Here is a 72,089-nt window from a genome sequence, read left to right as displayed (position 1 = left end):
CTCTTTGAAAAAGGATTGGAGTATATTTGAATGCTGAATTAAAAAGGTAAAACATAGCCAATTCTTAACAGAAATAAAAGGATGAATGGATCGTAACTTAAGAGCACATCATCTCTTTCATTTGATTGTTCTCACCTGTGGAGAAGCTCCTACAATTCAAGTAATCTGTTAAAGTAGGCTTCATTAACACTTTTGGATTGATATTACAACAGATCCATGCCACAGAGCTAGAGTAACGAGCATATTTTTATATTTTTACAAAATATGTCAGGGATAGTTACGCTTCATTCAGTATCTCTCCATAATAATGAATTTATTAAGATGAACAGTCAATTTTGTTTGAAAGGATAAACGTGTTCGTAAACGCTAAATTCTATCATTTGCATGTTTGTAATGTTTATTTACATTTCAATGATTTTTCCATTTGTAAATAAAACCTCACTATTCGTAGCTCAATTTATTACCGAATAATTAATAATTTGTTGAGATAGAAGTATGGCTAACAGTATAAAGATATCTAATTCCTTATCACTGTTGGTTATTTTCAAATCTTAAAAAAATCCCTCTGATAAGTAAAAAACTTGAGAACTCAGTTCTGTCTGCTTTGAAACTTCTAACGTGGCCCACTATTATTCTTAGTACGACCTTTGGCATTGATAAGGCTGCTGAGGGAGTACATCTGAGAATTTAATCTAACCTGCCTTCATGATAACATACGATATTTGCTAGATCTCGATGGAATTTATATTCCCTTCAGTAAATTCCCACTGATTTATAAGCCTAGATTTATCTCATGTCCCTACTATATGGCACATTCCTCATCATTTAGAAGGTTAATATATTATCATATTTACTTCAAACTACAGTTTATAAAAATGCATAGCATTCTAGACAGAAAGGCATTGCCAGGGAATAAAAAGTTTTCAGCTTCTCCAACTTCAGGTACATTTGAAAATAGACTACAGAAACTGTATATGAAATGTAATTGCCTAAACATAATACAGTGATATATTTGGGGGGTTGGGGGGTGGGGGAATGGATTAAAAAATAAAACAAAAAACGAAAACAAAACTACAACACACTGTAGTCAGAGTATTGTGCAAAGTAATGACTTAGAGGAAAGCCTTCCACTGAAACATATAAATGATTAAAGATTTAGTGATTGGCTTTATGTTTGAAATAAACATGAAGCAGACAACTATTAGGTTCAGACACTTCATTTTAAAAAAACAACAAAAACAAAAAAAACCTTCTATGTATACCAAAACTAGAGTCAACAACAAGACTCAGAGATCCAAAAGAACGATGACTCAAAGGCACATATGCAAACATATTTCAAACACCACACTGATTTTTCATTGTTATAAAAGGTTTTCTGGTGCTAGGATGTTCGGAAAATTCTAGTCTCATAAATCTGACTTCAGCTATCCAAATACTTTAACACAAACATTCATGACTTGAAGGCTCTTGGCAGAATTCAAGGGTAGTGTTATACCAAACCAGCAGCAGTAGGCTAGCTTTATACCAACCAAAGCAGCAGAAATCTAATGAGGTATAACAGCAACAATTCAACAGTGAATCTGCACAGGCTGGTTACACCTGATACTTCCCAAGTTCTATCTCTGAAGTTCACCTGACAGCCATTTTAATTACTCAATATATTTAGTTTGTCATCAGATTAGCTATTTTCCATGAATATAATTTGCAGCTACTATTTAAATTGTAAATACTATACAGAAATGTTTGTCATCAGTATCGTTTTGTATAGTCTTGTTTTGCACAGAAATTTTAATAGATACAGTCTGAGCACGTTCCTCTTCTTAAATGTCTGTGGTGGCTAACCTATCAAATTCAAGATAACCTGTTAAACAGCCTTCTCACGTGTCCTCCTGATTAAATGGCATCCGATAACCTGGTGAGTAGCAGAAGATATGGTTTAACACACTTTGGCTCTGTTTATACTTAGGCACAGCTCCATAAATCATTGAAGAACCAAAAAAAAATACACATCAAATTGAATGAGAACTTCCTCTCTTTGGAAGAGCACAATCTAAACTTGTGATCCATGGCTCAGTTTTTTTCTGAGTCATATTTAATTAAAAGTTATCTGTTTAAAGCATTTATCTTCCTGCAGTGAATATACATTGGGACAGGCTAGGGGGGGCAGAGAGGGCTGTGTTGTATTTTCTGTCTGTTTGGCGTTTTATACTCAGTAATTGTGGTCATGCAGTCATGAAGATCAAGATCATCAAGGCATGTACAGATGCACTGATGTATGTTTGGAAAACAGAGTTTCTTAATTTGAGAAACATTTTTCATCATTAAAGAGGAGCATGGAAATCCCTTGGCTCCTCCGATCCAACTCTGCAAAGACATGAGCCCTCCTGTTCAGCTTTCCTCCGTGTGGCAATTCAATCTGCCTTTTAAAACTGAATTCCTCTTCAAAGTTACAAGGTCTTTCTAATTTTCATTTGTCTTTTAACTGGAAATGAGGTAGACCTGAAGGTTTTGTATGTTGAGTTATCCTAATAGTTATCAATAATGAAACCAAAATTTAGTCCTAACAATCAGCTGTGCTGCCTTGGCCAGAGACATTTAAATAATGGCAGCATGAACTGAGGGTGCTATCCAACAGTGTTTGTGTAAAACACTTTATAGGTGGCAAAGATGTTCAATAAAATAAAGACTTAAAACAGCAAAGAGGTAGAATTTGAAAGAATTGCATGCATGACTGACCAAATAATTCTTTAAACTTTCATCCTGCCTGAGTTTTACTAGCTCTTCTCTCTAAAGTGTCTTAAGATAAATCAGGTAGGCTTGCTATTTTCTGAATCAGAACACATCAGAGGAAGTCTCACAAATCTACTCTGTGCCAAGATTTCCTAGGGGGCTTTGTAACTACATATATCTTTCTCAAAAATAGATGATGAATCATATACTTGCCTAAACAGACTTTAACGACGGGTGCTATTTTGTCTATTCAAATCAAGCTGATATACGTATCATGCGATACGCATGTATCCTGTGCATTCCCTTATTCATTTGACTTGTTCCTGCATATTTCTGAATAAGTTGCTGAGGAGAGATAATTGCTTGCTTATAATTTTTCATTTAGTCATTCAAATTAAACTGGTCTTCACAAAAAAAAATCGTAACTTGAAAGGTGGCTAAAAAAGGAACACAAGTACCACTTTCTACCTCACATGTAAAAAAGACAAAAGAATATTTCCCAGAAAATAATAAAAAGAAGTCACTTCCGAAGCCAGGAAAATAGCCAGAAACATGATTGGAAACAGCAGGAAAGATTTCTTCTTCATGCTGCTTTTTCGTCTACCGTAACCTCTCGTTGTGAACCTGCACATCCCCACTGCATGGCAGTGGTGCTCCAGTTAGTACTGATGGATCACAGCTTCCAAAAACTTTGGAAATTTTCCCGAGGAAAGTTTGATAAGAAAATCAATTCATAACAAAGCTGCTTCAGAATATGTTAATGGAGAAGAAAATTCTTAAAATAGCATCAACCAAAGTTACTGCTATTGTGAACTCATGTAATTTCACTGGTTTTAGTAGTTCTGACAGCTTACATGGGTAGTGAAGTTGTCTGCAGTTTTTAAATACCATGTGGCTTGCCCTATAAAATATCAAAAGAATAATTTTACCAGTAGATGGACCCAGAACTCCAAAATACTTTTGTTCTGATCCTTTCTTCAGTATCACAAATTGTCTCCTTACAAGTTCTAGAGAAGTCTCATTTATGAGAGATGTTTTCTGCCTCACAAGCATTTAAATTGGGATATTAATGTAATGCCCTGACTGTGCTCATATTTGAGGTATCATTACATATTCCTCCTCTTTAGTCTTTATTCCACATAATAATGAATGAATTCTAAGCCTGTTTTCTGCAAAGGCTCAGAACATCCTTTTGTCTGATTTTAAGACACAGCTCACTCATTAACCCATAATTTTCAAGTTAATTATTTTTGTTGCTGTATTCTTCCTTTGATAAACCCTTCTGTACACTAACACTCTTACCCTTCAACATAGTAGCCTGGTCCAGAAAGAATAGCCAGAAGACCACTTGCTATTTCTTTCTTTTTTGAGGAGCTGAATGCCAGACTTGTTTCCTCCCTCTCTTTAAATTAAGAAATAATTCACTGATTTTAATTTCTAACATTCACCATTATGATCTACCTAACTACAGCCACTAATATGACCTCAAATTGTCTCTTTGCTCTGTCTTGTAAAGTCAAAGAAACTCCAGAGCTTCCATAACTAGCTATAGAAGGACTGCAGCAGGGGAGGAGTCTTCTGGCAACACCAAACTAGAACATCTGTTGTCCAATGTCAGCCCTCTTGCTCTCGGCCCAGCAAGTACCTTGGGAAAACAAAACACAGACAAGAGTCCCTGAGGACCAGCGTCCCCAGGCTGCTCCAGAAGCAAGCTAGTGCGTATGTGTAGTATTATTGGTAATGGGTATACATCACAGTATTGAAACAGCTGTAAACTGGGGGAAACAAACTAGTTCAAAGGAAAAACATTTTAGGAGAATGAAAAAACTATATTTAGATCCCTGTTCAAATAGCCCTACTTCAATGAGATGGTGAGTTTATCACCATCCTCTGTGGTTAGACATTTATCACATTGTAATAAATTTGTATAAGTTTATACTAAACTAACACGGAGATCGTGCATGGGTTGACGCAGTAATTCAAATATGTGTATTTAGACGGTAAGTCCAGTGGGGAGACATTACAAATGGGACAACAGAGTTATAGAATCATAGAACGGTTTGGGTTGGAAGGGGCCTTAAAGATCATCTAGTTCCAACCCCCCTGCCATGGGCAGGGACACCCTCCACTACACCAGGTTGCCCAAAGCCTCATCCAACCTGGCCTTGAACACTTCCAGGGATGGGGCAGTTAATGGAAGTCAAGCTGATTCCAACAAATCTGAGGTAGATCTGATAAACCTGGGAGCAACAAGTGGAGCCAAGCACAGGACAGACTACTCAGACAAGAATAATCAACCACAGGAATACACAAGTGGGGCAACAACAGATTATACGGTTACTGTTAATTTGAGATTTTGTGACTTACACAGAAAGACTCACCAGTTACAGTCATTGGCTGGAGAAGACTGAAGGGAGGTGACATAACAGTAAAAATATGGAAAGCTTCCTCAAGAGCAAAGGTAAGGCTGCTTTTCACAGGGACAGCAGATAGGACCAACGCAAAAAAACCCCATAGGTTGATATTAGAAAAAAATCTTTTGTTTAGAAAAGATAATGAGGCAATGGAGCAGACTGGGGAGTTGCCAGTGCTCAAGGTCTTTAAGGACAGGTTAGACAACCATGAGACAACAAAGTAGAGTTAACAGCTATGAAACCTGCAGGAAGATATATCGAATCATCTCTTCAGGTCTTCTCCAGACGTGTGAGTTGAATTTCAGTCACTGTCGTGGCTAATATTTTCATGTTCCTTTTTTTAATTATTTTTATTACTAAAACATTTGTTCAAAGGACAAATAAATAAGACATATATAGGCATAGTTCTGAAGTCTTTATAGTCAGTGCGAATTCCATTATTTTAAGCTAAATATAACTGTCATATGAAAAGTCTGGGATCAGAACCAAAAAAATACAGAACTGCATTCCTGGAACGGAGACAAAGGTATTTTTTCATCTTAAGTCACAAACAGAATAATATATTGCAGAAAAAACTTGTAGCAAACCCAGAAGGTAGCTCTGTCCTCCTCCTACATATTCTAAAATCCCAGTATTAGCCCAAATCACTAAGATTTCTTTTTCAGGAGAAAACTACTGGTTTCATGCTGCTTTTCCACCTTGCTACGAAGATCTGTATACACCTCGTCTACTGACAAACTGGGATGATGTCAGATACGATGCCTGTCTTGCAGTGGAAGACATGAACACATTCTTAGTTTTCAAATCTAGCTATAGTTTCCTACACAGCTGGATGGAGGTAGGAGTGGCACTTGTCTCTGCCTGTGTTGCTGACAGAGATCAGCGTGTTGCTGTGTGCTTCTGAAAAATATTTCTGCAGTCAGTATATCAGCAACAGAAACATACTTGGCTTGAAGGAGACTCTCTTCTCATTCCAAAGCCACGTCTGGCTGCTGGGCCAGCACACCGGCAGCCTCTGCCTTCCACACCAGGAGCTTTAGCCACAAAAAGGTTATCTAGAAATTTGCTCAGGATTCACTGGACACAGCTAGCTCATTTTCCAACCAGAGCTCTAACAGATTTCTTTTAGTCAACCCAGAAAATTTTATACTTCCTCCACCTCCACCATTTAATGAGAGACTGAAGAGTGGCGGCCTCATGCCAGGCTCCTGACTATTCTTACAGTGCAGTGGATTATACTGGAGAGCATCAGAATCTTGTTTCTGGAATCTTTTTTATTAACCTAGCTTATGGGAGCTGATTTATCCAGTCATTCATTCTGCATAGGCATTTGTGACTCTTTCTAAACCTCAATCACTTTCAAACCCACTGGCAGACTTCACAAATTTCATGGAAAAGTAAAAGATTCAAAAATAATTAAGTTGCTTCAACTTTAATAAAAACAGGTGTTTGAGAAGAACAGAGAGAGGACTTTGACTATTTGAAAGTTTAACCATAACTTTTTCTTTCGTTGGGCAATTTCTGCAATCATAGTAGCTTACTGTCAAATTCATCTGGAGTCAATAGTTCACAGCTCAAGGCCCAAGGTGCAGCCAGTTCTTAGTTTCCTTGAACTGATACAATCACTATTAATTTGTTTCATTTTCTTATTGAGTAAAACGAAGCTATCAGTTTTGATGCTGCTTTTTAAATTATTATTTAATATAAATATAGCTTTGAGGCTCAGCTGCACTTCTAAATGATGATGTAACCTCAAGGAAGGGACTAGGCTATCCCATAGAAGTCTGCTTAAAAGACATTTAACTGCATCTACTGTACTCCTATGCTATTTTACCTCCCAAAATACCATGTTTCCATTCTAAACATTTTCAGAGAAAAATAAAAGAAGTTATGAATAGGTCAGAACAGGAATTAAATGCAAAACTCCCAATTATTAGATGGGTTTGATTTGAAAGATGCTGTCTTGATTTATACCATAAAGAACCAAAGCCAAATGCATAACGATTTGTATTTATCAGCACATTCCATAAATCCTTCTAGGAAGTACATTTATTTAATTCAACAGTTTTCTAAGATTTGTTTTTGTTTTGTGGTGGTTTTTTTTTGTTCGTTTGTTTCTTTAATTGCTAAGAAATTTGGCAAAGGGAAAAAAAAGGGTCACTGGCATGTTCTGTCTGCTTTGCACAGCTCTGCCTGTGTGACTGTATCATTTTAACTCGAAGGGAGTCTCTCTGGAAAAGAATGATATGCAACTTCTGGAATAATGCTGTGTTGTCTCACTACAACACTGAAAAACGAGCAAGTAAGTAAAATCAAAACCAGAAAAAGCCAATGAAAGCAGGATCTTTCAGTGAAACTAGAGGTTAAATTGTATTAAGCTGCATATAAGGCATGTTTAAAAGTGGATATGGCACAAGTGCTCAATAAGCCACAGCTTCGTGCAAATTAACAAAATAAATAGTAGCATAAATGGTGATAACGTTATTTTCAGTACTCCTCTTTCTGCAGCTGTATGGAATACTCAGCCTATACTCAAATACTGAATAGATCAAAGCAAAGTGAATTTAATAGGTCTATTAAAAGTGTACTGCTAAAGCATCTTTATACAACTTAGAAAAGCAATACCACTTCTACAGAAATAAGGATAAATACAATCTGTCCTAACAAATAGCGATAACTGATTTTAACAGGTACTTAGAAAGAGAATATTTGTTTAGATCAATATCCAATTAAGAGTCTAGCTATTCAGAGTCTACTCTTTGGTTTTCCTTTAAATTACGAAAGCAAAAGCTATTAGTAAATCTTATTAGTTTCATGCTGGTCTCTTTGAGATTTTTTCCACCTGACTACTTTGTGTCCCTTAAAAGATAATTCTAAACACAGTGTGATATTGATTGTTTCAAGGCACTAATGTGAACTGATCAAACACAGTGAAAGAAAATTTTACTGTATACATAGTCAAACTGAGGACTAAGATCTGTCAACATCAGAGGTTAATAATTTCCACTTTACTAAAAAATTAACATCTAATCAGTAACTCAAGAAGAGAATGGAGCCCTACTTACATTCGTAATTGTACAGACTCTGGATGACGTTACAGTGAAAAAACTGCAGAAACGTCAGGAAGGTATGAACTTCAAAGACTGTGAAGTCTGCAGGTACATTATTTTGAAGGAAGGAGGAAAGAAAATAACTCGTTTTTCTGTCTTTTCCCATATTCTTTGTGCTCCTTCTGCCTAAATGACTAATAGTAATGCAAGACCATACATGCTGATTTCTTTTATGTACTGAATAATCGTACAAGATGCGAAGTGAGACCAGAAATAGGTTTCTTTACTGAAATAGCTGGCTATAAGCCTTCCTAAATACTGCACGTATTATTTAATGGAAAGGTACTGTAAGTTGCAACCTTGAATGAAAGCAATGAAATCCTTCCTCTCCACAGAAGGAGCTGAGATCCTGGAATGTGTCCCTGTCTTCCCCTTCACAAGATGAGTTTTTAAGGCATAACTTCTTTCTCTTCAGTCCTCCAACATCAATCTTGTTATGCAGGTAAAAAAATTTCCTCTTAGGCTTCAATATTATACCCATAGTTAGTTTGAACAGTTCAGTTAAGGTGTTCAAAACTAAGCACCACAACCAATTCCTCCTTTTCACTCAGTTTTTCCTATTGTGCCTTGGTAAGAGAAGGACCATGGCTGGCTGATTCCCCCAGAGGGGTGAAAGCCTTAGATGTCTCTCCTGCCTTCCCTCAGCTAATAAATGTCAATTGACATAAGTGGCCTAGTGCTGTCTGCTAATTAGACTATCATTTATACAGTTTAACTAGATCAGTGAGACGGCATGAGCACAGTTAGGAAAAGAATCTAGAATACTGTAAAAAAAAATCTGTTTTTCTTCATTAAATATATATATATTTACACAGTTATAACACAAAAGCATTTTTAGTTTAAAATGAAGGGACAGAATTATTTTCATTTCACAATCAAAATTCCAGGACATTTTCCTAGTAATAATTGTTTTGATGAATGAGATGAACGGCACATCATCTAGTTTCATAACTCCTCTAATTGTCAGCCCGTTGATACCACACAATGTTCAGTATGGTAACAATATTAGATAGTTATGCAATCTCTCTAGTAGTCAGAAAAAGAAGAAAAAAAGGATGTTAATAAAAAGAACTAGAAGTTAGAGAATTATTATGACAATACAGAATTAATAGTCTTGGTAGAACTACTGAGAAAAACTGCCCTCATTTCTTTACATACTCATTAGATTGTTTTTCTGCTATCAGCTCTGCTTTTGAGAAATTAGTATTTTATATTTTTTTAAGATAATTCAAAGATTTCTTTAGCTGGTTATAGTTCAAAGAGTGCCAAAGGAACAGGAGAGCCATCACTGACTCTTAGAGGTTTGGGATCAAATACTAATTTTATAGATAATAGGAGAAGAACAAAACTTATTTCACTATCAAATACAATCTTATTCTCACTTCAGTAATATACTAGTGTCAACTCAACTACATGGGCTCAATCAGAAAAAATAAATATATGTATTATCTTTGCAGAACCATTGTAAATTTTACTATGTTATACCACTCATCTTTGAAGTTTTCATTGCATGTGAAAGAAACATCTCCTGGTTACAGAATCTCCACGTTATGAGAAATGACATGTTTCATGTTATCCACTTGTTTATTTCATACACAATATTTTTTACACTATTTTTCCCAGGCAGTAGCACGGGATTGACAGCAGAAACCACCACTCTTAAGAGCTGCACCGTTCTCCTGCACTCAGCTATAATGAAATTAAAAGTGACTGTAGGGCCTGTGGTATCACTCAGAATACCCACAACCAGTGTGTCGCATGATTTTAAACAAGGAGATGGTCTTACATGTACGTCTGCAACTTCCACACTGACAAAATGGAAGAGAACTTCATCTGAGTGCAGAAGAGAATTCTTTCCAACAGTTGCTACTGTTCCCACTTGAAGGATGTTTATTGCAAGGAAACGTGAAGGGTAGTAGTGAAGGGAAACAGCTAATGTGACACAAAGCAAAAGCAGCATGTCGACCTACTTTTGTTGTTCTGTTCTGCTGAATAAAGTTATGTTTCCTCCTGCCTTGGGAGGCTGCAAATATCAGTACCTCAGTACCAAACATATCACGCACTTACCTCCAATGACGGATCAAAGCTTGGAGGTAATCCAGGGACCACGGTATTTAGCTGCAGTGACAGTCGTACACAACGGAGCCCTGTGAGGAGGTCACTGCCTATAAAAGAGATGAAAACAATATAAAATAGTGTTGTGGGTGCAGTGGAGGACACCGACATTATCCCAAGCGTTAAGCCTGAGGCAGGAAGACTCACTCCTGTAGGAGCTCCACCTGATTCCCTGGTGACTTCTAAGTCCCACTAACTCTCCTGACCTCTACCACTATGAGGAGACTAAGTGAAGAGGCTAAATTGCTCAGGTGATACAAGTGAACACGGTGACAGCTGTCAGATAATCCATTTTTTTTTAACTGGCTGTGTTCAGAGAAATTGATGAGAAAAATATTAAGCTTCTTTTTGAAAACAGATTCTTTTTATCACCCAGTTGGCCATGTACATGGAGCAGTAACACACAGCTATCTCAACTCCTCAACAGGTGTCTGTGTATCCTCCCAAGATTCTTACTTGGCAGATTTAGGTTAGATATAAGAAAGAAATTCTTTACATTGAGGGTGGTGAGGTACTGTAACGGGTTGCCCAGAGAAGTTGTGGATGCCCCATCCCTGGAAGTGTTCAAGGCCAGGTTGGATGAGGCTTTGAGCAACCTGGTGTAGTGAAGGGTGTCCCTGCCCATGGCAGGGGGGTTGGAACTGGATGATCTTTAAGGTCTCTTCCAACCCTAACCATTCTATGATTCTATGATTTTTAGGATTAGGAAATTCAGACAACCTTGTTTCTCCAGTTTAGGCTATCTTGAGCCATTCACAGCTATGAACTCAATCTTTGCTAGAGAAAATAAGTTTTTAAAATGAGGTGGGAACTGAATAAGATTATAAAAGAATTAAGTTTACACTATGATGAGTCCAGAGTTCCTGACACTACACTTTGTGGACATTGAGGTATTTGTTATTCAATAACCTTTAGTGTACTTTCTAGTGTAAAGGACAGAAAATACCAACCAATTCAACTTTTTTTTATCTCCTATGACTGCATCTGTCACAAAGGCTAACTTACTGATTAATGGACTCCAATGATATTCTGCGAAATTGTGTTCAACTTATTGACCATTTTCTGACATTTCCAACTGCAAATAATTTTTTTTCTGTTACATCTTCTATATGCTTGCTGCCTGTAGAACATGAGAATATATTTTCTACTATGTATAAATACAGATAGTTAAAAGTGGTATCTCCAGTTATTTCAGGAATTAAAACTGGTTTTAGCTAATGTTGCACCAGTTGATGCAGGGCTGGCTTCTGCACAATTCAGCACGCTTGTAGCAAAAGCAATCAGGGGCTACAGTTCTGGTAGAAATGAAAGTGACTCAGGATATTTAGTGTCTACCTTAAAATGAATCTACATGAAGAAAACTGATTAGTTTTTAATTATTTGCATGAATTTGGATTCAGTCCCTAAAATCACTGTATTACCTGTTCAAACATAAATAAGAGCATAATTGCAAAATCCTGATTTAAATCACAGTACTTTACCATTACAAAGCAAACATGAATACTTACTTCCATAAAACCCCTGCTCTATTAAATTAAATTAGAGGCTGGTTACATTTGAATACGCAGATCTTTGTGGAAACTTTTCTTATTTTAAGAAAAACAACTTTTTTGTGTCTGAAATTTTCTGAATTGTCTAGCAACTGTTCAGAGTTAGTTACAGAACTAATCAACAATATGAACTGTATTTAACTGTAGATAAGAAATAGCATCTGACATCTGAAAAGTAATCAAGGCTGTTCAGTATTTTCAGTTCTTCCAAGTCTGATTATTTACATTTAGAATTACACGTATAAAATACAAAGTCTGTAGCAAGTATACAGTATACATAAGTTCCCCCGTCCCCGAAAAGTCCTTTTATTTCTGCAGATGAAATTTTTACCTATATTTCTGGATGCTACAGGAAAAAAAATTACACTGGAAATTGTACAGACAGTCTTATTTTGCATTAAATAGCAAATCTTACATAAATAACAATAAAACTCAAATTGTTGTATGTCACCTTTAAAAAGAATAACATATATAAGTTTCTCGACAATGCATGCCCTTCTGTTCCGTTTTATTCCACACCAAACTTAAGAAAACTTATTCAGCTTTGCAGTGTAGCTAAGATGAAATTGTTGGCACTATCTGTCGTGGTTTGAAGATACACAAAGTTGTTAACGCAGCTCAGCTAAGGCTTCGTGACTTGTCATCAACTTCATTTTGAGAGTAACCTTAAAGAAATGGAGGTCAGCTAGTCTTTGTTCTACAGAGACGAGGTACAATTTACAGTTTTCAGATTTTGGAATCACTTCATTTAGCACTCCTCTGACAATTCTGAGGGAGAAAACTGAAAGTCAAGCAGGAAATGTCTGTTATACGTGTTCAAATAGCAAAAGACGCACTCAGATTTTTATTAACTGCAGGTGTAATTGTTACCTTGCTAAGACACAGCTCAACCTTCAAACAGTGGATTTACCCACATGCAGCACAGTTTCGATTGTAGTTAAACATATCAGGACTGTGGCTTTTGTTTGGACTCAGAATAATTTCCAAAGACGACTGGCAGCAGGCGGCTTTCACTTGCATATGCAATTTGTATAGTTATAAAATCAGTATTATTAGTTATATATAATTTTTACTCTTCTGCAGTAAAACAAGGACATTTCTGAAATACATTGGCCTCCAAGTCTTTCTTATCCAGTAACAGCCATTATTATAACTGATACAAAGTAATGTCTTATTAATCCAAAGATGCAAAACCTTGTCTGAAAACTCCTAAACCAAGGCTTTTTCCAAGGTATTGACAACATGCAATTTCTAAGGTGGAATGAGCTAAAGCAGAGAATACTAAAAGAATTTAAAGCAAAAGAAAAAAGCGATGTTAGAGTCCTGAAAATCTTTTTTTGAAAATAAATAAAATTATAGACATTCTAGACTCTCGATTTCTGAGGAGAAAACTTGACTTATTTCTATTACTTAAAAAGAAGATCTCACTAATAGACATGTTCTCATGATGAGAAGCATACATAACATTGAAAGTCCAGAGAAGAAAAAAACATGTATCCACATTAAAGTTGTATCTGTTTAATGCAAGGTACATTTATCCTTTTTTTTTAGTTTTTTGTTTGTTTGGTGGTTTTTTTTTTTTTCTCATTCACATAGTCCCCAGCTAGCAAAGTAATTAACTCTTTGAACACAGGCCTACATTCCAAGGCCCTCATTCAGGTAGGTAGGTATGTAAATATTCACACTGGACTAAGCAGAACATCTTGAGGGCTGAAAGTTAAACAGAACCATAACCAACTGATTATGCTTTACAAATACAAATGTTCATGAAACACACATTCAAACTCAAGCCATAACTAGGGCCTCAGCTTCTCTCTTTTTGATAGAACAGTGCTTTCCAAGCCCTATTGTGAGTCCAGTCTTTCAGTTTAAATTTCTGGAACACTCCAGAAAGTCCTTCCTACTCTTTTAAGCACTGAATTATGACAGTTGACCCACCAGAAGTGAACTCTGTCAGCTAATGATTGTCAAGTGGACAAGCGTGAACCAAGACTAATGATATTAGACAACAATTGCCAGATAAATACATGGTGAGCAAAGATAAACAACGTCAGCTCAAAATGGTGACACAAGGAAAGGCAAACAATAATCAACAATGTCAAACAGAGACTGCCAAAAAGATTAGGATGAGCAATGTTCCGTTGTTCAGACAACTGAAGTAAATGAAGATAAATGACACTAGGCACTGATTAGTGATCAAACAGACAAAACATGGCTAAGATGTTGACTAGGCAAGATGAATAAAAAGAGCATTTTAGTCTTTTTTATATGTAACATACAATATGGCATGACTACACAACGCAGTATAGCTTTTCTTCATATATTTGTTCTGTAATTCTGGGATTATACAACCTAACATGATATACATTCTTACATAAATATATGATTTTCAATTTCACCCAAACAGCCTCTGCTTTCAAGACACTGAATTCCCATTCTTTATCCCTGAAGATCTGTAATTCTGGTTCATAAACAAAAACTCCATGGTGCCCTCATGAATTCTGTGGGTTGAGTTTTTTTTTCCAAAAAATTACACCAGGGGAGTTAGTCAGTACTTTCAATTAACACTTATCAGGAACAATACCCGTAGCTATGCAAGTAATGGCTGTGGAACAGGAACAAACAACAGCAGATCTTCTCTAAGGCTTATGTAACTGATTCTCTGATAGTGATGGTCTCTGAAATGCTGTACAAGAAAAGCATGGCAAGTCAACCTTTTTATGATAGAAAGGGAATCCTGGTAAGGCTGGACTGTTTTGTGTATGACATAGATTACAAGCAAACAATTCACACAAGTGTCCCTGTCCATAGCAGGGAGGTTGGAACTAGGTGATCTTTAAGGTCCCTTCAAACCCAAACCATTCTATGATTCTATAAAATGCACACTAGCTTTGAGACATAATAATTTGTCCACCCTTGCACATCGTCTTTGAGAAAGGTTTTTTCATAGCTTTGTGAAGCATTATATATCAGTGTTAGGGAGTCTGAGATGGTCTTAAGGAAACTCACCAAATATCACAATCACAATCAGTAACTGGTGGCCAAATGGTAATCACAACTCAGAAGCAGCGAGCCTCGTGCTAGCTGGATGGATAGTTCCATTTCCCTGAATTCTGAGTAGAGCAATGGAGAAAGAGTACAAAGTCCTAGACACTCCTCATGTTTGGTCCCCCGAGGACAACAGGGACAGCAGTGTCAGTAATACAGAGAGGCTAGTTTCACTACATAGACAACAGGCTTACAATGGCACAACACAGAGCTTTGGCACCCTTGAAACAACAGTCACAACCAATTTTATTAAGAAAGCACTGAACTAAACATCCATTAAAAGGAGATAAAGCAAGAGAGCCAAGGGCCAACTCTTGGGCTGAGAAGGGATGGAAGTTAAGCTCTCTCCTAACAAAAAGATTCAAAGGTCTACATTTTGTGCTGCCATTTCTCAGAAGAGTGAAGGGAGGACCTTTGCTTTAGCTAAGATTTACTTGACGCATTATTACAAGCACTAATATTAACGTAAAGTATGAAAAAATTTTGCACCAGCCCTCATCTGGTCTTCTGAAAGGCGTCATTGATCTTTATCAAACAAATCAGCAAGTGGATATAGGGAAGGACACCATACAAAGAGTCTGATTGTGTGAGAAGTGCTGAGAAACCAGTTCCTACTTTCCTCACCTTGGAAATATAGATGTGCTTGAAAACATTCAGAAACAATGCAAAAGCTCTATTCCTCTTGCACAGCTGTGATGCCATGGTAGTTTTTGTTGTTGCATTTTGTCGTGCTAATGAGCTTCCAGCAGGTGAAGAATTAGTTGTACGTCTTTCAGGTAGCAGGTCCAGAGCAGTAAAAAAGAAACATAGGATTGTATAGAACCATAATTCTACTAAAGTTACAAAAAAATGGCTGAAGACAACATTTCAGCACATAATTATTTAAATGATGAATAAAAACATGAAATCAAAATTTTTCAAAGTAGAAGCTGAGGTTCAATGAGGTTGAAGGCAGGATTCTCCTTGAGTATCTAAGCCGTAGGCACCTATAACTGAAACAGTCATCCTAGTTTTGCATCATAGTCAGTAGAGGAAAACAAGCATGTCTGAGGGCAATTAATTTCACATTGATGAGCCCTTTCTGTTAGTCAATGAAAGCAGCTCATGATGACCAGCTTAGATGTAAATATCTAACTTTTAAATGTCCAGTGAGATGAATTTTCCATACGCCTTTGTCACTCAAGTATGGCAATTCTCAGTTTAACCTTTACAGAAACCTTAGTAAGAAGAAACCAGTAAGTTAATGCTCACATTTTCAACAGTTTGATGTGGAATTCACACTGCCTGGTTGGCTGAGCAGAGAGTCCCTACACCTGTTGGCAGACAGCTCTATGAAAGAGGTCGTGCATAGAGCATCAAATACTATTCCTAGTGAGAAGTTCATGAAAAGCATCCAAAATGCCAAGCAAAAGTCCCTTTCTGGGAACAGACAACTAACAACGTTCTTCAAAATTCATTCATTCAGTTCAACTTTGGTAATATGATAATAGTCTGAGACACTTGCTGAAAAAGGAACTCTAGGTTCAGTGCTGGCCATCATAATGGCCACCACCTTGGCCTCAAGAGTTTTTAATTTGTCCTTAGTGTCCTGACTCCAAAAAAAGACTTACTATCCAGAATGTGCTGTTAAATACCTTAACCTCGTCTCAAGAAAAAGAAACTGCAGCTTTTAAAGGGCAAATCATAAATTCCCTTAAATCCAATGCAGTTCAAATCTTTCATGCTCACATCTTTTCAGCATATTTCAGACCAGGTTGCCTTTCCTCTTCCAGTTCTTTACACAATATTTGTGGGCAGTCACTTACAAATTCTTGAATGATTCATGCCAAAATGCTTATGAATATCTATCTTCCTCTTGATTATTTATGCTACAAGCCTCTCTTTACTGAGATATTACAATTACCTGAAGTAAGCAGACATCTGTGACTCCAGTCCACAAACCATAGCTTTCTTTTTTTTTCATTACTTTTTCCCCTACATGTGCCCCACCTCAAATGGGGTGAAGAATCTGATAGCTGATGTTCAGTTGATGTAAGACATCCCTATTTCTGTAAATTGAAAGATGCTTTGGCAATATAAATTGGTAAAGAATCTTCCCCTCATGAAGGCTACAATTTCTTTCTTCCTCGGAACAAAATCATCAGACAACACAATACCATGCTTATCACAGTTCAGGTTAAATTGAAGTGGCGTGTTCCTCTTATATTTTAGTGTCTGCCCTTAATAGGTGCCAAATAGCTACCATAACTTGATCTGTTCTCTTGTGCTACTAAGTCAAGATGTTTTCTTAACTGCAAACTCATCCACATTATCTACATATATATATAATTTCTAATGATTAGAAATCAGTGCACCTTAAAGTTTGGAGTCAGATCTTTAGCTGCATCTTCAATGAAATGGATGTCTGCATCAGCTACAGATATGATGCTGTGTGGTGACTTTAATGCCTTTTCTTCTGATGGTTGGACTAAAATGAGATAGCTTCCTTTCATTATGCATTGAAAAAGAAAATCAGTGTGAAATTTCATCAACTATTTCTTCATAACCTTCAATAACAACCCAAAATCTACTTCAGTGATGTGCTACTATAACTGCGTGCAGAAGCATTAAGGATGAGGGGAATTAAAAATGGCTTTTAGAAATAAGGAACTTTAAAAAATTCATTTATAGCATAGCAACTATAATTGGTACAAGTTTACAGACTTATTTTACAGAAGTATGCTGAGTTGCTATTACAGCTTGCTACAGCAGTATTTTCCAAAGCAACATTGCACCTCATTCTGGAAGATTCTTTAATTAATTTAAGTGGTGAAGTGCTGCAAAAATAAAAAACAAAAAACATGTTATGCAACATTTAGTTCCACTGAGCCATAGAGCAGCATAATTTTTACCAGTTTCTCTATGTTCCCATTGTGTTTAATTCTGTTACTTGTATTAGAGTGCAGATGTCTTTGTCTTTTCCCCACAGCTAAGACTGTTCTCTCATATAGTGTAATGGCTACAATATAAGCCCCCAGATCTAAGACAATTCACTATTTATAGGAGGTTAATAAATATTTTTTTTCACATTTCTATGGAACATTTACTTTCAAACACATACTGTTGACTGAGGTGTTAATTCAAAACAGTGCTTTGAACAGCTAGTAAGAAAATGAGAACTAAAATCTATTTTCAGAAAATGTGTAAAACTGTGTAGGGGAAAAAAATTTTTGAGAATTGTCTGCAGCTGACATTGAAATTCTCCTCACAGACACATGATAACGTTGAACAGAAAGGAACCTCATTGTTTTGTCTAAATGCAAAAGCACAGAAACCAAACATTTTAAATTTGGAAAAAAAAAAATTAAAATCTACAGATGAGATTTGTGTTGCATCTGTTCAGACTTGGTGGTTTCAGACCAGCTTTCCTTCTAAGAGCACTTAGGTGCCCCAGCATACAACTACATCCCCACTCATGAGTCCCACCTCTTAGTGAGGATATGTCCTCTTATCTTGCTCTGAGACTTCCAGCTAGCACTGAAATACCAGGAATAACAAAAATTCTTTCTCTTGGCACATTTTCACAGGTGAATAAATAAATAAATACCAGATGCTGGGGGAAAGGGAGAATGTTTAGAGTCTGCACTCGAATGCAACCACCACGATCATAAATTCCTCAGCTTTGTCTCCTGGTCCCAAGCATTATTCAACCCTTTGCCACTAGAAACTGATTTTTAAGAAAAGATACTACTGATATCTGTGGTTATCAGTACAGGATGCCATTCTGTCAGACTATCAAAGGCCTCATTCCTTCCACTCAATGCCATGGGTCACATTTGGGAATAGATGTTTAATCAGAGTGAACAGAAGAAAGAAAGAAATAATAAGTTTATCAGCAGCCAACAAAGCACACATACTGTGATGATTAATATGTATTTGAGTGAAGAACTGCTCTTTTTGCCATTAAAACTTGTATTACTTAAATCACATCTTTCATCAGCCTTCTAATTGCACTACAGTTTGTGATCATTTAATTATCTGTGTTTTCTTTTCAAGATGGAATCTTGAAAATATACCGTATATATTAGAGTACTTCTTCACTTTTAAGTGTAACATAGCAGAATGGGTTTCTCCTAGAGAAAACCATTTTCTTCTTGTGCACTTTGGCCAAAAGTAAGTTAATAAATGCAGAATATTCTCAGTTCTTCATTTGAAAAGTTACATAGGTAGACATCATGATCATAAATTCCTGTTGCAGTTTAAGGTTCACAGGACAAACTTGCAATAGCTTCATTACAAATTCTGTGTGATCTCTTCATACACTTAAGTACGTGGAGTATTTGCATTTCTGATTTTACTGGTGCAGCCTTAACAAGAGAAATATATTCTTAGTCGGTATAAACTGCATGAGGCTCTGACTGCAAGTTTTTTGTTGATTCTGGATGTGACTGAAGAAATAAAGAAAGAAATAGAGATCTAGAAAAACAAAAAGGGTGGCTTTTATTCTGTGGCTTATATTTTGACATAGTTCAACTCGCCTTTTAAGGGGTCACGTCTTCTTAAAGTGAATGACATAGACAGGGATTTCCTTTTTCCAATGTTGTCTGTCCCACTCCCAGTGAAATGTTCAGGATATTTGGGTTCTGGCAGGTCTGTTTTGAAAGAAAAACAAATGAAAAAACAGTTGAGTGCTTATACACTATAATGTACAATAGGTTTGTTTAGGCTCATTCAGATGAATAGTGATTTGCTGCTTTATTAAATGTCATCTGTTTAGTAGAGATCTGCACTAAAGAAAATCTAAATATCCTGGGAAATCAAGATTTATTAAAATGGCACTTTGTTCAATTAACATGTAATATAGCTCTTCAAATGGGATAATTATGCATATATTGATTTCTATCCTTTATGAATGTGTGCATATTTATATAAAACCCACAATGAAATATAAGAATAATACATTATAAGTAATGTGATTAAATTAAAACCATCTCAGAAGGAAATTAATGACTAAAATTTTCTTTTTACCTGTGAACTTTTTTTTATATACTGAGGCTTTGAGTAACCTGGTCTAGTGGAAGGAGTCCCTGCTGTGGCAGGGGGGTTGGAACTAGGTGATCTTTAAGGTCCCTTCCAACTCAAACCATTCTGTGATTCTGTGATCTTAACAATATTTGGTATCATATTTGGCTGGAGATCAATTGATTTATCTGCCACACCCTGTGCAGGGGCAGACTTGATGGATAGGTTTCTGAGATAAGTGAGAGAAAAGCTGTAAGCGATAAAAATATATATACAACTGAATACAATAATGTAATACAAATATAACCTGATAAACATAATTCCTAACAACATAATACATTTTCTTCACACTGATAATATTAAATGCATGTAGATACGAAACATTCTTCCAGACACTATTATTCCTACAGCACCATCAGTGCTTGCACCTCTATAATTACAATATTATTCTTTGAAATATTTTTACAATGATAAAGGAGGACAAGATTGAATTAAAGAGGTAATTAACAAGCAGTAATATCTTAAATATCCCTGTTTATGTGAGGTTCCAGATTTTACATATATTCATTTTAGTCAGCTCTGACAGCAAGTCTGTGGCTGATGGATATGCCAGTCATAATGGAAGCTTTCCCATTACGCTCATTATCGCAACAGATGGTTTGCTTTTGAGAGTAAAAGGTACCAGTTTTATAACATAAGAAAACGTTATCTGTGCCACTGTATTCTTCCTATTTCATACTTTTTTTTGATTTTCAAAGAAAAGAAAGGATTAACTTAAACACAAAAACTCTAGTATTAATGTAAAGGCATTATAGAAACCAGAAATATAATTATTGGAATCTCAATACTAAGAAGGTATCCTAAGTCATGACAATAATACACTGCCGTAACATGTATTTATAGATCAATTTTATATCATAAAATCACAAGTGTAGTGAATCATTACTAGTCATCAGAGATCATTAGAAGCCAGTCACTTGTTTTACTTTTATCACTGCTTTGAAGCCACTAATACAATCGTGGTGTAGTAAGTCAGATCAAGAAATCAATGTCAGTCTTACCTCGGAGCTATTAAGTCTTCAGATTTTAATTTCCAAGAAGATAATATTAACTCAATAAATTATTTTTTTTTTCCTTTTGGAGAAAGAAAATACATTCTCCATGCATCAGCCAAGGCAAAATAAAGCTCATAAACCACTACACGGAATAGTGTCAAGGAACAGAAGTGGTTCACTTACTTGAACGCCTTTGGAAGCTTGACTGCAGCCTTAAGAGCTCACACATTCTCGTGCCCAGCACACAGGCTACAAAAAGGATACTCATAGTTCAAGAGCAAAAACACTCAGCATCTTACACTGCATCATATTGCATTTAAATGAGAAAGGGTTTAATAAGACATGCAGAATTGTTCTGAAGGAACAGGTGGGAAGCCAACTATATTTTTCTTTTAGATTGTATGGAAAATCGTTTTACTTAATTACACAATTATCTCAACCAGCATTTTTTTTTAACCGACTAAAACGGAACACAGAAATGTATGAATCAACAAATTGATGAGATGAATGTTCGTTTGTCCAGCACCTCGTTGATCAGAACGGCCAGTCCTTGGCATTTCAGGCAGCCGTACGAAACACACTGCAGCGTACAGGCGTCGAACAATTTTTCCATTAGAAAGGTTTCCTCCTTTCCCTCATACGGAATACATGGCACGCTATCCAGCACTGCCGTTTTGAACATCTCTTGGCTCTATGCCTGTGCTCAGTTGTTCGTAACTGTTGGCTATTCACTGCTTCAAACAGCCAGCTCAGCACACTCGAGGCTTCTGAACTGTTTCCCCCATCATACACATATTATATTTGAGAACTGGGGGCAAGAGACGACTGCAACTCTCATTTCTTACATTGCTGCTCCCAGCAGGAGGGAAATCTCCATTTCTAACGTATTTCTATTCTATTCTATTCCATTCTTTACTTATTTTTACAATCTTTAGCCAAAAAACAGTTTCTGAAATATTCCTTGAGTCACATCTATCTTTTAGTTGAAGATCAGTTAGATAATGACTATTTTACCAGTGCAACTGGTTGAAGGAGGAGGGGATTGCTCAAGAGAACAAAGATATTATTTACTGTTAGCTGAAAGTGTAGGACTCTTGTTTTCAGTTTAATGTTGTCAACATATCTTCATTTTTTGTTATAGTTATTTACAGACAAGCCCAAATTAGCTCTTAAATACTTATTATACAGTAGGAATAAAACCCAGAGGAGACTTTCAAGAGAAAAAGCACTGTGATGCAGAAGGCAGCTTGTGTATTTGTAAGCTGCACTGGGTAATATACATGACATGTCCTGAGAGCTGTTAAATGCAGACTTCTGGTGCCAGTAAGAATTCCATTTTTAAATCCACCCAAATAAATGTTACCTACCCTTGCTGCTGATATTTTTAATCCTTCCATCTTGCTCTCCTGCTCCTGTAGCTAAAAATTGCAAGTAGGTCATGCTGCAGTATTACCTGTTATGGATTCTCCATCACAGTTGGAAAAGGAGTAAGCGGCTCAGCAAATTGATAAAATTAATTAAAAATAAACAATCGCAAGATATGAGGCTTTCTTCAATGCAAAATTAACACTGAAGTCACAGAAGCAATAAATAGGACAGAACCCTAAACTGAGAAGTCGATAGACCTCCAAAAAGTTGCAGATGCTCATTTCAGGGTAAAAAAATGAAATTAATCTTTCCAGACATTGTATTTCCAGAGACTATAGAGTTGAACATTACATACGAAGCACTGATGACTGATATGAAATCCAACTCAGTGATCCCAGTCATCTGGGAACTGACTGATTACAGTCATCTATAATCTGGATATGTATAATCTGCCATTGCTTTCATTTTTCCAAGGCTGGGCTTACGAATATGGAGCAGTATTACAGTCACCATTTTACCTGAGCCTAAGGACTCAGGACACAAAGAAATTATGCCGAAATTCCATGCGTTCTTTAAAAGTGTGCTGGATCAAAACATATCAGTTTCCCCAGGGACACACTTTTTGATATTTACTAGTCCAAAGGTGCACGTTACACACATACCTGAGACAAATCAGTGCCACTGTGTGAATGCCAGTTACTTTTTGGCTTTTAATATGTTTATACATACACACACACACATATCTATGTACATATATTATATAGGCAATGTGCTATATATTATGGTTACATGGCAGACTGGGAGAAGCATTCCTAATGCTACAGAGAAGACAGAAGACTAATAGATTATTTTTTAATAAATTCCCTCACTTGGGAATAAAGCCTCACTTGGCTAATAAACATGATCTAACTCTACATTACGTGAAATACAGCTCCTGCACCCTCTCTAAATTCTTTAGAACTTTGCAATGATGCCATAACTTTTAAAATCTTCCAGAATTACACCAAGTCTTTTGACACATAATGGATTGCAAAGCAGCACTTCACTAGGAAATCTCGTAACATCCTATTTAATTTTGCTACTGGATTCTGTGCAACAAGATACTTTGGCTTCATATATTTTGCATAATATAAACACCTGCATACACTAGGACTGCAATAATAAGAAGTTAATTATGTCATAAGAGTTGCAAGTTCTTCGTTTGGATTTTCTCTGAGAAGCAAAGCCAAATCCCAGTTGCAGCCTGTCAGCTTTCCCTTGAATTGCCACAATAATTAATATCCTTTTCATCTAAAAGTACAGCACCAAAATAGGACAGGTGGTTTAAACAGTTACTAAATATCTCTGGCAATGGTGCCATAATGTGAACACAATGATGGCCTTTTCCTGAAAAACTAAACAGTCAGAAGCATAGTTTAGTTGCTTTAAATGCAGTTGTACTGGTTTGTCTACACTTTCATGTATATAGGGTGGTTTTATGTTTATATATCCCTGTAAGCAACATGATGACTACTGAATGTAAAGAAACAAAGGAGAAGATAACTCAATAATTCAAGAATACCAAGGACCTACATTTCAAGCTCTGAGTCATAACTCATTGTTCACCACAGAGCTTGAGTGCAGAGCCTCTTCTGATCTCACAGGTTAGAAAATGCCAAAAAATGCATCGCTGTTCAGAATAATGCAATAGAGAGGGAAGCAAGAAAAAAAGAAAAGCCACTGGAATCCTAAATGTTAGCACTGGCTCTGAAAGCAGATTTCATAATGTAACCATTACTTCCATGTGGCACTGGTGATCTGAGGACCACAGAGGTTTAATTAGCTGCAAACTATTATTAAAGTTTTACATTAAGATAAGCAAAGCTGCTATGCCAACTGGTGAACATTTTCATATGTCAGAGTCTCTTTTGCTGTATTTATCAACATAAAAGACTAATTCAAGTACTCTCGCAACTTTTGTTCTGTTTGCATTAAGACATGTGAATAGTTGCAATCAGTAATGAGAGAGACTCCTATCACTACAGAGCAATGGTCTTTTCTCAGTACATAGCTAATGTGCTCATTATTTTTCAGCATTATGTGTTTTAATTTTAGAGAAAGTGAAGAAATATTATTTGTGGCATACAGCAAATAATCTACAAGGATAACATATTCGATGAAAATTTCACCTCATTTTCAACTCATGAATTGACCATGATCAGTCATGACTGACGATCAAATTACAATTAGATAACCAAATTTGATCTAAATGTATTCAATTTCAGTCTTTTTTCATTGAACACTAAATAATCCTTGGCCCATCAGCTATATGAATCAATCTGTTGAAAGTATTTAATAACACACTGATATTAAATGTTACTCAAAGTGTTAAAGCGAAGCTATCAGACACGAAGCACACAAGATGGGTTATTATCTCAGCAGATAAAATCAACCTTTAGAATCAAATATCCAGAACGAAGTCTTCATTATACATCTGAAACATATACTCTGAAAATACATGGTAAGCAGTGCTTAAAAGTAGGTTTTTTCGCCCATACCTTTGCTAACAGACATCATACTTCTGAAACTGATCACAAAAAGTCATGAATTCAATCAAAACAAATTCCTGTCAAAATTACTACAAACTTAAGACAGAGCACAGACAGCCTGGCCTAATGTTCATTGTGCTACTCCAGTAAGGAGGCAGAGAAAAACACAGAAATGTGGGAATCTCAATAATCTTATCTATATGATGTAAACACTGCTTAATGACCATTTACCTTAAGTCCTGATCACGTATTATTTACCTAAGATAATTTTTTTTTTTTTTTTAATTTTAAGAAAGTCTAGATTCAGCTCAAATCTAGATTCACATTTCATGCTCTGGAACACCTCCCTTCCCAGAAGACTTAAGCAAATATTTTTCGAATTTTAGAGAAGATCAACATTTAAAGTATGCCCTGGCCCAGTATCTATAAGCGATTTGAGTTTCTCCTAAATTGCTCTGTTATCTTGAACTCTGTTTACAGAAACTAATTTTCTCCTTATATTATGAGTTTCATCAGTTTTTGCTGATTCAGTCAACATACTGATTGCCTTTCTATAACTGCTTAATTTTTATTTTCTGTTGTCTTCTGTGTAATTTCAAGTGTCAGACCTGACCCTCCTTATTTATTGCTTTCATACTGAAGGTGGGCACTTTTCTATATAACTTCTGCATAAGAATAAAATTAAATTAACCCCTTTATATAGAGTTCTAGATTATTTGGGCAGGATATTGTGTTTTCTGATAGAAAGTAGTATAAAATTTTAGACATCTTAATGAACTTCTTGAATACTCCAGAAATACATTTTCTACAGTTCTTTCATTAGGTGAATAACAGCAATATCAGTGAGTTATAGTTTTCGACTTTGCTCCCTTTAGAAATCATTTTTCATATTCTAACCAAATGATATTTGTTCACAAGAACATAAATCTTTTTTGGCACAGATGTAAAGATTACATAAGATGACAGGTATGCTATTAGCCATTATATGCTTGCACAGGCTTTCTGTCTGGTATCTAAGGCATCAGCGTTTTATAAAAAGAAAGTTAATTAAAGTTCAAAACTTTATGATGGAAAGAAAACATACATTTTCCTTTCCTAGAAATCAAAAGTTTCTGGATGAAAACTCTGTCTTACATTACATTAAAAAGGCAAACTGAAGGCCTTATTTGGAGAAGATATAGGTATTTTCTGTATTGTTCTTTTGGCTTCCTCTTCAGAAAACGCTGTCTCCCCCTCAGCTGCCAAGGGCTCCTGACAACGTGGATATCTCAGGTTTGTCTTTGATTACATTTGCAAACTTGGAGTGCCAGCAGGCTCCAGGCATGAGTCAGCAAGCTACAAAGTATTACTGTCAACTCCCAGGTGAGCATTTTTGTATAGTAACTGTCAATCCTCTTTTGCTTAATTTTTTACGTGACATATATACCCTTTATATTACCAAGGTTAGATTATTCTGCCTAAAAGAGTCTCTTTAGCCAGCAGTTTGTCACCACCCATATCATTTCTAGGGACTGATGTTCTAAACTCCTGGGACTGATTCTGACCATCCACCAGTTTTACACCAGGTACAGCCTGACTGTCTTTGCTGAGATAACTACTGATTTGGATGGAAAATCGGAGTGAACACTAACAGATGCCACTGGGGTATGCTCCTTTTTAGAGAATGTAAACTACTCCTCATACAGCCCGTATCTGTCAGGATTCTGCAAATCACGTCGTAAGCCAAAGGCATCATCTTGAGCCTCTCTTGAATTTCGACCTCCTCAGATATATCATTTTACTTTCAGAAAGTACTTGCACATAAACTCTTTGCACTTTTATTTACCTTTCTGCACCTTCCTACCTACAAATTCCACCAATACTGACATAATGTAGATGCCATTCTGCTGTTGAGTTGCACTCCGTGGACACCTATGGCCAATGTCAAGCTGCTTTTGCACCATAGTTATTACCAGAGTTGGCTGCTACTGACAAAAGTCTTTCTGTTAGTTCTGAAAAGTGATGAATTAGTTGTTTGACTGACTGAGGTCCTATGGTTGAAAATAAACACTAAATTGCTTTTTTCATCCATTCAAGTTATGAAAATACAGACACATTCATAAACTCATTATGAAGAAAAAGTGTTTTAAAGAGGTAAGTAATAGAACTTTAAAATACCATCTTGTTGCTACAACTACAGTACATTCACAAAAGAGTTACCAGAACTTGGCGCAAAAATCACATTCTGCATCAGAGTTTCAGGTATATCAAAAGAAATATGCATCCTTTTTTTTCTTTCTTGCTTTCTTTACATTTACAATCATGACAAACAAATAGCATTCATGATACACATGTTATTTCTCCAAAACAATTTAATGTGTGGAAATGCCTATCATGAACTACCATGAAAGCATCTGGAAATGCACATTCCACTCCATGCAGACTGTGCTCACCCGGCAGAGGTACAGAATGCAGCAAGACAGATGTGGGGTTCTTTTTTTTATGGAAAATACTTCCAAAAGATACAGATCTACCGTAAAGCTAGAATTTCTTTTGGAACAAAGTAAAAGCAGGAATGCATTTATGTCTACTATGCATAAAGGAAAACATGTTTATCACATGAAGACACTAAGGCTGGAGATATGCTTTGTCATTTCCCTACAAGCAAATCCACACATCTGGGAAAAAAAAAAAAGCATCCTGTCAGACAAGATACACAGGAGGTCTGTGCAACAACTGTGGTTGATTCTTTTTCGTAACAAGAAGACACGGTTCATTACAGTTAGATCATTATCACACTAGAAAACTGAATCCTCCAAGAAGTAAATTGTTGTTTACTGTCTTAGAATTGCTTACAGAACAGTTCTGTGGTTTAAACCAGTTCTACCCCACACTTGAGGGGATTCATCTTATGAATCTGCTGTACTAAAATATAAGATTGTGCATTTCCTTTACCAGATAGGTTCCCAGTCAACTTTATAACACCAGATACAAAAAAAAAAAAAAAGTTTGTTTTCCTTTCAGTATGATTATAACTCATATTCACCTTTTATATGCTACTCAGTGATGAATCTTAAGCTCTGCAACAGAGTTGTTTTGTGAATGGAGAGAAGCAAAATTCTCTTCGAAGCTATCTGAGAATGTAATTTGTCAAATTCTTCAGTTTGCCATTCAGAGAAGTGCAAACTATTGTAAAATACCTGTCAGGTAGGCCATGGGATAGAATTCACCCCTCTGTCTCCCCTGACTCAGAGATTTAGAGTCGGGCTTTTAGCGAGTGCTCCTGCAAAAGGCTGCGCTATAAAGTATGTCAATGACAAATGTGACAGTCAACAAGTTTAATATTGTTAGCACACTCAGACTTGCAGTGAAATTTCCGCAGGTTTCATGGAAGAAAACACATCCTTTCATTCCTGCACGGGCAAGCTCCAGTCGGAATTTTCATGTGGCAACAGGCACAACTGGTTTTAAAAATATAAAGGATAAATTGCCATATATTCGTGTACTCTATATATGAAATGACGTGAGATAAGGCATACGTCCGTTATCTACATAACAGGAGCATTTTTATTTGTATGCCTGGGAATTAATAGTGTCTTAAAAACAAAATAAACAGAACTGGAGAAATCCCTCCTCAGATAACCAGAAGTGTCTAAGGGAGATGGTGCCCAACTGATGGATAGAGCAGTTTCATTCGAAAAACAGGCAGCAAACTGCAACACTGCAGAAGGGTCTCAGAGCCACGAAGGCTGTGACGGTTACCAGGCATCCCATAACTATGTCTATCTGGGTTTCCTGTGCCAGTCTGCTTTGTCAGAATAAGCCATAGGCTGCTTGATTTTGGCCCTCAGTCTGCCACGTGCTGCAGCTCCGCGATTTCTATAGACTGCTGTGCTAGCAAGCAGCTACTCAGAATTTTACATAAAACTTCATTTTAATCCTTCAGAAACAGATTTTTCCAAGAGATTAAATTCTTATAAACAAATCACACTCTTCTACCAAAAGAAGCTTTTACTTTCTTGTCACCTGTAGACATAGTCTAGATTTGGACCAGCTCCAAACATGTACTTGAAGGGAGACTCTAAAGCTGGTTGTTCCCCACACTTGCAACCACACGTTTCTACTAGAGAGATCAGGTTTGTCTCAAGAAATGTTCAGAACCTAAAAATTAAGCATTAAGTCGGCCTCTTCGATTTGCTGAATGAGCCAATGGCAACTCAGTCCATCTTCTCTCCTTCAGCTCTAGCAGAAACACCAATCACTAGCTTAGACGACATACCAAAATTTTAGGTGACTAAATCTAGATTAAATTTATCCCATTCTAAATGAAGGACTTGCATAAAAGAATGGAGTCTGTACTGAAAACAAGGTGCATGCCATTACAGCCCAAAAATTTATAAGTAGCAAGAATACAATTTCACATTTTTATAGCCTCATCTGTATAACCATTTTTATAGTCATTTCTATAAAATTGTCTAAAAGCACTACATAAATATTAATGAATTAACCTCTCTTACATCCTTATATGGTAGCTATTTATTTTTTACTTTGTATATCTGGAGAAACAATTGCAATAAAGCTGAACTCTACACCAAGTCCAGCTATGAATTCTGTTAGAATAAATCATTCTGGACATTTGTTAGTAGACTACGTACCTCAAAGAGAAGTTATCTGAGGCTCTTGAACACAGTTTGCACTAAAAACAACAAAAAAAAAGCCAACGAAAATAATAAAACCAGCTCTAACAACAGAACTACTCTGCTCGAATAACAGAGTGTGCAAGAGTTAGTATGAATCATTCCATGGACATAATTTCTCCTGAATTGTCTTTGAAAATACAATTACCAAATCTCGGCATATGGTTTGGAAAAAGTCTTCTACATTGTCACTACTCATTTTAACAGTTGCTTTTTCCTCCTTTTTTTTTTGTTTTCAATTTTGTCTCTGTCTTCCTCCAAAGTGACCAAGATACTAAGGGCCATCGAAAACAAAAATATTTTACTTATGACTGCAACAAGTATTTTCCTTGATAACTTAACTGAACAATACATGGGATGAACAGTATGCCTTTCTTAAGCTCCAAATGGATTTCTTCCAATTACGTCATAAGATAGTAAGAGATACATTTATTGAAATCCACAGCAATTAAATGTGACTATTTTCCTAAAAGCAAGAACTGATACATCCACTGTGTGCACAACTCCAATATCAAACTTTCATTTCAACTTTACAACAACCTGCATGATACTGATATATAGAGCAACTCCTACCTTGCATCAAGTTTATGTGTTTCACCTACTCAAGAACAGATTTTTTTTCTTTTGATATCTAAGGGAATTTCTGACAGAACTGCTACCAGTGACACAGGTAGTATATTAACATTTCAGACCATGCTTTGATTTATATTGACTTTAAACCACCTTATTTTGATCTATGTTCAAAGACAGAAACTAAATCCCATGTTGTTGAAAGAAACAAAATTTATTAACTACTTCCAAACTCCATCAGAATTACTTTTGGAGATATACTGGTACCCTATCGGTGACCATTCCTTTGACTTGTTATGACTAAAAGACACAGTATACTTATGAAATATAGTCATTGAGATATCAGTCAAAAGGGAATGCATCAAGCACTGAATAAAACTGAATTTAACAACAGGTAAAAATTAGAAAGTGTTTCCTCAAATGCATCTGAATTCAATGTCATCACTCTATCGCACTTATACATGCAGATTACATAATACTAATACAATAAAAAACGAGCTATTGTGTAAGTTAAGTGTGAAAAAAAGTGTGACTTCTCTTCAGAATTTCATTTATTTGAAATTACTAAACTAGATTTTCATTTAGAGATTGCCCAGGATGGAATTAAAATTTTTCCTGAAATCTTGATCTATAAATTAAAGTCAATTTTCAGTAGAAAAAAAAAATCTGTTCAACTGCCAATTGAATATAAAACCAAAATCAGACACATTATACCTGCATAGGGAAATCCATGTATTCCACAAAGACGATTTGAGCTTCATTCCAATCAAAGTCAGATAAAAAAAGATTTTGCTGACTACATTGGAGAGAGAATTGGGTAATCAGGCCAAATCCTATAGTGCTTATTTAGGATTTAAGGTTACGAGAATAGTCTGTAAGTGATTATTATTATGATATAACATAAACCTATTATTTTCCAAAGTATTTCGCAAATGCATAGGAAGAAACAGCCTGTGATTGATTTCCTACCTTAAACAGTGGCTTGAAACATGTGGGAGGAAGATGACACGACTTCACAATAATCACACATCCCATTACCAGCAGATACAAGAAAAAGAACTTTCCTTTCTTCCATAAGGACACATCCACTAAAGCCGGAAGAGTTTTGTGCAGCACTCGCCTACCGGTGATGCCAACTGCTGAAAGGGACTTTGGGGGTCTTGGTGCATTTCCATCAGCTGGCATTGAAGTGTACTGCTCCTCTTTCTCGTTACGATACGCCACAGAACTATCCCAGTCTCAGGGGCAGCAACATTTGTTCAGAGCATGAATTTAATTTTATTTACTTATTGTCACTTTGGCAGCAGCAATAACTTTCTCAACATGATAAACTTGCCTGGATTCTTTTGTTGTTCTTTTGGGGACACGGTAATTTTTACTGCGCAAATACCATTAGTGCTGCTTATTTCTGATTATTAGATATTGCAGAGTTTCACTCTGTTCTCTTATGAACTACATGACAGAGTGGGGAGTAATTATCCACCATTTTAGTAATGCTTCTGCACGATGCAACAGGATTTTTTATTTATTTATTTATTTATTGTGTGCGTTTTGTGCAGCATTGGGCTTTTAAATTGTGCATCGCCACACGAATCCCTCTCAAAAGACTCTTCTTAACATTTTGGTCTAAAATGTCAGGACATCATTGTTCTCCTTCTATCATTTCTAATATACCTCTCCCTCTTATCCTTCCCTAAGGACATTTTGGATTACATAGGCTCAGGGAGGCTTCTCCTGTGACACCTCATTGAAACATTTACCTTTTCATGATTTTGCACAATATGAAGCACTTTCACTTCATCTGCTCTTTGCAGTGAAATATTGGTTCTTTCTGACTTTCATAAAATATACGTGGGTTTCTCTTTTCTGCTGCACTGTTAATTCTTTTGAATTATATAAGGAACGACTTCTGATTAGGGTCGTACGAACCGACAGAGATCAAAGCCCGACTTTCAGCTACGTTAAGGTCCCTTTATACCAGCCTGACTGGTAAAGGTACTTTAAAGCCAGCCTCGATGTCTCACACTAAGCAGATTCAGGGATACCTTTTTTAACATTTTGGCATGAGATTCTGATATTGTGTGACTGGCGGGCCGATTCTTTTCAGATAAATTATTCTGTGAAAAGGAAAGACATCTGTCCTTGCTATACAAGTACAAAAGGAACAATTATAAACTTACTTGTGGTGAATATTGTTCCTTCAGCATAGGGGATGCATTACTCATTTTTTGTTTTATCAAAGCAGAAAGAATGTGCTGCGTCACAATTATCTCAGTAGCTGCATCTATCTGATGAGCAAAAATAATACACATTAGCTGGCACGTTTGTCTAAGAGAAATACAGTCAAGAACTTAAAGTTCATTGTTGCTGGTTTCTGGGGTAAGCTTAAGATATTTCTGAACTATGGAAAATTCCAACAAAACATGTTCATATTTAGGACAGAATCAGATTATACTTACCAAAGGAAAAAATATAATATAAATATGACATATTGTAATAAAATATTACAACTGTAATCTGGCTGTAAAAGTTGAATGGGATAAACCAGAGATTTTTCTATGGCATTTTTCCATATAAGACTCAAAGTGCTTCACAAAAAATTCAAGTATCATTATCGAGGTAAAAAACCTGAGAGTGGAAAACTGAGTCTCAGTTTTATGCTGCCTTTAGAATATTTCAGGCTTCACTATATTGTGGGTACAGGCAAACGTAGGAGAGAGAAGACAAAGTCCATCCATCATTTTTGTGCAGCACTGTGAGCAAACTAAAAAGCGTAATGAAAACATCCTAGATTTCTAAGAAATTCTAATACAGATAAGAACAGTAGTTTCCAATGTGAGATAAAGGGGTCATTATATTATTAAAGATAACAGAACATACTATTTTCTTCGTAAAAAATTTAAACTCCTTAATAGAATGAGGATTGGATTCCTGTTGTGTAATTTGATAGGCTGATTCAAATATTTAACTGAAGGCTTATATTTTATTAAATCCAAACGTTTTCTCAAGGACAGATTTTCACACTTTTGAAATATCACTTAATGAATCACTTAATGATCACACAGGATCAATTCTGTAATAATAAAAAAGTCATAACATAAGAAATTGCCTAATTTTGCCTATGAAAAGGGAAAGTAAATAGACTTTAAGAATCTGTTTCCTGAGTATTCACAGATAAAAATTAAATGCAGTTTTAAAAAAATAATTAAAAAAAAGTATTGTTCAAAGATGTTGAAAGACTGCTCTATCAAGATTGTCTATACACAGGTGTTTGACTTTGAGTGGATTTGCTGTTTGAATAAAGACCAGAAGTGCTCTGGTATTTTAAAATTCCTAAGTTCTCATATATTAAGATGTCAAGTCTGCAACAATCAGAGTGATACCCAGACAATGGGCTCACTACAAAAAGTTATCTTATTCTCCCTGGTATGGATGGTGTCTCGCAAATCCTTTCTGTTTTAAAAATCTATGAAAAATCAAGATGCTCATCTAGACAGACTTTCCAATCTGTTTTAGCTCATTTGCTCTGCACTGCCTTAAAGATACAGTTACCAACAAAGTAACTGTGTTCTTTTTTCCAGAGTTATGGTATTCTGTTTTTTTTTTTTGAAACTGGAAATAAATCCAAATGGAATAAATAAATAAATAGAAGGATACGAGAGTCCTAATGGGAGTTTCAAGCTGCTTCTGCTGCTGAGTTCCTCTGTGAGACACACATATGACATGACCCAACCACTCTCAGTTACTATCAGCTCCTGCCCCATTAAACCACCATCTGAGCTGAAAAACCCAATGTTCAAACTTCACTATTCCTATTTATTACCTGAAAGTACATTATGTTATGTTTTGGAGGTTTTTTAACTTAAAATTAAATGACAGTTTGATGTCCAGTCTTCATTAAACACTTCATTTTCTTACAGAATCACACTCTTTGTAGATGACATGATCATCTTACTCTTCTTTGTAAACAAAAGTAACTGCTGCAGGCACGGCTTGTATCATTTCATTATTGTTCTGCAGGAAGGGACAGTAGGCCTGATTAAGTCTAGTTAATGCTAACAACCACTGTCATGTTAATAAGCATCCATTTTTGTTTATTTTGAGCTCTTAGACACATTTTACATATAATCATAGAACACACAGAAGGAAGACAATCAGAGATCGTCTGGTCCATCCCCCGTGCCCAAAGGAAGGACCAGCTATAACTTCATCTGTCATGACAGACATTTGTCTGGCCTTCCACCACTGTCTGACCTTCAGTGGTGGTGACTCTATCAGCACCCTAAGCAATCTGCTGTGTTGTCTTACTGTCCTTTTTCTCCAAGCCTTATTCCAATCTCCTTGGCTGCAACTTAAGTCCATTACATCCTATCTACCTGAATACACAGTATTTTATTTTCTTTTTTTCTGTATCACTATTTCACACACTTGAATAGTGTGACTATGCCTCCCTTCAGCCTTTTATTTGAAACAAACTGCAAAATGTAAATTCTTTTCTAGAAGCTGATGCTCTTGCCTCTCTACGCTACACTTTCTAATCAGTTCAACTGTCTTGAAATGGAGTGCTCAAAATTGGACACCATCTGAGACCTGTGTGTTGAACAGAACAAGAAGTTTGATCACACATCTATTTATGCTTACGTACCACTGCTTCGAAACAGGATTGCTTATTACATTCTGAGAACACTACATTTGCCCCTTCTCACACATTTTGATGCAGCTGTCTAACATTTAGTTTACATGGTTCAACACAGATCCTTTGTACACTGCAGAGTCTCTTCTAAACAGCTGGTGTCTAGGGGGTGGTTTCCATTCTGCACAGGCACCTAATTCTGCCTAGGCACTCCTGTCTTGCTGAATGGCTTTTTTTATGGTTGTTTAAGATTGGTCTGGAGTCTGGATTCTAATCCATTTATATTACTCAAGCATGGTTCCCTAATCAGTGTATCTTTAGCATCTTTTTTAATATCTAATATTATCAAAAAGTCTATAACAAAGATTGTACTCCACCCACAAATCCTTCTGTCTTATATAAAGAAATCAGATCCCTCTGACACGGATCATTATTTAAAAAAGATGTGTTGGCTCTTATGTTGTTATCTTACAGATACCCATGAGAGGTGAAAATAAGCTGACTGGTCTGCAAATCATAGCTCCTGTACTTTGATTTTTTGAGGAAGACATCAATTTTGCTCTCTCCCAGTACTTCAACTGCCTCTAACCAAAATACAGTTCTGATATTTACTATGTAAATACCTCTCAATATTAATCCAGACTATGGGTTCCAACATGATTATATTCTTGATATTAATACAAAATTCCAAGTAGCTCTAAATCAGGAGAAAGCTCTGAAAATCAGTGTTACAGTAATTATTATGGTAGCCAGCTGTATGATAACTTAAAATATATTTGTTTAAATAAATGTGCAAGTAAATTATCTTAGTTTCTTTAGCTATTAAAAACAATTTCTATATGCATGAAAAAGATGTCCTGCCACAGTATACAGGGAAAAGCTCATGGGTCCTTTACTCATTTAGCCTTTTTTTTGTTTGTTTGTTATTTACTATATAAGGACATCAGGGACTTTTTTAACTTATTACAGGATACTTGCTTAAAATAAGTTATTACACATTCACAGAGATACTTTACAAAATACTATTAAGCAAATTTTTAATAACTGAATTCTTTTTAATTCAACAAATTATCTGAAAGTGAGATTAAGATCTCAAAACTGATTAAACTACTCTTTTTCAAGTATAGAGTCAGCATTGCAGTATATTATTGATCTAAAATTTTTCATACATAAATGCTTGTCTTTTAATGGCAGTAACAGCCACAGTCTGATCATCACTGAGAGTCCTTTTTGAAGCACAGTACATGATCTATTCTGCAACATATTTTTCAAGAAATGAGCTCCAAAATGCTTCACTTTTCTAAGGTGTCCATTTCTAATATCTACATTTTTCCTTATTCAAGGCCAATCGCTGGTTTTATGACCAAAAAATTATGATAAAAAAGGCAATTATAGGCTGTATTGTAAGTGGTTAAACTTCCACAGAACAAGGTTAGAGTTTTGCTAGCAATTCATTTTTCTTCTAAGAGAAAATAACAGATAAATAGTACAAAAGACAGGTGTTTAGCAGGAAGTAGACAAAATGCAGCCAGAAAAATAGGGTCAGCTTTTACTACTGTACTAAGGAACTGAGCACATTTATACAAGGGTTGAATTTGGATCATTTGCTTTAAAGAACGATTAAACCTTAATCCAAGGCGAGCATATGTAGAATTGAAATTTATATTGCAGGTTAATGTGATCTTATATCAAGATGCTGCAGCAAAGGGTGCAACAGGTAGTCCAATTCGTGGACAAAAAAAAAAAAAGTATAAAAGACTACTCAACATTCACTTTGTAGTAACTACTTTTATGCATTTTTACAAAAAGGCATAAGAGTCCTGATTTGTGTTTCCTTCCCATTTTATACTATATGTTAGTGGAAAATCAGCTTTTTCATCATAATAAGCAGAAGCTGTTTGAGCGCATTTTAATGTATTCTTATTTACGCTCTCTTGGAAAGAACACCTAATACCTCACCTGCTCTTAATATAATTCAATTATGACTATCACAGGGCACATTCATAGCATCAGGTGTTGTCAAACACCATGTTTTGCAAGCTGTTGGCATGGTCTATGTACCTTTACAACTTCCTACAAACTCAGAGTCCAGATGGCGAATCCAATGAAACACAGAAGGGGACATAAAGCAACTTTTCTCAAAGAGCAGAACACCGTGAGGGTCTGGGATGCCACGCTGAAGTTCCAGCAAGATTCTAAACTCCTGCATTTGCACCACCTTGATCCAGGAGCTTGATTTGACTGTTGAGCCTTAATCAGTCACATCTTTTGCTCTTACACTTTGTGCGGAAGGCTATTCAAGGACAGGCAGTAACCCATCAGTCAGTCCCTAGATTTGGGTGTCACTAATAATGACACTTCATGTTATTGAATGGTTTTTCCCTTGAAACAGACTTTTATGTGCTTCTGACACAGTGTTGAAAAGAAAATGTGCCTAAAGTACGCTGTGAAAGAACGAGGCTGAGAGGCACAGATGTTATTACTTGCTGCCATACTCTATTAAAGCTTTAACAACATGCATTTTTACTAAGTTGAAAATGGTACTCCAGCACATTTCTCTCATATATGAACGTCAGAAAAAGAACTGTTCTTTCCTTGGTAAAACATACCAACAAATGCAGAAACATTCTTAAAAGTAATGTTGCATTTTTGACTCCATACAAGTGAATCCTTAGGGACTTTTTTGTAAAGATCAAGCACATCATTAAGAGTCCCTCTAAAACATTTTGTATTGACTTTCTTATTTTCTGAGGCAGCAGCTTTCATTTATGTTCTCATCTTGGGTTACATGACACCTACCTTTCACACAATTTTTAGATATAAAAGCGAGCCACAAACTAACATGTAAACAAAGAACAAAACCTTGTGTGTATGCAAAGCATGTTAATGTTTCCGAAACCTTTGCCACCACAAAGATTGATACATGACCATTACCCCTCACCAGAAGCCCTGATGGAGCAGCCTAACCCTTTCTGTATAGCCTTTTTTTCACTGTGCTTTCAATAAAAAAAAAAACTACTGACAATTTATGTCAGCAGACACCAGACTTTGTTTGCCTGCCTGTAAGAAAGACTTGTGTACCTATGTCTGTAAGCGTATGTATGTAAGAAAGAGAAAGGAAAAGTTATAACAAGACCACCTAAAGCAAATTTAAGTCCTGCATCAATGACAGCAGAATCACAGAATCATAGAACGGTTTGGGTTGGAAGAGACCTCAAAGATCATCTAGTTCCAACCCCCCTGCCATGGGCAGGGACACCCTCCACTACACCAGGTTGCTCAAAGCCTCATCCAACCTGGCCTTGAACACTTCCACGGATGGGGCATCCACAACTTCTCTAGGCAACCTGTTCCAGTGCCTCACCACCCTCTGTCTGATGAATTTCTCCCTTATCTCTAATTTAAATCTCCCCCTTTCAGTTTAAAGCCATTGCCCCTTGTCCTGTCACCATACACCCTTGCAAAAAGTCCCTCTCCAGCTTTCCTGTAGCCCCTCCTTTAGGTACTGGAAGACTGCTGGAAGGTCTCCCCGGAGCCCTCTCTTCTCCAGGCTGAACAGTCCCAACTCTCTCAGCCAAGTTCTGTTAATTAAAACTTGCAAAATCAAGGCTGTTCATAGTAGTCATTCAAAATATGATTTGTCCCCATTATTCACGTCTGGGAACGTTTCTATTTTTGGGTTGTATGGAGAGTAGACTGGACCTCAAACTGCTCCATTACATGTACAGTCATTTACCCTAAATGTCTTCACCATTTATGTAACCTTATTTGTTTTTATTTAATTTTCAAAGTCAGTCACTCTCCATCCTTTCAGCGGAACAGATACCTATGGCTAAAGCATGGAATGGCAGTTAAAAATAACCTCTCTTCCCTCTGCTGTTAAAAACAGAGGGGAGCTCCCCTTCCCCCTGGGACCTGGGGAAGCCCTTCCCTCCCTCATAGCCAGGCTCAGAGCTCCCTCTCCTGTTTTAATACATTTTTCACCCCTGCACTTAGCTTTACAGAACCAACGCAGGAGAAGAGCAAAACATTTCTGACAGCGAAAAATATGGGATGCTTCACGAACTAGAGTACAGCTCAGCTCAGGAAAAAGTATACCTTTCAAATCTCTAATATCTAGAATATGGCAATATTAACTTCTCACATTATAAAATACCATATATCACTATTTTCTATTGGTATATCAGAGAGCTTTGGTATCAACTATGGCAGTAAGACCAGACTATACACTGGTAACGGTACTGTGATTGTATACGTAGAAAGAGACAACCAAAGAAAGTTCATCCTGGGACAATCATTAAAACTCCTTAAAACTTAAAAGCAAATAAATAACAACATAAATTCAGTAGTTCTTCTGTATTTACAGAGAGATTCTGCAATTATACAAAATGTAAAATGAACGATGATTTTTTTTTTTTTTAAATCTGGCAGAGAAGAAATTCACTGAGATGAAAAATTTCATCTATAGGAGAACTACAGAGAAGGAGCTTAAATGCTATCAAAAGACAAAATTAAAAAAAAAAGCTCAGAGCAATAGAACTTGTTATCCTTAGCAAAAACCCATGAATATTCAGTGACTACTCATTGTTTTCCCATCAGAATATTTGATTTTAAACCAACCAAACAGAATTTATTTTATTAAAAAGAGGTGTCAAATGAAAAGGAACATAAATCACAATTTTTATTTGGACTAGATTAAAAACAAACAAAAACCCAAAAAGGCCATATTACAAAACCACACAATCAGTGAATAAAGAAAAGAAATACCCTAAAACTTCTCTGTTAGGAGGAAAAAAAAAAACAAACCAATAAATATTTAGTCAGACAATTCTGGATCTATGACAGAAGTGTAATACTAGATTGAGCAGATATATGTTGAACTTAAAAGCAAAACTTTCACTGTCATCATATAAATCAGCAAGTAAATAAAATAATGAAGACGTGAAATATAAAGAAACCATGAATGACTGCAGGAGAAATAACGTGAGTCAATGATCAATGGATTTAATGGAAGTCTTTCCAGTGACATTAATAAAATTCAGAGCTGGCTGTCGTGCCCAAAGATGATGGCAGTTTTAGGTGATACAATCATTTTCGTGCATTAAAACACAATAATGACAGCCCCTTCCGTTTGGCTGGCTGGCTGTGTTGGCGGGGTGGAGATGGGGAAAGAGGTGTTAAGATTGCTATTAGAGAAAGATGGAATGTTACACTGCTCCAGATTAGAACTGAGAGCCAATAAAATATTTCTGGCAATGCCCTTGAGATAACCACCTGTCACATCACTACAATGTGCTTCTGAGTTATTTTTCTGATGTAGTTACATTCCTAAGTCCCTATTTTCAGTATAACATATTACTTTTTAGTAGCTGGGACTCTATACTGCACATACATTAATTTTCCTTCTTCCGATGGAATCTTAAATGAAGATAAATTATAATAATGCCATTTACATCTCAATGATTTTCACAACTGAAACAGTCCCATAATACTGGTGCACATGCTGTAAGTGGGTTACGCAGCCAGATACTAAAGCAATCATTTTATCATTGTCAGAATGAATATAATGCCTACAGCAATCAATCGGATTTTTATGGGAACACTTAGCTCAGCTGTTTCTGCACTGAAAGAAACACATGGAAGTGCCCATTATCCATCTCCACTGTCAAAGGACAAGCCATGATCTTAGCTTTCATTCCCAAAAGTGTGAGACTGTCTTATCAACACAACTAAGATCAGAAACCAAGAAAGGTGCTAAGGTGGGCAGCAACAGCCAACAGCAAAAGGACCAAGAACCTTGGGAAGAACAAACGAGGGCTACCTGACTCTGGGAACACTCATTTGGGTCAAACAGAGCTTTTGGCTGTGGTTGCTGTACCCAAGGAGGGGAAGAGGTAGTCCTGGCCAATATGAAGAGGAGAACAGAAGAAAATGGGGGTGCTAAAAAAAAAAGTGTAGATGAGCGAAAAAATAGGAGGTTGCAAGAGCCCCAGTTGGCAAGAAGTTCTTAGAGGAAACAGCAGTACTGGTGTGGGTGAAAAATGAGGACAGATTGGCCAGTTTTCTCTAGCGATGCTACAAAAATTTAGCAGTCAGAGTTTTACAATAGCTGGCAGAATAGCTAGGACAAGCTTTTCTGAAACTACTCACCATAATTCCCAGCCGTTCCACAAGTTAGGTGGGTTCACTCCTGTCTCAGGGTCACAGGTCACTTGGCCGTTTGTTGTTCCAAGCTGCCTCAATTTCTCAGCTTTTTCAGAACACTTTTTGTGATTTAGCCATCGTTAGTTCAGCAGTCTGCATGGCAGTTGTCTGATGCATCCATCCCTACGCAGAAATACTATCCAGAAGAGAGGAACATGTCTACGTTTCCTGATCTAGTCTATTTGCCAAAGAGTGCCAAACAAAGGTTGTCCTTTGCTTATTATCGAGCCTTAGGGTAAACTGCATCGTTAATCAACAGACATTTTGTGAAAGAACAGGGGATGAGACAAAGTAGTATTAGAAGGAGCACCAAGCTAGGCAAGCAGCTTCCCACAGTAAAGGTGAATTACTCCCTTGGAATAATTACTGTGCCACTCTTAGTAAGGTACAGCATTTTATTCCTATTTTGAAAGGCAAACTGAACATGCCCTCATCTTCATCCTTTTCTATTTGTTGTTTTTTGGGGTTTTTTTTAGTGCATCTTCTGGCATCTTCTGGGCTGATCTCATAGAGTGCCCTGCATAAAGAACATCCTCAGAATTCCTGAGGATGAAGAGGGATCTGAGTTTCGTCAGATTCATAATCGTTCTCTGTACCTCAACATAAAGTCAGAATAAATTTGATTCAACAACATTACAGTGGACATACCCCAGCAGAACTTATCACAGAATCTAGAGGCATTCCCAATAAGATTTAGAGAATGTAAAATGTGGATTTGTTTTTTTTCTTCCATGTTGCATCTGCTAACACAGAACAGACCCTCTAACTTACTAACATCTCAGCTGATGACATCAGTAAAGTCCCTACACTTCTAAGCTTTGAACACATCAGGCCTACAGGAAAGACAGAAGACTTACAGTGATAAAGAAAGTTTCTTAAAATAATTTCTGCTTTTGTGCAATACACTGGGTCTCCAGATCTGCTTAGCAAGAGATATTATAATCACAAATCTTTCTGTACTTTTGAAGACAAATGAACAGTAAAGGTTAAGGTTAGGAATATATTGTTTAAAAGAGTAAATACTTCTGCCAGTTATTTAAACATTCAATGGCCAGACACCCAGAAGAAAATCTGTTAATGTTTCTTTTCACATGATCCTTACCCAGAGCTTGCAAGTTCTGCAAACATAAAATCTTAAGTCCTCAAATTCTATACTTCAAATCTGCAACATCTTCAGGAATTTATTAGTAGGGAATAATTCTCTGAAGTTATTCTGAAAAGGTCCCACCAGTATTGAATGGATTTCAGATACCTCACAGTGTACCCAAAGAGCAACAACAGGAATTAAATACTACAGAGGGTTTGCAAAGTCACAGCTTCCATAACACAGTGGTGAAGATCAGATCCCAACACAGTCAGACTTTCTGCATGGTATTACATCATCCTAATGAACAGACTTCTTTCTTTATTAGCAAACATAGTGCTCGAGGTGAGTCAGGTGCATATAGGCACAGTATATGCATACTGTCTGTATACACAGACACATTACTCAGAAGGGAATTGACAATTTTTAAATAAATGTCATGCAGGAATCTGTCCACTGACACTTGTCCTGATAAAAAAATATTTACTTGTTATTTATTAAAGATTTTTTTTAATAACATATTTATCCAGGCAGATATCATGCATAAAAGCTACAATCCAGCAAGAAAAATTCCAGTTATATTAATTCCGCAGAGGAAAAGTGAAGAAAAGACTTTGTTGTTGCCAAGATTAAAAAAAAAAAATAATAAAAAAAAATCATAAACGTCAACAGCCTATGTAAAGGCAGCTCAATTCCCCGCTCAGTTTGATAATTCTTGCCAAAGCTGGAGAACAGGAATCTGTGTCTACACTGGTCTTCAAGCTGCATTTCAGTAGCTGGGAGGAATCTGGTAAACTCCCAGATTTCCCTGTTCCCTGACCAGGCTCTTCTGATGTCAGGCTAAGCCTCCAGACAGGATCCAGCAAGGATGTCATCGTGCCTGGTAAACTGCCACCTCGCTGCTCACCATGCCACGCTTCCAGGTCTGCCATCTCAATGAACAGCAAGGTAGATTTGAGGGATCTTCAAAAACCAAAACCAGACAGTCAAGAGAAAATCCGTGGACAGCTGGTTAAGAAAAGACTCACTTTTCAGAACCCTAAACCTACATCTTAGGATGTGAGCCCACGTAGAGGGAGAGGCAAAAAGATACTTATCTGACAAAGGTCCATTGGAAAAAGCCAAATGCCGCAATGCATTCAGCCAAAGAAGCTCCATTCCCTGGAAATCCCTTCTCCAGTAGCATGAATGACGGACCAAAAACATCTGTCTTATATGCACTGTTTTGTTCCTTTATTGCAAAGTCTACATCTATTTTCCCTACCCTACCTTGAAACGGTTCATTCTTGTCTTTGATTTCAGCTCGTTCAACCTGACATCTGTTTTTCCCAAAAAAAGTAGTTTACTCACTCCTTAGCTAAAAAGCCTACTATGACCCAAGAAATACTCTTTCATACTAAAAACCAGAGATGCAGAAAATGACATTATGCATGGCAAAAGCTTGAGATGCTGGGAATATTATTCGAAGATCAGAAGCGTGAGAATTTTGAAGCTGCCAATTGAAACAAAGGGAGCAGCAAGAAAGGAGACTGTAGAAGATGTATTGTCAGTGACTCCTGGCCTGGAACTGAATCCCTAGGTGAGTGCTGAGACTGTCTCTGGAATGCTAATTTGATGCTTAACATTATTTGGTACTTTGGCTGACTTTGTGGCTAGAGAAAATAAAGAGCAAGTGAACAAAATACAAAAGTGTGTTTGCAGATCTGGGAGATACAGCACCCAGATCACTGTGTGGTGGGGGGAGCAAATCCTGCATCGATCCTGAAAAAGCCAGACTTGTAGAACAAAGACCTTCCTGGCAAAGCGCAGAGGTTTGGTAGCATCTTACAACCACGAGTGTCCCAGACCTCACAGTACTCACCCCGCAAGACACCAACAGAGACGAGACTGTGATCCATAGAATCACAGAATCATAGAATGGTTAGGGTTCCTGGAAGGGACCTTAAAGATCATCTAGTTCCAACCCCCATGTGCACAGTGACTCTGAAAGAACTCTCAAGAGGTGACTGATGTGCATCACACTGTTCTCTTGTTTTGTTCTGTATTCAGGATATATTTTTACTCAACTGAGAAAGTCTGAAGAAATATTTTACAACTAATCTTCTAGTCTGACGTATTTTAGTATCTAGTATATTTAGACCAATATCCTAGATATTACATATCGAGAATTTTCAGATCATAACCAGCCATCAAAAGCAATACTTTAGTAACAAGAACATAATAAATATAATTTACTAGAAGATAAAATCTTCGTAACTAAATCTGGAAGGACAATTTTAAAACATTTTTAGGATGTTGACTTCTTTTGGATCTTCTGAAATCTGAAATTATAAAGCTCTGATTTTAATGACATAAGATAGAAAATACTACCATCGTATATTTTCAAAATAGCCTCTAAAGAGATATCACTGTAACAACCCAATAGTGAGGACGTTTTCAACAGTGTGATCAGGTAACAAACCAAGCTTTCAAAACACGATAGATGTGAAAAAAAAAAAAAAAACCTGGCTTTGAAAAATGTCAATCCTACTTTTAAAAATCAAGTTTTGTATGTATTTTAGAATCCCACCTGATGGTATAACCACAAATTCAGATATTCTAAAAGTAACCAAATTTATAACTATCACATTGAAAAGCAATAAAATGCATATACAGTTGTCATTTCTAAAGTTCTTCATTTATAGCAGGAGCCATATTACTTTCCCTATCCTCTCACCAAACAATGTAGAAGAAGAAAAACTATTATCTCCTTACAGAGATAATTTCAACATGCTGTCAGAGGTGAAAAGGTTGGGTTTGGTTTGGTTTTGGGTTCTTTTGGCAAAAACCTAACAGTTGTCCTCAGAACTTCAAGAATTTGTTGAACTGGCATAACCTACCAAACTTTGCAAGAAGATGTCAGTACAAATGGCCCACAGACAGGGAGCCAACCTTAAACCTGTGAGCCTTAGAGCCTTACAATCAATTCTCAACTTCCCAAAGGCCACCTTAGGCAAGTTGGTCAACGTTAGACAGCAAGTTTTAGAACTGACGGGAGACTTCCCTACCTGCTGGGTTTTCCAAGTAAAATGCCAGACTGTTGGAAACAAAATATTCTGTGGAGCACTGTCAATTCTAATCAACTTTGGATGTCAATAAGAGTAAGGCATCCAGGTGCCTTTGTGCCTTGGTATTTGGACAAACTCTTCAAGATCAGTTCATCTGTGAACAAATGTGATTCTGTAACAATGCCAAGGTCAGCGATTTGCTGAGTAGGTACCACTGGCAAGTCAAGATGCCTGAGGGCACCTTGAGCTCATACACCCAATATTTCCACTATGTCAAAAACGATAGGAGAAGAGATTACATCATGTAACCTGCCATCTCCTTCCTTTTTGTTAAATCCTTGCCCTTCGCCCACCCCGGCTTGTGCAATCCCCTCACGCACCTGGCACGCTTCCCAGAACTTGCTCCGAGTTTCATTAAAGAGGGAGAATACTGATTTGGGGTGATCTGGTCTGCATTGCCATAAAATATGTCACTACCTACTTATTCAAGTTGTAGAGGAAATCTGTGACCAACGGAGCATGAATAAGATCAGAAGCTCTTACATATCTAATTTCTTCCTTCAGGTTGAAAAAGGTAAGAGGTAGAAAAAAGCCATCTCCCTGAATATTATGTCTCTGGCACTACCAGACTGGACCCATGCTGATAACCATCTTGCAACACAGAAGGCAACCTCTTAATAAACACTAAACCCTTCTAATCTGAAAGATTGCAACCACTCTAATTACCAGAAATTAAATTGTTCAACGAAGGCTTATAAAAATGTGTCATTCTGTGCTCAGAGAGTAACAATAATTTTGCCTTTCTTTTGCTTTTGACAGGACCTAAGCCACTGGGTGGTATTATAGTACACATGAGATTAGAGGTAGATGCTCAGAAATGTAGATGGTTACTAAAAATAGACCTAATTAAAAGCATTTGCAAGATTTTGCCATAAACGAAAACTGAGGGTTTTTCCCAGAAAAATTTGTATGTCCTCTTGCAAATGCCTGTGGCACGTTAATTACTCAGACGTTGTTTTATAGAACACTTTTGTAGGAGACATTTTGGTTCTAGTATTTACACACAAATAGGATTAATTAAAAATTCATAGATGTCTTGAAATATTTGTAAACACACCTGTAAATTATGATGTGTATAGCTTTTAACTTACTTTTTTCCCCCCTTTTGTACTCAAAAGAAGTACTAGTTTGACAACATTGGAGGCAGCAAGGACAGTTGCATTAAAAAAATTGTGGTAATTACACAGACCAGCCCATGTAGGAGCTGTCACTATAGATAATAAAAGAAATCATGTAATTATGCCTGATCAAAAAGTCATTCCTGTTGCCAATGATAGTGGGAATTTTGCTATGCTAAAGAAAGTGGATAGATACTGGACAGAAAATGCCATTTTACAACAAAACAAATAAAAATGAAATCCATTATATTGTTTCATGTGCATTTTTTTTTCCTGTTGGAATAAAGTTTTATTTTCCTGAGCAGTTTTGTTTGCTGAAGGAATGGATGAGAGAATAACACTAGAGAGATCTTGAAATTCACAGCTACATTTCTCATGCCCTGAAAGTCCTTTTTCAGAGACTTTTCTCCCTTAACGGGTCAAAAAGCACATCCCTTCATGTTGCTGACCCACATCTCCATATATCATATTCTTGCTGCTATACTTCAATAAGTTCTCTGGTGACAGAGAAGGTTATTCAGGTCTGGAAGTGTCTCTGTTGGGCTATGGCAAACATATTTAGTTAAGTCTTTTTTGGATTATATCGTTTGGAAAACTGTTTGTCTGAACCTCATAGATGCCCTACAGCACACAAGATTTGAAGACAGCTGCCCAGTTAGCAAGATGCCAAACCTGCTGACAGCCCTGAGTTCATTCAAACAGAGGTGCAGCTATCAGGGGTCAGAAGGAAAGAGGGGAAAAAAACATCTAACACCTGATTAGGAGCTGAAGATTAGTCCCTGTATTCTGAAATCTCACCTCCTCTCTACAATAAATACTGTCTACGTTAAAAATTTTACAAAATACAAATTTAAACTCTTTCCAATCTGTTAGGGTCTTCCTTTATCATTCACGAAAACTGTCTCAAAATTATGAGACATTAGCTCATGTATTGAGTGTTTCATTAAAATGCTTAGAGCTGGCTTTAAAATGTTGATCTCCCTTCCAAGACAGATGTGTGCCTATGAACATAGATAGATCGATCGATCTCCCACAGCAGAAGTATATATTATAGTCTTCCAAGTGCACTGTATAATATTACACAGTATTATTACCATAAAAATATTTCCTCTGTACTAAACGTTGCACAATTAAATATGAATTTCATACAGATCAGCTTCAGAGAGGTTGATACATAGTGATCTAAGAAAAACACTGATTCACCTATGACGTATTTGTGTCTAAAACTCCTACATTGCTAAAACTGCAAGTTTCTAATTTGCACATAATGCTGACCGCAGATCGCACATCCTATTAACGAAGAATAACAGCTTCTAGCTTTTTCATCAACTCTCCATCCAAACTCGTGGTCTGATTTTCCCTTGCTGAAAAACTGGGATCCTTTCAATGCTCTGAGATGGGCACCCTCAGGTGTTGAACCACCTTTTTGTGACTGTTTTAAAAATTAAAGTCTCTATTTTTGTTACAAGCTATCAGAAAAGGGCAGTTGAACCAGCTGTGGAAAAATCTTTGACACATCATTTCGCAGTGCACATCACTTAATAAAAGGATGCATTTGATACAAAGACAGTCTACACACCTAATATCCCTTTGTACATTTTCAGAGTAACCCATTTCAGAGGCTACACAGTACTACTAGCAAAAAACAAACACATTTGATTTTTCACCTTCTTGTCTTGATGGTATCTGGAATCAGTGAGATGATGTGGAGGGAAGGCAAGGTCGGAAGCACTGTGTGACTTAAAGTGGAGAACAAAATTAAAACTTCAGTAAACGTACATAAACCATTACTAAAATAAAAGTATTTAAAAGCTGTTCAGAAAAATATATAATAAAAAAAGTGGTGGTTAGATTCGTACGTAAGTAATGTTAAGAAAATCTCAGGAGATATGAAATGATACCACAGGTAAAACAGCTGTTTGAAATTATTTTGAGAAGCAATTGTAAAATAATTTCTGTTGGGATAGTTTAAGAAGTTTCCTACAAGATCCTAAGGTCACACTTGCGTATCAGTAGACATTATTTGAATTTGTTTGGACATAAATATATTGGAAAGTAATACAACTATGGAAAACTCTAAAATATTCAGATACAGACTGGACACCTGCTCCTCATTTAATTGGAGAAACAACCACCTCAGGAAAGGTACTGAGAAAAAGCCCACAGAGAATAAAAAATAAGAACTGAATCAGTAAAGAAGTTGAATTTTAGAAGCTAGAAAGTGAAAACTGTCAAATTCAAGATGATTTTACAATGAAAATGAAAACAAATAGCTGAAGAATGTTTCATCATGTAATAAAAGAAGAACAGGAAAAGACAAAGTGGAGCTTTTCGGCAGTAAGAAAAAACATAATCTAGATACAGTCAAAAATGTAAATGGATATATTACATTTTTAGTAACAGCAGTACAGAAGCTGGGACAAAAGTAAAATGGCTGATGAGGATGAGAGCACAGAAACAGAAAGGACCAAAGTTGAGATGAAACAAAACACTTACTAACTGTATCACTTAGCAGGATTAGAGAATCACCATTCCAAAGTATTAAAGCAACTGGCATATAAATTCTAAAGTCTTGTGGATTTTTTTTTTTTTAATTAAGGGACATCAAACAACTCTCCAAGTGACTAGAGAACAACGAAAGCAATATTTTGTTTTTAAATTGAGAAATGAGTTATGAGTGCAATCATGGACCTATTCTTGCATCTCTAGCTCACATCGGATTTTAAACATCCTCATGGAGGAAACAGAGACTTAGAAAGGAAATGAAAAAACCAGGATCTAATGGAGTCTAAGTTTGCAAGGAAAGATTAGCAATACTGAACTATTGGTTTTTTTTTTTTTTTTTTTTTTTTTACATAGAGATGTGCAGAGTGTTTACCCATGAAGTACTGTTCAAGAAGAACAGCATTTAGGTCCATATAAACTACGACCAGGATCATATTAATCTTTTTCCTAAAACTACATGTGAATGAAAAGGTAGGTGCTAGCATTTTTATGACATTGTGGTATGTCACTCCGTGAATAATGACTGTGAATAAATATTGCATTCACGGAATTTTAATCTCCTTTCCATCTGAAGTTCCTAACGATATTGGAACTAACAGATTCATATTCCCCACCCAGCTGGCCTCATCAAATGACAAACCCTGGCATTCAATTGCATTAAATGATAATTAGTCAGTCTACTTCTAATCTGATAGTTAATATATCATGTCAAAGGCTTTCTTATGCAGAAGATTGAATTGAAATTTCATCTATAGCATTAACATAATGCATTACAATAATGGGTCTCAATCCCAGACCTGAAGCTTCAAGGAAGTTTGGATATGGAAATGAATCTGAACCCAAGCTTTCTGCCTTAAGTGTCTCACTATGCAACAGGCCAAACCAGAATCTACTTATTTGTCCCCTTCTGAACTTGGAGAAACTGAGATTTTACATAAGTGGGTAATTACATTACTTAACTGAGTCCAGTATGACAAAGCAGTGCTTCCAAGATTTAACCAGTAATAATGGGATGAGTAGAGATTCCCAAGAGAGAAATCTGAGGTGTGACTCAGCTACCTGTACACAAACTACCAGTGCTGTAAATGTACTGGATCATCCTGCTTACCTTCTCTTTCAGACACTCCAGAGGAGCAGCAGAGTCCTGTGAGTCGTGAGTCACACCTGCCAGCCTCATGCAGGCACGCCAGACAAACTATAGCATCTAAACTCACGCTTGTGCTCAACTATCTCTTTCTTTCAATAGGTCTTTTGAAAGGTTTGGGGACACAAATAGTCCATTTTCCACAATTGATAAGAGCTCAAACTGGCAGACAAAGCCAGCTACAGAGAGAAGCAGCAAACCAGCTAGTGCAGATTTGTAAATTGCTTTCACTTCACAACACAGTCCAATATTCCCATCAGGCATGATGCCAACTAAGAACCATCATGATGTATAAGAGTGATGTGTACAGCATCAACAAAAGAGTATTAGCCATCAAACTATAATGCTAATAAGTTAAAATCTTTTAGGGATAACTAAAGTGCAGGGACATTTTGCTAACTATATCCATGTGCACCACAGCTACAATCAATCATTTCTGCTGATAACTATCACATGGAACATAACCAACAGTCATTAATGTCATTAATGGATGAGTCTCTACAGAAAGATAATTTTGTGCTGCCCTTCAGCTTTCTGGGAGACAATTTTTAGAAGAGATAGTCACACATGTGACATTCCCTTACTGCTAATCTCCAGTCACTAGTTTCTCTGGAGCTACACCCTTGTATCTAGGACTTCTACCAGATCTATTGCTGTGCTCCTGCCATATAACTGGGTCTTTGATGACCAGTCTTCCTTCTACCAGACTTAGGTATTTTCAAATGGAATAAAATGTTTCCCTTGATTAAAATCTACTCAGGCACTGGTAATATCAATCCTTACAACTTGTGGTCTCAGAGCCAGCAGCACATAAGTCCATATAAACAATAATGAATCAGATGGCACTGAGTCCAGAATTACAGAAGTCCCTTTCCTCATCAGGAAGTCTTGGCCTTCTTTGTCTTAAGTCTGAATTCCCCATGATAATTCAGCTTTGTACCCCCCTATATGTGGGACAGTTATCCCTGATAAGAAACTATATACTGGAAAACAATTTACTAGTACTAGGTTACTTTCACATATGACTGGGGTAAGTACAAATGACTATGGTCCAGTCATCCAAGTTTCCTTTCCTAGATACCTTCAAAAGATCTTAAAAAAATCAATTATACTTGCATTTTTATTAGTAGACAACACTTACTTAAAAAGGATATACTAGCAAAAACAAAAAAAAAATAATTGTGATCAATAACTTCAAATATGGGGATTTTTTTGGTAAAGTGTAAGATGTAACATAGCTTTATAACACAGGGCATTTTACCTCCAAATCGTATTGTAAAGTGCCTTACAGATTAGAATAATGTAATCACTAAATTAAATAGCTTATAATGGAAGAGATGAAATACAGTATTAAGAGGCTCAGACAAGTGAGAAAAGCTGCTTTCCAATGAGATTTTAGAAGATACAGCAAGTCAATGAGGCAGAGAGATTCAGAAAGGCTGTTCCAGATGGCAGGGTCTTCAGAGGAATAGGGTTTTACAGCAAAGGCACATTTGTGGGATGGCACAGTGAAGAAATGGTCGTCAGACTAGTCAAAAGAGTAGACAAGTCAATAGAAGATGACAAAATAGGATGCAGTGCACCTATTGATGTCTCAAGACTCTTCAATTCGTATCCTGTGTTCAGCAGTGGGACCATGAGGACTACCACTTCATCTCTCTCCATTTGTACTCCCACCCTTCACTCCAGTTGCCTTACAAGCTGCTGTACTTTTGCTATGTTTAGGAGCAACATGAAACACAACAGGGCAAGCGGATCAACTGAGTTGGTCAGAATTACGAGACACATAAATAACAAAATAGCAATAATGTTAGCAATAATTGTTATTAAAAATAACAATAGCAATAATGGCCATAACAAGATCTACTGGAATAGTTCATAGACAGAAAAGCATTTTCAAACTGTATCTTAAAATGAATATAAAAAGGAAGAATTATATCAGAAAAATAAAGTCAATAAGACTTTCATGTTTATGAAGTGCAGAGGCAACATCATTCAGAAAATTGTACGGCCAAGAGAAGCCGGAGGACCAGGAGATACTAGTGAAGAGAGGAAAACGAGAACAATGTTTTGGTTTTTTTTTTACTGTTTAAGCCAAAGAAAGATATGGGCAGAAGAGATCTGCTAATGGAATTGAAGATGCTCTCTAGAGAAATGGATTTGCAGTGTTACTCAACAATCACATTTCTTGAAGATTAAGGAGATTAAAGACCCATCAAACTGATCTGCACTTATCACATGACAATGTAATGTATATTCCTAGAGCTACACACACTGGAAGGAGTAACAATGTCAAACCAGCAAAATTTCTTTCAACATGAACAAATTTTGTCATTTCTGCCTTTGGTTCCAAATGTGTCATTGCACCTAATCCCCTGGGCTTTGCGGGAATTTTGCCTGAAATGTGACAGCATGACTACTCCCACAAGAGCAGGCTTGGATACGTTCCCTCTGTGGTGTGTCTAACTTCTGAAAATAACCATCGATGGGTATCAACGCAAACAATGCATCAGTCATGTAAACGGTTTTACTATGCTTTAGAATTGCTCTTGAGATTTGGAGATGATTATTCAGCAAGCTTCTCTTCAATCACAAAACCATTTAACACAAACACATCTTTCATTGAAGATGTCGTTAATGCTCAGGGGAACTGGCACTTCAGACACCTTTTACTGAATTATTATTCGTGTAAAGCTTTGGCACTATATATGTAAAGTAGCCGTTGTCATCCAATGGGATTAATCCACTAAATTTACCTACATAAATGAGATACAGTAAATAGTATTTTTCTGAATGTGTCTTTTGAGAACGATATTCTTATTTAAGGGTAATCAAGCAGATGCATTTAAAGATTACATTTTAAACAAAAATCTAAAGCACGCTAACAGCAGGTATATAATCTATGAGAATGCTCCTCCATTACTTCAGAAACACGGTCATTTTTACTTTGCAAACTCTAAATTCCTTTCAAGAAATAAACAATCTGAATACTAAAAACTATATTCCAGTGAGAAGGGGATGATAGAGTGTGATTTATTCAGTGAGAGCTTTTAAATACTAAGGAAGGAGCAGGGCAAGCGCCTGCGACTGACCTCACATACAGGAGTTGAAGAAAAAAAAAAGTCTATTTGAGAGGTAATGAGGAACATTTACTGAGATCCAATCTGAACCTCAATAAAAGTTGAAAATTTAGAAATCTACCTTCTTACTTTAACCATGTAACACTTTGTGGGGTTTCAGTCTCCAAAATTTGGGAATCAAAAGCTGTGCATCCCTAACTATGCACTACCTTTCCTCAGCAGTAACTGTCATAAATCAACAAACTGCCTCAGTTTGAGCTTAGGGAAAAAGGCAACTCCTCTGCCACCACGTGAATTATAGCCCTGATACGGCAAAAAGTTACAAATACAAGTAAAGAAATTCACATGAGTAGTCCTATTGATTAAATTTGCTTTGTACTAAATCGATTTCAAGACAATTTATTCATATTCATAACTGTTTTCAGCCCAGAGTCCTTACAGAGCATCTTTTCAAAAACTGGAAATAACCACCATAACTGCAAAGCAGAAAAATATTTCAGCATCTAAAAATGACACCCCCTCAGAAATTAATTATAAACAGAGAAGGCAAATATATTACAATATCTTCGTTGATTAAGTTCATTAGTTATGAATACATAGCTTTGCATGCATTATGGACCGAGATTTTCACCAAAGAAATTCTGGTAACGTCTTACTTGAATGGTCCATTTAAAAATTTAATTACTATTAAACAATAAGTAAATAGATTTACAAATTCAGGGCTTTGTAGGCAACAGTATTATAGAATCATAGAATGGTTTGGGTTGGAAGGGACCTCAAAGATCATCTAGTTCCAACCCCCCTGCCATGGGCAGGGACACCCTCCACTACACCAGGTTGCTCAAAGCCTCATTCAAGCTGTCCTTGAACACTGCCAGGGATGGGGCAGCCACAGCTTCTCTGGGCAACCTGTTCCAGTGTCTCACCACCCTCATTGTAAAAAATTTCTTCCTTATATCTAACCTAAATCTCCCCTCTCTCAGTTTAAAGCCGTTGTCCCTTGTCCTATCACTACACAGCCTTGTCAAAAGCCCCTCTCCAGCTTTCTTGTAGCCCCTTTAGGTACTGGAAGCCTGCTAGAAGGTCTCCCCAGGCTGAACAACCCCAACTCTCTCAGCCTGTCTTCACAGGAGAGGTGCTCCAGCCCCCGGATAATTACAAGATTGTTCAGAAATAGATTGTGGTCATCTCTATTCAGCCTGACCTCTGGTACCTGAAGAATCACAAAGCGTTTTGCAGTCTTTTTGTTACTGAAAGGTTGAAACAGTCAAATATCTATTTTTTGGAACAAAATTTCATTGCTTTTGAAATGCAACTACCTGCAGCTGAACTAACCCTACATACACAGATATCTCCAGCAGAATTTACCAGAAATCATTTTACAAAATCTCCACACTTCACGGCTCTGTAGTTCCTGGTGGGCTGAGGAGTGCTGGGAAAACCTGAAAAATCCACATTTCCTAGCATTCTCCTCCTGTACATCTCAGCAAGAAAGCACTGAATGCACGACTGGGGAGCCAGGGAATTCGCTTGTTTAAGAGAAGCCTAGACAACCTAAAAAGAGAGATTAATAACATAGTTAAGTTATGGCAGCACAGGCCTAAACTATCATAAATATTTTTGTCTAAAAGTTGCATTATAAGCAAATAAAACCTAATGAAATACTCACATCACCTACTGCAAAGTTGGCCTGCTGCACTACATAGTCCTACGCTGTCTTATCAGCATCTTACTGATGGTTTCACATAACAAAAGAAAAAGAAAAACCAAACAAACATCAATCATTTTTACCTTACAGTAGAACACTGGCTATGTCAAGAGAAGAAGAGTGCATGGCTCATAGTCCAGCTCTAATTAGGTTAGGAAAATGAATTATTCCCTTCCTTTTATTCCTATGAAGCAGATGAAAAATTGAATATGAGCTGGCGATGAGCGCTTTTAGTCCAGAAAGCCAATCGTATCCTGGGCTGCATCAAAAGAAGTGTAGCCAGCAGGTCAAGGGAGGTGATTCTCCTCCTCTACTCTGCTCTCATGAAACTCAGTTTGGGGCACTGCATCCAGCTCTGGGGCCCCCAGGACAAGACGGACATGGACCTGTTAGAGTGTGTCCAGAGGAGGGACATAAAAATGATCAGAGAGCTGCAACAGCTCTCTAAGGAGGAACGGCTGAGAGAGTTGGGGTTGTTTAGCCTGGAGAAGAGAAGGCTTTAGGGACAACTTATTTCAGCCTTTCAATACTTAAAGGAAGCTTATAAGAAAGATGAAGAGGTTTTTTACCAGTGCCTGTAGTGACAGGACACGGGATAATGATTTTAAACTAAAAAGAAGGCAGATATAGATTAGATATAAAGGAGGAGTTCTTTACTACAAGGGTGGTGAGGCACTGGAACACGTTGCCCAGAGAAGCTGTGGATGCCACATGCCTGGAAGTGTTCAAGGCCAGGCTGGATGGGGCTTTGAGTAACCTGGTGTAGCGGAAGGTGTCCCTGCCCATAGCACGATGGCTGGAACTGGATGATCTTTATGGTCCCTTTGAACCCAAGCCATTCTATTATTTTGTTTTCCGCAAGTGAAGCGAAAAAGAGGTGAAAAACACTGTGAAATACACTGGTTAAACAATTTAGAGTTTAAGGAAAAGATTCCTTTGCATTTAACTGGAATGAGCTTAGTGTAAACCAAAAGCTTAAAAGTTTTAAAGTTGTAATTGGATCAGCAGGGCTCTGACAGTTTTCTGGTTTTATAGCAGTGTGGATCTAAAAGGACAGCATTTTTAAAGAATCATAGAATTTTTTAGGTTGGAAAAGACCTTTAAGATCATCAAGTCCAACCATTAACTTAGCACTGCCAAGTCCACCACTAAGCCATGTCCCTAAGCACCACATCTGCACGTCATTTAAATACCTCCAAGGATGGCGACACAACCACTTCCCTGGGCAGCCTGTTCCAATGCTTGACAACCCTTTTGGTGAAGAAATTTTTTCCTAATATCCAACCTAAACCTCCCCTGGTACAACTTGAGGCCATTTCCTCTTCTCTTGTTGCTGGTTACTTGGGAGAAGAGACCAAGCTCCACCTCACTACAACCTCCTTTCAGGCAGTTAAACAGAGTGATAAGGTCTCCTCTCAGCCTCCTTTTCTCCAGGCTGAACAACTCCAGTTCCCTCAGCTGCTCCTCATGAAATTTGTGCTCCAGATCCTTCATCAGCTTCATTCTTTGGACACACTCCAGCACCTCAATGTCTTTCTCGTAGTGAGGAGCCCCAAACTGAACACAGTATTGTCTCAACAGTGCCAAGTACGGAAGGACTAACACTTACCTAGTCCTGCTGGCCACACTATTTCTGATGCTATTGGGCTTCTTGGCCACCTGGGCACACAGCTGGCTCATATGGCTGTCAAAAAACACTTCCAGGTCCTTTTCCACTGGGCAACTTTCCAGCCACTCTTCCCCAAGCCTGTAATGTTGCATGAGGTTGCTGAGACCTGACACTTGGCCTTGTTGAACCTCATGCAATTGGCCTCAGCCCATTGATCCAACCTGTCCAGATCCCTTTGTAAAGCCTTCCTACCCTCAGGCAGATCAGCACTCCCACACAACTTGGGGTCATCTGCAGACTGAATGAGGGTGCACTCGACCCCCTTGTCTGGATCATTGATAAAGTTATTAAACAGAACTGGCCTCGATACTGAGCCCTGGGGAACACCACTTGTGACCGGCCACCAACTGGTTTGAACTCCATTCATCACCACTCCTTGGGCCCGGCCACCCAGCCAGTTTTCTACCCAGCGAAGCGTACGCCTGTCCAAGCCATGAGCAGCCAGTTTCTCCAGGAGAATGTTCTGGGAAACAGTGTCCAAGGCTTTACTAAAGTCTAGGTAGACAACATCCACTGCCTTTCCCTCATCCACTAAGCAGGTCACCTTGTCATAGAAGAAGAGGCTCACAAGAGACAAGCAGTAAAAAAGATCCAGTCTGGAATATATTTTCAAAGGAATTTCGAATAGACTATCAATCTCTTAATGCTCTTTTCATATTGCGAGTAAACAGAGCTCCAGTTTAAACTTCAGAATGCAACATACCCTACTTTGCCAACTTATTCTCAGCGCACCCAAGACCCCATGATTTGACAGATGACTAAGGACTTAGCTGATTGTCTGCAGTGTTTGATACACAATCCTGACGAGCATGGTCTATTAAATTAGAAGAATGCCAGCCAAAGTGAGTGACGGAGATTTCCAGAGACGCAGTAAGAGGAGTAAATAAAAAACAAATAGTAAGGTTTCCACCTATGCAGCCTGGGCACCCAGTTGGCTGTTATCAAGATCTTTCAAAGATCATTATTATAGAGCAAAAAGAAGTTAAAGGCATGTTGTAACTTCAGTTAGTAATTAAGCTGCTGTGGAGAGTGGCATGCTCAAATTCATAGCAAATGCTTATAATCCTGTCCCTAAAATCCATTCATCTAAGTTCCACTGACTTTCATTGGGACTTAAGACACCCAAGTCACTGAGATGCTTTTGAATAACAAATCCAAAAGAGCTACAGATAAAATTCTGAGCATCTTCAATACAGAAAGTTACACCTTTCTGTTACTGAAATACAAAACGTGATGAAATGTCTGCACAGAATAACAGCGAGGGCACATATCTCTGCTGAGAGATTCTAAATGAAGGGTCAAGTCTTGAGACATTACCTTGCTGCAGCTTTTTGAAGCATCCTCTTTAAGGACTGGAAACCTTTGTAGCCTTTACTATCAATAACAATTGCAACAAGGTAGATTTTTCTCTCCTGTATATGCCTGTAAATACCAAGTAAATCTTACCCTATCAATCAGTATTCAAAGCAGACAAAGGGCAGAAGGAAAGGAAGGCCACCTGTCAAGCTGAAAAAGAACAAGTGCTATTAGAGAGGATTTTAGAAAGTGACAATAACTGAAGTAGCAAGAGAGAAAGTACAGTATATATGCTTAAAATACAAGGAGGAGAATGACCTGGACAAAAAGTTCCTTACAGAGGAAATTACATCAAGTAGATCAAGGACTGAGCTACATTTCCAATTTCTAGAAAAACTAGCTTTACTACAGGGCAAATACACTAAGTATTTGACAATCCAATGTAGCTCTGAACTTCGCTTGATCTTGACATTTATACTATTTTTTTAGGTAGTCCATAATTAAACATTTAACAAAAGTCATGATATATGACTAACATAGGCCAAGTGAAACATTCGTATCCATACTGCCTGGATATACACTAAAACCTACAAATAGTTATCTGCCAAAAAATAAGACACATGTATTACAGGGGGAAAATATTATTATGGCTTAAAGTATATTCTTAAAAGGAAAAAAAAAAAAAAAAAGAGCAGACAGGACATACATATAATCTAAATGCAGATTATACAATCAAAAAAAAGCAGCAAGTAATCAAGTGGGATATGAAAACATCCATTAAATTATGGCTTTGCTCTAACCCTCACCTCATCTTCCTGAACTTTTGGCACGTCGGGGATAAACGGCTGCCTAACAGCACCGCTGTGGGATCCACGTAAGTACTGCCCTCCAAAATCATGAAACCTAAATAAAATTTTTGAGTTACTTGGACGTGTTTTTAACAATCCAGTAATACTTCTCCCCATAATAGTTGAAACTAACATAGGCTACTTCAACTGTTCCTGCCCTTCCTTCACTGGCTTAGACACAAATTTAACACATGTGAACATATACACACACACCCCTCTGTGTGTGTATGTGTGTATATATATACACACACTAAAAAAAACAAAAAATCACAACATCATAATGCATTCTATTCTCCAAGAAACTTTGCCCAGATCATTTCAAACCACTATCTCACAGTTTCTCCACCTGAAACGTAAACCATTTCTGTGTTCCATATATGAACTACGTTTAAATACACAAATGTGGAGATGATTGCTCTCCTATCTGGAGTAAATTACAAAGCCTTACTTTAAAAAAAAAAAGCCACTTAGCTTAGATTGAAGCACTTTCAATAGAAATAGTCGTCTGTATTCATAACATGAACCTGCAGTACTATAACAATAATTCCAAAGTTTAATACTACAGATTCAGAATTGGAGCTGAAATGCCTGCAGCATCTCGGTCACTGGTGGTAGGATATCATCCCATGTGCATTTGTGGAGAAAAATGCAGTCAACAAAATTCTCAAAAATAAATTAAGTGTGTGTTGTCAGTAAACTGTACTGAACGCATAATTTTTTTGAAAATTCTCATAGTTTCCAGATGATTTAAAAAATATTTTCTAGATCTTTCAGTTTTTTCTTGATTAGTTTTTCACTTAAAATTTTCTCTGTTGACTCTAATTATACATTATTTCTGAGCTTATTAAAAAGCTTTTTTTTCCTTCAGTCACACATGAGAATACCCAAGTTTCCCCCAGGTTCGCACATCTCTAATGATCCCAACATTAGTAAAACCAACAATGACATTAAAAGAATTTCTGCAAAAGTGCAGAAGCTACTTTTTATTTTTATGACAATGCTACAGTATGGAAATTTAATATTTCATTTTCCAATCTGTGCACCAGGTAAACCAGATCCAAGCCAGTTTCAGTGTGGAAACCACACAACTGAGGCAATAAACTTTTCCGTTTGGCATGTTTTATCACCCTGGACTCTGCAGCACACTAAACAAGTTCACCCAGCTTGTAGTCAGAAGGTCAGCAGTGAACAGCAGAAATCATGGGCAGAGTAGGTCAGTGTCCTCTGGCTGTGGGTAACAGCATGCAGATTTTATGAGCTACAAGAAACATAGAGTTACTTTCTATATTAAGATTTTAATTCTTCTATTAGCTTATCACTACTTTTTATTTTCTCATTGGAAGTTCCTTGTCTTTTCTCTTCCCCAAGTTTATTGAAAGATGGAGAACAGCTGATACTTCCAGCTCATACAGTTTTCATGTTCTAATGGTGTCAAGTAATTAAACATCTTTCAATTTTCTGTCAATGGTGTCTATATGGTAGGTATCCACTTGGTGTCAGCAAATATGCCCAGTGTGCTCTACCTTATAAGATCAGGCAATTCCAGGCAGACCAAAGTAGGCTGAGACTAGCAAGCCTTCAGCCTCAGCTGACAGACACCTCTTTATAAGATCCAAATTAGGTATTTTCTGTAGACCACTCCATGAAAAATATTTCATATATTTAAATTCCTTGAAAGCAAACAGTAATGAGGAACATGATTGATGATCCATGTAGTCCTGTGACTCACATTCTTTGATTTCATTTCTATTTCAGTGAGCGAGTGTTATATAATCGAGCCATTGTGTTTCTTGACATGATGAGGCATAACCCTTCATCATTCTAAGGAAAGCTCAAACAGACCCTACAATGGCTTACGAACTCAGCATATATGAGAGCAGCTGTGGCAACTATGACCGTGCGTGTGCATGCTTGTAGCCTTCTCAGATGAGGTGAAACAGGACGTAGTTTGAATTCCAGTGAGAGAGCAGTAAGTTACATCAGGGATGAGCGAGTACGTGCACATGGAGTAAGTGCAACATGGCTGTTGTACGTCAAACAAATTGAACAGATACCAGAAATTTTCAGAGTTGATAGCAGGGGCAAAACTCAAAGCACACTAGTTAAAATGGTGGATAAATATTGTAGTCCCACTTGTGGAACAACATATATATTTGTGGCAAAATCATAACAGGCACACATAGAAAACGTAAGTAAGGTGATATGGTCTGGTTCGTGATGCTCAGTGCACAAAAAAGAATTATTATACTAATGTATTTTGTTATTAGAGTTCACAAACCAATCCGGTTGTTCTAATAAAGCTGTAATCAAAAAAGTCTCCAAATATAGGAAATATCAATCTCTGCTAATATGGGTGCAGCCATTATTGATAAGATTTTTTTTTTCTATTATTATTATGCAAGGTGATCTGAGATGCTTCAATCTTTCTTTCATTAAAAATACTGCTTCTTTTCTCAGCCTCAAATACCAATGACTGCAGCTGTCAGTAAATGTTAAATTTACAGTAATTGCTGCTACTTGTGTAAGAAAAGAATGGGATCACATGAAACTGATAACCCCTGAAATGACTGCTCCTGGGATAAGAATTTGAACAAAGGGGAATATTTCACAATAAACTCTACTCAATCCTACAACTTGTGAACTTTTTTATTTAAGTACCACCACTTCTTTGTACAATAGCTAGAATCACTAGGGATATAGCCTTTGTGGGTTTTTAATTAATTTCGTCATTTATCTTGATGATCTTCTAGATTTACTGAAGCAATCTACACGAGCATTATTTTAATAAAATTGCAGTCACCATTTCTCTGCCTAGAGTTCCTTACCGCTAATATTACATAATCTACTAAGAATTTACAGGTTCAAAATAAATTGGCCACTACTTGTAACAATGCCAAAATGCTGACACTCACCAACCACATGCATTTCTCAATCCAAAATGTATCATGTTTGTGATAGTTATTAAATATTTTATCATAGAAAAATCGTTATAAGGATTTAGATTTTTTTAAAACAATATTAACTCAGATTGCTTATAGACACTAGCTGTAGGACTGAACTTAAATATATCATTTTATTTACTAATTATATAGCATTTTATAATCCCCTTGCATTATTAATCTATGTATTTGGTTGCTTTTGATGATTTCTTTATTTCCCTGCAATGAAAGCTGTAGATCTTCCAGACTAACACAAATTTCTATACATCATTCTGGAGGAAAGAGTTGCCCCATTTTACACCTGCAGAAGCACTGGCCAATGGAGCCTGGCAATGCAGTGCTCCAGCTTCAGTTCTAGTCCAGATAAACCTCTCATCCAGCAAAGAACCTGGGCCTTCAGAGCCAGTGCACCTGATGAAGCTCATAAAAGTCTTACAGTTAATAATATTAAAAGCTGGCTTAGTAAAACTAATGTATCTGCACTCACATATCTACCAGGAAGGCTGAGGAGCTGTTGACCTACTCGATTAGCACAGTACCCTCTCACTGCTCCTTTCTCCCTTCCCTTACTACTGCTATTATAGTCCCAGTGCTGCTCCATAAATCCTGCCCTTTGCAGACAGTGATGAGGGATGCTTTATGAAATCCTTAGAAGAGCTGGTTTCCTCCTGTGCCTTGAAACATCATGCAACTTCCAGCTGCAGCTGATCACATTCTTCCTTTCCCTTCTGAACACTGGAATCCGCCCTTCCTAACAGGGCATGGAAGCACTTCATTACCCAGGCAACATTTTTCTACCGAATTCTGAGATGCAGCCGTGTCCATCAGTGCTGCAAACCTCCATGCAGTTTGGACAATCTTTCCTAGAGAGATAGCTTTAATACGATTTTAATGAGACCGTGGGACTATAGTTCAAATACATTTTTGTTTCTCATTTAGGTACCTTGCCTTTTAACACTTCATCACTATTCATTAAGTTTAAAGTGCATTTTTAACCTCTACTCAAAAATGTACTTTAAGGTGAGGTAGTTTCTTGAAAGCCCTCAGGCAAGAACTGCAAGTCTCGAATTGCAGTCACCTTTCTAGCAAGCAAATTTTCTGCAACAGGAAAGAGTATAAAGGAGATATTGACCACGAAAAAGCAAAGTTTAACTGTTTTTCTTTTTTAACGAGTAAGGTCATTTTTTTGCCATTACCATTAGCAATGTTACAAAAGGTACGGTCCCACAGAAAATTACTCAAAAGGTCCATAAATTTCAATCATTCATGGATGGGTTAATCAGTTCAGAGCCCTAGAGAAAAGTCAGATACTTCAGGCCCCATTTATGGCCTAAAGAAAAAATTGGTGTCAATCCTGGACTCTACTGGGACTAACTAGGCAGCTTGAATCAGTATCTGATTATTTACTGAGCCCTTCCTTGCCATGAGAACCCAGCTAGAGCTAAGGATGGCTACAACAGGCATCAAAACTGACACAGTCTGCTTGCTCAAGACAGAGGAAATAAGGACAATGTAGATAAGGGAAACACCTTCACCTTCCTTTCTGAAGCATTTCTTTCTGCACTAGGCAGGAGCTGAGGAAAGTCCAAAATTGTCACTGAGTACAGTTTGGGGCCTGATTACAATGTTAATTTTGTCATTGATCCCAGTGGTGGTGGGATTAAGCACTCACCTCTGTACTGCCCATCGAAGAGGCAATCTTTGGTAAATTCAGTTTTACATGAAAGCTCAGAAAGGCTGTGGATCAGTTGTCTAAAGCTTTACACGGATTTATGTTCCAGAAGTGACTCTGCTCCTTGAGGCTGCCTTGGGCTTTATCTCTTCCTCTCTCACAGCTCCAGCAAGTCATGACCCTGACAGTCTGTAATCGACACCGGTTCTGTAAAATCCATATACAGATCAGGCATAGAAAACATGTGGCGTAACAGATGTCAAGTGGAAAATCAAGATTACAAAATCTAATAAGTACTATTAAATACAGTCACAAGAATTAACTGGTGACTAGTTCAAACTACGGCTTCTAGTATTTTACTTAAAGCGCTTAAATTGCAGGAGGAGGCTCGGATCTGAATGCACCCTAAGTAGAGTAAGACATTAGCCATAGACTTTCAACTTGAAGAGTGAGAGAATTTGGGTTCAGAACTACCCCTTGCATTCTTAGCAGCAGGTTCAAGCTCTTCAGCACACATATGTTGAATTTTGTTAGAACTCACTGTTTCTTCCTGTTAGAAAGGAAGTCCAAGTACTAGTGGATTACACAAGATGAGCTATTTGTGGATCTTGGTCTTAATTTTTCTGTTCTTCCTTTACTCTCACTACTGTCTTGCTATTTGTTTTGTCAGAGACAGGACAGCAAATTCTGAGTTGAGGACTGTCATTATGGCCGTATCCCATACATACGTATACGACTGCAATATCTAACTTGTAGGAGTCATAAACATTACTGTAATGCAAATAAAAGGTATATAAAAAAAACTTGGACATGCTTATCAAGGAAAAGAATAGGAAATATACATTTGGGAAGAAAATTTAAAATTAATAACTTCCTGTATATTTAAAAGCATAATCAAATTCCATACACTTCCAGCAAACATTGTTGCACATTGTGTAGTGGTTAATATTTAGAGTTTCTGAATTGCATTTTTCTTCAAGCTATATATATAACAATTTAAATCTTAAAGAAACAATGAAAAGTAAACAGAAGCTGACTGAAAATAATTCATCCTAAGTTATTTTCTCAGACTAATTAAATAAGTCCCCACATTATGCTTAAGCAGTCTGGAATTTCAACACTCCGTAAGACTGCCTTTGTGCCATGCTTTTTGTCTTTTCACACTTCTCTGGGAATTCATGAGCTTATATTTTGATGATATTCAAAGAAGAAACTCTTTTTCCTTCCAAATGAAAGAAGGTTGCTCTGTGAAAAAAAGACTGCAACTCATAACTCTTACCTGATTTGTTAAGTGGAAAATAAAGATCACAAAATCTAGTATCATTAAGTACAGTATCATTAACTCTTGATTTGCTGTCTCAAATAGTAACGGTTATTAAAAATGAGAACATCATTATTGTAAAGCCAAAATAAATGGATTGGGTAGGTGAAGTGATTGGGTTAGAGGATGGAAACGTTCTCCGCAATATTTAGCTGACAATAGGAACCAGCATCATCTAGCAACACTGCAGCACTCCTCAGATGCAGTTGAGTCTCTGACCCATCACACATCACTGAAACCTTTCTGGCAAGGCAAGAGTTTGAACTGGGACAACTTGGGAACATTTAACCTCAAGTTTCTATTCCAAGTTTCTATTTCTATTCTCTTCTAGAGAGCATGGTACTGGCAGTATGTGTGGAGCAAAGAATTAAAGTATTACAATGCAGTATCATCTTTTTTTCCCCCCTTTTTCCCCAAGGTGGAGAAAAACACAAGGCTTTGACTTGTTTCTTGGCCAGAAACATGAAGTGCTGCAAGATTCATGAGATATTTATCTGGTGTAAAATTCAGTTCAATATCTAAATGACTTTTTCCTATCAAAGTTCAAATAAACCTCAGCAACCTTGAACCTTTTATAGTCCATCGTTGCTAATTTCTGGAATGGAAGATAAAGCTTTGCAGAAAAAATAAGTAGCGCTTTACTGTTCAGGAGACATGGAAACTGTTTACAATTAACCACTGTGCTGCTTGTGTACAAGAAAGGAGTTTGAAGAATCAAAATATCTTTATCTCTATATGTGTACATATATATCTCATCATTAACTTATAAATCAATCCTTGTGTGCCAATTCAGCTGGAAATATTAATTACACAGTTTGGCCAGCTGTCCATTCACTTTTCTGGTGAATAAGTGGAAGCTACTTTGTGATTTGTGCTGTGCATAGCCAGCAAACTTGAAGTCCATTCTGGTGTTAGAGACAGTGATGACTCTACCAGTGTTCTCCGCACTTACGGAAAAAAATAAAATCTAAGGATCAAATCAGGATGGGCTGGGGCATTTAACATTCCTCACAGAACCAGGGTCATCCCATGTTCAACAGCTCGAGAATCAAATTCAGAAGAGCAGATGTGCAAAATGAGAAGTTCATAGTGCAAGTATTGGCCCCACCACCGACCTGAGCCACCTAAACTGCACAAACACATTTCACTGCCAGCCACATCCACTAAGCCTCGGGCACGCGACTGTATTTTAGGCAACATAACATACAGTCTCCTCTCATGCCAGTTTGTGTCACTAGTAGCATCAGCAACTCAGGGATCCAGGTCAGTCTGCATACCTTACATGTTTTATCTTCTAGTAAGGAAGCATGCAACCACTTCCCTCATGTGCACCAGGCTGAATCAGCAGGAAGCAAAGATGACCAGAGCAGCAAGGATACAAAAAAGATGAATACAACTTCCTAAATCCATAGGAATTCTCCATCAAAATCTTTACAGTTCAACAATGATGGCAAACGGTACGTAAAATTACAAATATGAGTAGCAGGGAAAGTTTGAGGAAGAAGTTTTAAGGTGTAATTTGACAGATAAATGAATGGGATCACATGGCGTGCCTGCCTGAAGGTACCTGGATTCAATTACTCACATTTCTTCCAGGTTTCATTTCCCTTTGTCCTGGTGTGAGATTTCTAGTTCTGGTATAATAGAAAAAAATATAAGATCATGGATAAAGAAATAATCTCTTGAGAAATATTGAATAAACTCATCAAAGGAGAGAAGGTAAAGGAAAGAAAAAGAAAGGAAGTAAAAACTCCAAGTATTGGGTAGCTCTTAGGAAATAGGATGGAATTTTCTGAAACAGACCACGCAATTTCTCAAAACAGCTATTTTATCAAAAAATCTAAACACACATAAATGACCAAGAATTTTTCAATGGGAAAAACATCTAGAAAATTATATTTAATTAACTATCTAAAATAAATATAGAAAGCATTTTCAAAAACAGCAACAAACACTTGAAAAGTGAAGTTTAAACAGAATATTTGGTCCTTAGTTTGACTATTTTTTCAATATCTCAAATACGTTTTGTTTTTTTCTTTTACCCATCTCTATTTGAAACCACAACTAGACTCAGCTACTTTTTATTGAACCCTTTTGATAAGCTAATGCTCTCATTTTAGTTCACGTTTTCCTTTGACTTTTGGCAGGAAAGATTCCTTCCGTGATGCTAAATCTAAAGATGTAAACTACAGCCAAAAAACATTAGCCCTTTTTCTCCTTTTCAGTTCTAAGCCACATTGATCACTTTCAGATATTTTTGATTTTCAGGAAATTGGTATTTCATTACTTGGCTGTTTCTAACATAAGGTCATTTCTTGTCAGATATTTTATCAAAACCAGAGTTCTTCACCATGAAAGTGAATTTATTTTGTGTTGAATCGATTTTAATTCAATGTTCATATTGATCATTATATTTTTAGAATCAGAGGCTGTTAACTGTTAAATTAAATAAATACGCGTTTCTTTGTCCAGACTAACAGTGTAACATAACTAATGAAAGGAATAGACTATATGACATCCTAAGCAGTTGTTTCTTAATTTAAAAATAGAGATAGAATGCCATCTACTTGTTAGTTTCCTATACTGCTGGCAGAGTTAAAAAGAGCTAACACCCTTGGATTACTGCAGTCTTTAAGTATATGCTCTGGCTAATCATCTGTGTCCAGAGTTACATGAAAAAAAGCGCAGCCATCGAATTAGCATGCACCTGATATGTTCAATGCATCAATTATACAACACAGCAGAGCTCTCTCCCTTTCCAAGGTACTGACTCCCAAACGCCAAACTCTGGATATCATTCCAGACTATGAAGTAAGAGACACCCTCTGATGCTTGTTTGTTGTTTGGAAACCAGATCCTGGCCAAGAACTTGCGTTCTGGAAGGTATGGAAGGAATCAGAATAAAACACAGTGACAGTCTTTGCTCTGCACTGTGCACCAGTCTCTGGAGGTGACTTTACAAGAACAAATCTGTCCCCAAAGTTTCAGAATGGGTGAATGGGTGTTGTCAGCTGGACAGAAGAGCAAAGAGCTGTTATTCAAGTATAGGGCAGACAAAATACAAATGTATTCTTGTTGTGACAGGGCTTTCATCACAGAATCAAAAATCACAGTGCCTACCAAAAAAAAAAAAAAATCTATGGAGAGCACCATTAACCCACAAGCACACAGGATGATACACATTTACAACACTCGTGAGCCTTGCTTCCTAAAGCCAATACTGGTTCTCTACCAGCTCCCTTTGCACCTCATCACGCTCTTCATTTGCAATTTTTTTTGCCTAACAGAAAATCTCACTAACAGACTATGATGTGTTTCAATGGAGAAGTCTGTTTCCTGAAACTAAAAGACTCTGCTGTCTTTTAATATATTTGGGGGGGGGAAAAGCGTCATCTTTTTTTCCCGCCCCCCCGGCAAAGTAGCCATCTGTGTGATTAAACATCTTGGAAATGAGATCTATAATTACTGTGTATTCACTTAAGGTGCCATATCACCAGCTTTTCAACACTGCTCTCTCCAAGCATTAGTAGTTCTTTTACAAATATTTACTTGGAAGCTCTATAAACCTTTTAGAAACCTTAACCATACACAAGGGGTTAAACCAGCAACTCCCCAGGGAGAACTTCCCTGCTTTATAAAAACGGAGAGAGTGACTCTAAACCTGAAAATCATAAATATTATCATCAGTCTTACTGTATTTAGTTTCTGGCTTTTGATCCTGCAAGGGATGAAGGCTGCCACAGTCAATCTGAAGGCAAAACGGTTAGAAGTGTCCTTCAGTATAAAGCAAAACTGTCATGCAGCTACTCATGGGGCTCTACACACTGATGCTTTGAGAAAATAGCCCACTACCACACAGAATATGGCTAAATAAGAAGTTAATAGTTTTGTTACTTAAATGCTGCATAACGATATTCTGAGATTTAAAAAGTATTTTTGAGATATCTGACTAAACGCACCAAGTAGTTTTTCTTCTCTCCTTTTCATTTTTGGGTTGGATACAGGTCCAAAAGAGATAGAATACAGCAGCAAAATACAAACTATCTATTATTTAGTTCTGGCCTGCTTACAGAAGCCACTCAGCCTTTATTCTTTTGAAGTTATCATGGAATTGATCAGAATCCCAAGACGATAATACATGTGATACAAAACAGGAACCGTTCTAACTCCAGATGTGAAAATACAGAACTCTTAAGGATATTGGGCTTTGCTGCAACATGTGCTCCCTCTCCTGCCCACTTTGAGTACCTTAGAATACTCTGAAGTTGATTTTTTAGTTTATATAACTAAGCAAAATTTTATAATATATGACAGCTTCCCTCAGTTCTTTATGTTCTAGACGACTCTGGCAACCTTTTCCAGAGCTCCTGGTCTTACTCAAAATAAAATCTCCATGATCAGATTCCCAGTGTTTACACTTACACTGAAAACGAAGTCCAGAAGCATACACATCCACACACACAAAAAGATTGTTTTCACTTTGATAAATTTCAAAAAGGCTGTATAAATATGATAGGCATGTCTTGCCAGGGCAGTGCTATGAATTTCATAGATCTCTTTATTGTAGAGAATCCATTCTCAAAGCATTTCTGATGTTTTCTACAATCTCAAAAGCACAAAACCTTAATATGTGAGGGAAGTGGACATTTATGTCCCCAGCCTTAGAGAAAAGAGACATTGTGGAGACGCAGAGATAAAAACACTTCCAGGCAGCTGAGCCAGTCTTAGTTGCTTACATAATGCACAGAGAGTCTGTGTGTGCCTTTGGCTAGTTCTTCCACTCCCTCCTCATCCTAACCATTCTCAAGAACTAAACCTCTCCCTGAAATATCATGAGACCAACCAGCACAAATCAAATTCAAGAGCAATGATGGCAGCCTTCGAATAAATATATGAAGGTGAGGAAGGATGAGAATTAACGCTGCATGAGTTCTTGCTGCGTAATTCCCTACTGAGCTAAGTTAATAAAGTGGCAACCTGATTAAACCATATCTCTAGAGTTCTGTTTTTCTTCCAGCACACCTGGGACAAGTAATAGGAATACTTCTGAATCCATCAGACATTCAAACCTCAAGACAAAATCATTCCAATCTCTCCCACTATGAATTACAACCCAAATCCCTATAGAAAGAAACCTCAAAGGCACTTCTACCCTTATTGGGTCACGATATCAATGATTTTTAATAGTTTTTATGTAGAAACTGTAAGTGAGTGCATTTAAGCAAGTAATCCTCTGTGCGTTTTGTGCATGCAAAATGGAAGCATCTTTAATTTCTGCAGTTCCACCTAAGTAGGTTAGGTCAGGTCAGTACAAGCAATTAATATAAATGAACAAGAAGTTCATAAAAGCAATTTAATTTGAATTAACAATTCATCTACTCCCAGACTTGGCTACAGTGAAGAGGCTGCTACTTTTATCTATTAATATTTTTATTTATGTAACATCCACACTATGGAAGGTGAATGTATGCAAGCATACCTCTACAGAGATAATTTCATAATCAATGCCACAAAAAGTTTATGATGCAATTAAACATTAAAATATGTCAGGAAAACTTGTATATTGTTCTCTTTTTCCAGATGAAGCCCTGAAGCCCTCAATCCTGAACTAGTATCTTTCTAGATAATCTAACACGTATTTCATATATTAATATTGTGCAATGTGTAAATAATGCATATCTTATTATATATTATATTCTACCTATATAGTGTGTATATATATCATATATGGTTATAGATCATATATTCTACCTGTAAGTGTATCTATATCATATATTACTATATATTATATTCTCTATATATGCTACACGTATGAACCATATTATATACCATTATATTTGTAATATTTATATTTTCCTTAGCCAGTCTTCATGAGATACCCTTTTTGGAGCTGTATTATGGAAATGGAATGAATGACACAAAAAGTAGTGGAAATTCCAGAAATCTGTACTCAGTCATCTCCATTCAATCCAACGTGGGACAAGATGGCAGCCAGTCCATTATCAAGTACTCATTCATTAATATCTAGCATTTTCTATCTGCTCAGCTGCTACAACATAGCTCCAAACCCAGGAAAGAAGATCTTAGACCATGGTTACAATCGCTATGGAAACTGGTCTCTTAATATCTTTGCATTTGGCACATCTGTCTTATTTTGTCTGCAATTTTTGAAGCAGCAACCTGTTAGCATATAATATCAAATGACAGAAATAAATTAATAGAGAACGGCAGGGTGACTGAAACGAAATTTGAAAGAGGAATATTCCATGAAAGTTTCCTGAACATAAATGAAAACACTTTTTTCCTAGGCAACTTTCAGTGAAGGACATAGTTTGAGTTAGAGCATCGTGTACGAGGAACGTACACAAGAGAGTAGCAAGGGCAGGCAGCCAAGGGTTTAGTCTTCTGGTACATTTTCCTTCTTTTTAGGTTACTGCAATAGAGATTGAGGCAATCAGTGAAATCAGGCAGGAAAGTCTGAACCAGAGGACAGTCCTCCATACCAAATTACGACAGCATGTACTACTCATACTGTATCTGCCTCAAAAAAAGTAGTAACACCACCCAGCAGTTATTACTGCACTTTACAATTTTGAAGTACTTTGCAAACATTAATTACTCTCACAATTCTTTCAGGCAGGTAATTAGCTTGATTTTATTAAAAAAAACTGTGACATGGACAGGTTGGGTGGCTCACTGCAAAATTGTGAAGGTGCTGGGATTCAGTCTTGGCTCATTATTTCATGCCCGAGCAAATAGTTCTCTGCTGTCTTCTCCACAAGGTCCCTCTTTGTGGTCATCTCCTATTTTTCACTGAACTCTTCCTTTCTACTAGATACCTAGTAATTTACAAACACATAAAAGACTAGATCCAGCACTAAAAGAAACTGTAACTTCATCCAGTTACTGAGATTAACAAAATTTGATCAGTTTACAGACAGAATCATAGAATGGTTTGAGTTGGAAGGGACCTCAAAGATCATCTAGTTCCAACCCTCCTGCCATGGGAATACAGGATACAAATTATTATTATACTGGACACAAATTATTTTAGTCTTGGATTAACTCATATCACTGGAGTATTAATCAGCAGCGGCAAAAGCCATAAGCTGGAGCAATTAGTACTAATATTAACTACTCTAGCATCACATCAGGGGATATGGACACCCATGGAAATCTGTTTGTTAGATTACAAGTGGTCTGGCTGAAACTGAGGTACTTCCTGTAACATTTTGGGATGAAAAATAGCTATTTTCTCATAAGATTCCATTTCACTAGAAAATTTACAACTGGAATCTTTAAGCTAACCATTTGAAACAGACATTATCACCTGAGTTAACTCAATGTTCCTGCATGTTGCTGTATAAACTTGTAAAGATTTTGTTCGGTTTAGATAAGCATCCATAAATCCCACATTTCTTTCCAAAGGTTTTCAAGTCTCAATTATAGTTCATACAAGACATTTGCTTTGCATTGCAGCTGGGTAAGACTTCACATACTCCTTATTTATTGCTCTTACGTAGAAAATACGACATTCAGTCTTTAGTGATCAAATTCAGACACAATTTTAGGGGAAAGGACAGAACTCTTTGGAGT

This window comes from Tauraco erythrolophus, chromosome 11 (assembly GCF_009769465.1).
Source record: "Tauraco erythrolophus isolate bTauEry1 chromosome 11, bTauEry1.pri, whole genome shotgun sequence".
In the NCBI taxonomy this organism is placed as follows: Eukaryota; Metazoa; Chordata; class Aves; order Musophagiformes; family Musophagidae; genus Tauraco; species Tauraco erythrolophus.
The sequence above is the reverse complement of the archived record's forward strand: the minus strand, read 5'-3'. Positions refer to the sequence as shown.